General features: G+C 38.3%; 1 protein-coding gene across 1 annotated transcript; it reads right to left on the bottom strand.

Annotated features, from left to right (window-relative positions):
- Positions 1–43,233: 43,233 nt before the first annotated feature.
- Positions 43,234–67,490, bottom strand: LOC127682334 (vomeronasal type-2 receptor 1-like). Its single transcript, XM_052178700.1, has 6 exons — positions 67,249–67,490; positions 57,312–57,603; positions 53,891–54,760; positions 48,723–48,953; positions 45,556–45,679; positions 43,234–44,216 (listed from the first exon to the last, which is right to left on the bottom strand). The coding sequence occupies exons 1-6, from the start codon at positions 67,488–67,490 to the stop codon at positions 43,234–43,236; spliced, it is 2,742 nt and encodes a 913-aa protein (XP_052034660.1).
- Between the last annotated feature and the right edge of the window lie 4,599 nt (positions 67,491–72,089).

Raw genomic sequence — 72,089 nt, 5'->3', positions numbered from 1 at the left:
GAGAGGGTAACTTCCATTTCTATAATGATTAAGAATATACTACTGAAAGAAATCCTATCTCATTTTTTAAAACAATTTTCCCACATGTGCTCTTCTTACTGAAACCCTCAGAATACTACTGTCTTGTACATGGTATCATGAGGATCATAATCACCCTGGATGTACCTCTCTATGATGCACATTGTCGACCTCTACCTCATCCTCATTGCAAGATTTCTTAGTTGTTGTTTAAGCATAGTCCATCTCCCGCTGACTCTAGAGTTTCCCAAAGAAAGAATTTTATTTCTAAATCACTGGTGAACTTAGAGTCTGTGCTCATTTCTCCACATCTGTCTCCACCTTCATAAGTCCCCCTGCAGTGATAGTCCTTGCCATAATCAAGTGCTATATGTGTGCCAAGTGTCTACAGAGTCTTCATATCCCAAAGTGTGGATTTCTCACATAATCTCCCTTATATTTTCAAGGCATTGCTAACCAGATTTAGGGAATAGCCTGATTCTTGGGGGTTCTCTCTCTATATGTTCTTTGGAGTTAAGCTTTATTTATGTACTAAAATGTCTCACTTGTTAGGGGCCACTCCTCAGTGCTAATAGTATGCGAATCCCTACTGAGCTTTGCCTATAAGCAAGGACAACACCTGAGACCACTATCTCTCCTCAACACAAAGAGTATTTAAAGGTTGTATAAATTTAGGCAAAGCTCATGACCCATGTATACTGCTGATGAATGGTGTTGGGTATTCTGAGAAGACAGAGCATCATATCCACCATGGTGAACTCATAGTGGATCACAGCTTTTTGCTAGCCACAGCTTATCAGACATTACATGTCCATTACGTTTATCAGCTTAATTGTTCAGGTTTTTGACCAGTTTGTATCTCAGTTAATGATAATGCTTATGCTATAGCAGTACATGCACCAGCACAGTAATCATCATCTTGTTTCCTATGCAGAACTCTCTGAATCAGAAGGGAAACCGACAGTGCACTTAGCTTCATGTTTCCTGGGTGCTTATTTTATTGAGGGGGATGCTGTGATCAGGCGGTCTCCTGCTCTAAGGCACTCCTTAGTCTAGAAAACTTTGTTCTTTCAGACTTTCTTTTATCCCATGGTACTTCCTCTTAGAGGCATATTTTCATTTTATGAAAATATGAAATTGAAAGTGGAAATGTCTGTATGCCTGCTACAAAAGAGGGTAGGCTATTGGTTTGTTTGGAAATATAAGTAACATAAATTTATCCTTTTGAAATATGCTTTGTTAGGAGAAAGGGTCTCCATTGAGAGTGAAATTAGGCCTTGAGAGCGAAGAACTGTACACAGGGTGAATGTCATAATTGAGACATTATGATGAGGCATTACAGTGAGTTACAGACATTACAGAGACTCTTCCTTTTAGAAGCCTCATTAAGAGGAATACTTACAGTAGAAGAATGACGGCCATCACAGATATTGTGCATCCTGGTTAAAGTTTGATAACTTGACACAAACTATTGGAAGCTGGTAGGAGGAAATTATAATGGAGGAATTGCCTCTATTAGAATGTCTGGTGGCCATATCTTTATGGTTAATTAATATAGGAGATCCCATCATGCCATGGAAGATGCCATATTTATACAAGTAAGTGTGGGATGAATAAGATAGGTAGCTGAGATATTCCATGAGATCAAGTCAGTAAGGGGCATGGCCTGTGGTCTCCGATTCATTCTGTATCTTCATATTGCAATACTGGCTTATCCCAATGATGATATACGACATGTAACCCAAATAAACTCTTTTGTTTCATTTGCCCTTTGTCATAGTGTTTACTACTACAATAACAAACCAAACTAGTACAGGACAACAGGCTATGATGGAATGAATGGAGCCTTTGGCTAATCTTGCAGTGGATCTATCTTTCCTCCTTCATGCAGACACCCTCACCTCCTCTTATAGCCCATTTTGTTTCTTTGTTTCAAATGCCAATGTTTAAGTCATTCTTTCCTGGAAATTCAGTACCCACTCCAAGGCTGAAAGTCAGGTAGGTATTACATATCTCATTGAGTATTAAATGTCAAGCTGGTGTCTAGCTAGAGCCTTTACTCCTACTGGTACTAGAATGTACTCTGCACACTGACCAGAGCAAAGGATAAACACCAGTCCAGTTACAAACACTTCTATCTGCAATGGTGACCTGCCTGCATGATTCTCTAGTGCAACAGTGTCCCAAACATTTTGGGTGAATGCAAGCTCCCTATGATGGTATTTAGTGTCTATTTCATGAAGTAGAACCAATCCTGACACTGCTGGGATTGTTAAGATCCTGAGACTAGATAGGGGAAAATCTGTTTTGCTAAAGGAAAGTAGGTATAAAATGATTTCTAATGAGACTCTGCTATATACATAGATTAATGTCTCACTCCAAGAAGATTCCTCCTGAAAGTCCATGGGAAGTCAGACAGTGATCCACAACTGGAAAACCTGCTGAAAGTGAGAGACTTTGGAACACTCAGTCCTAAATGGGATGTTTCCATGAAATCCCTCTCCTTAGGAATATGGTAAGTATGTGGACAATGAAGCCCAAAAATTGTAAGAGTCAGTGGGGATGGGAGACACCAGGGAAACAGTGCCTTGATCATTTTGGAGGGTCCAGTGATATCTTCATAGGTATATTTATAGGGAGTGGCAGAGAGGGCTGCTTCACTGGATGCGTCAGGTGGTCACTCCAGCCACTATACTAAGCGAATAAGTGACTCCTGAGAGTCCTAGAGGCTCCTAGAAGCAACTCAGCTAGCACTTTGTATTTAAGTCAGTAGAGCTGAATTACACTTATGGTTTTCAGATCCATAAGAGAGGAAGTAGATAGAAAGTAAATAGAATAGTTTTTATAATGGCAGACAGTCAGGCAGTGATGAATGGCAAATGACCTGAAATACTAGGATAGGCCTGAAAAAAAAACTTGAAAATCTAAAGCAGAGGATAATTATAAATGTCTCAAGGAAACAACTGCTGATCAAACCCCCTTGTAACTTTTTCTTTTCTTTTTTGCTACCCTACCCCTGGTTTTGTTTTGTTTGATCATTTGAGACAGGGTTTTTCTGTGTAGTCCTGGCTGTCCAGGAACTAATTCTGTAGCTCAGGCTGGCATTGAATTCTCTCTCTTTTTCTCTTTTTCTCTCTCTGTGTCTCTGTCTCTGTCTCTTTTTCTTTCTTGTTCTCTGTCTCTGTTTCTTTCTCAATCTCTCTTTAAATCAAAGGCAGGGTTTCAGTGTACAAAGTCAGAGATCCTTCCATTTCTGCATTCTGAGTGTTGGAAATAAAAGTGACTGACCTTTTCCTTAAAAAGTGTGTATGAAATGATCTGTAGGCTATTGCCAAGTCAGTAAAGTACATATGGAAATACCTAAAAACTATTTTAATCCAGTGATCCTAAGGATATATTATTTCTATGACAATAAGTGATAAATGGCCCTGAAAGAAGCTAAATAATGAAAGATCAGAACACAGACAGGCATGGGTGCGGTAAGAACTCAAGGGGAATGACTTTCTTCTAAATTCTCTGAACACAGCACAAGGTGGACAGTTCCTTCAACAGCTTTTCAAGGACTTTCTTGTGTTTTTACATGTTTGATGATGGTGTTTCTATACTCCTCATTCACATTTTTGCAGTGCTTGAGTTATTGCACATATCATACTAAAATCTTTAGCATAATAATAGGTTTGTGTGTCCTCAGAAGCAGTTTGTACCCCAAACTAATCACTTAGATGGTAAGAATAAAAATAAAATAAACAAAATTAATGGGAAGGAAGTGATATGTAATCAAAAGCTCTGCTGAATAGCGTGAATTTAAAAATAATTATAAGTTGTAAGTGCCAACACCACACACAAAATTTGTGTGGAGTTAAACATCAGTGTTCACCTGTGAATTTAAAGCATATGAATTGATAGTTGGATCTGTAATGTCATTCTTTATCTTCATTACAGGAGAAAACATGACCAGGAATTGCTGGCTGATACAAATCTAAGACTCAGAAGAAATTTCTAATGAGATGGTACGCATTCTGGTGGATATTTACTGTCTAATTTGTCTTTAGGGTTTGTCGATATTTGTTGTTGAGAACATGATGCAGGAGAAACAGGTGTCTGGTCTGTGTTCCTGATATGACTTCTAACATATGTGTTATACATGCCCACAAAGCATTTAATAATATTCCTGATTCCAGAAGGCTCAAATGCCCATTCCCACAGTTGCTCCATTGCTTCAGATTTTCAGGCTCCAGTTCTGTGGCTGTCCATTGTGTCAGCATTAAATTTATGTTGAAGAACATAGCTGCATTTGCCTTTATTAAAAAGGCATTCCTATATTTTGAAGTCTATCTCAAAGTCATGCTTATGTTCCCCCAGTGGCTGTGTTAAATGATACAATCTTATGACATGACTACCTTCAACCAAATAATATTCTTCAGAACAAAATCAAATGTAGGGGATTTTTGTACATAAATAACGTTGATATGATAGCCATAGTAAATCAACCTGTGCTCTGTTATTATTTTCTTCAGCTGTTTCACTCATTTAAACTGTGTGTGAGAACGATCACCATGAAAAGCCAGTTTGAAACACATTGATGTCCAAAAGAAGCACAATTTCTTTATCTTTCAAGAAGTTTTCAGTTTAAATAATAAATGTGAAGATTGGAATATGATTGCATTTATATACTTAAATTACTATTTCTATGGGGGACAATGGCAGCAGTGGCAGCTGCAGCAGCAGTTCCAGTGGAGAAGGCCACCACAGTGGAACCAAGGGTACAGGTGGAACACTGGCCACCGCAGGTCAGCCAAGCTGTGAGCGGCAGCAGAGTTAAAGCACTTTCCACCGCACTGAAGCCACATTAAACCTCTGCCTCCCGCCAGCCAGTTATGAGAGGCTCTCCACCATCTTGGCACCCGGACGCCAGAGAGATCTGGCAGCCCCAGGTACATAGACATAGTCTGAGGCTAACATCACTTGGGTCTAAGCCTGACAGGCATTGGGCTGCACCCAGGCCCTGACCAGCTTGGTGGGCCAAATGTGTGCCAACCCAACCAGGAGGTTGTCTGCCTGGCAGACTGCCCAGCACTTGTAGGGGTGCCCAGCACCATCTTGGTTACCTGACAGAACCAGTTAGCAGAAATAGCCCGAGACGAACATTGCTCTGGCCTAAGCCTGACAGGCCTTTGCCTGGACTCGGGGCCTGAGCAGCTAGGCTAGCTGTGTATGCATCAATCTGGTTGGGGGATCGGCTGCCCAGCAGAGTGTTCAGCACCTGGAAAAGGTCCCCGCAGCATACACCATCATCACTCCCTGAAGGAGCAAACGGGTATCACCTGGTTCACAGAGACAACCTGGGGCAAGGCACACTAGGGCTCCAAGGGCACACAAGGGGAGGGCAGCACATCAGCAAGCTGTGCCAGGGGAAACCCAGCCATCCAGTGTTGCAGAAATAGCCTTACAGTCTCACAGGAGGCTCAAGCACCAGCCAGTGACAACAAGACCAACTAATGCCAGAGATAACAAGATGGCAAAAGGCAAACGTAGGAACACTACTAACAGAAATCTAGGCAATATGGCAGCGTCTGAACCCAACTCTCCAACAACAGCAAGTCCTGGATACCCCAAAACACCAGAAAAACAAGATTTGGATTTAAAATCACTATTCATGATGCTGCTAGAGGAACACAAAAAGGACATAAACAAATTTAACGGGGAAGTGGGAAGGGGTGGGTGGGAGGACAGGGGAAGAGAAGGGGGTTTGCGGGACTTTCGGGGAGTGGGGGGGGGGCTAGAAAAGGGGAAATCATTTGAAATGTAAATAAATTATATCGAATAAAAAAAAACACATACTCAGAAAAAAAAAAAAGAAATACAGGGGAACATGAATAAGTTAGAAACCCATATAATGGAAACACAAAAATCACTTAAAGAAATTCAGGAGAATAAGGCTCAAGAGATAGAAGCCAATAAAGAAGAAACACACACACACAAAAAAAACCTTAAAGAAATGCAGGAGAAAGTGAGTCAAATGGCAGATGTCATGAAAGAGGTAACACAAAAATCTCTTAACAAATGAAGGAACTGAGGAAAATCATCCTGGATCTAAACGCAGAAGTAGAAACAACTAAGAACTCACAAAGGGAGACAACTTTGGAGATAGAAAACCTTGGGAAGAAATCAGGGGACATAGATGCAAATATCAACAACAGAATATAAGAGATGGAAGAAAGAATCTCAGATGCCGAAGATACCATAGAAACCATTGACTCAACAGTCAACAAAAATGCAAAATGCAAAAAGCTTGTAACCCAAAATATCCAGGAAATCCAGGACACAATGAGAAGACCAAACCAAACCAAACCAACTCTCATCTCTTAGGTTTAGATGAGAGTGAAGATTTACAACTGAAAGGTCCAGCAAATATCATCAACAAAATTATGGAAGAAAACTTTCCTAACCTAAAAAGAGAGATGCCCATGAATATACAAGAAGCCTACAGAACTCCTAACAGACTGGACCAGAGCAGACATACCTCCCGTCACATAATAATCAAAACCCCAAATGTACTAAACAAAGAAAGAATATTAAAGGCAGTAAGAGAAAAAGGCCAAGTAACATATAAAGGACGACCTATCAGAATTACACCAGACTTCTCACCAGAGACCATAAAAGCTAGAAGATTCTGGGCAGATCTAATGCAGACTCTAAGAGAACAAAAATGTCAGCCAAGACTACTATACCCAGCAAAACTCTCAATCACCATAGATGGAGAAACCAAGATATTCCATCACAAAACCAAATTTACACAATATCTTTCCACAAACCCAGCCCTACAAAGAATAATAGGAAGAAAACTCCAATACAAGGAGGGAAACTACACCCTGGAAAAAGTAAGATAGTAACCTTCCTTCATCAAACCCAAAAGAAGATGATCACTCAAATATACAGTTAACATAAAAAATGACAGGAAGTAATAATCACTATTCCTTAATATTTCTTAACATCAATGGACTCAATTCCCCAATAAAAAAACATAGACTAACAGACTGGATAAAGAAACAGGACCCTACATTTTGCTGCATACAGGAAACACACCTCAGTGTCAAAGACAAACACTACCTTAGAGTAAAAGGCTGGAAGACAATTTTACAAGCCAATGGTTTCAGGAAACGAGCTGGAGTAGCTATTCTAATATCAGATAAAATTGACATTCAACCTAAAGTCATCAAAAGAGACACGGAAGGACACTTGCTGGTTAAAGGAAAAATCCACCAAGAAGAACTCTCAATTCTGAACATCTATGCGCCAAATGCAAGGGCACCCTCATTTGTAAAAGAAACTTTACTAAAGCTCAAAGCACACATAGCACCTAACACAATAATTGTGGGTGACTCCAACACCCCATTCCCCTCAATGGACTGATCAGGAAAACAGAAACTAAACAGGGACACAGTAAAACTAATTGAAGCTTTGGACCAATTGGACTTGACTGATATTTATAGAACATTTCACCCTAAAACAAAAGAATATACCTTTTTCTCAGCACCTCATGGTACCTTCTCCAAAATCGACCATATAATTGGTCACAAGACAGACCTCAACAAATATAAAAAGATCGAACTATTCTCATGCCTCCTATCAGATCACTATGGAGTATGAGTGGTCTGCAATGGCAACAAAAACAACAGAAAGCCCACATACACATGGAGGCTGAACAATAATCTACTCAATGACACTTTGGCCAAAGAAGAAATAAAGAAGGAAATCAGAAACTTTTTAGAATTTAATGAAAATGAAAGCACAACATACCTAAATCTTTGGGACACAATGAAAGAAGTGCTAAGAGGAAAACTCATAGCCCTGAGTGCTTCCAAAAAGAAAATGGAGAGTGCATACATACACTAGCAGCTTAAGGACACACCTGAAAGCCCTGGAACAAAAAGAAGCCAATTCCCCCAGGAGGAGTAGAAGACAGGAAATCATCAAATTCAGGGTTGAAATCAGTCAAGTGGAAACAAAGAGAACCTTACAAAGAATCAATGAATCCAGGACCTGGTTTTTTGAGAAAAATCAAGAGAGATAGATCCTTAGCCACACTGACCAAAGGGCAGAGAGAAAGTATCCAAATTAACAAAATTACAAATGAAAAGGGCAATATAACAACACAAACTGAGGAAATTGAAAACATTATCAGATCCTATTACAAAAGCCTATACTCAATACATCTGGAGAATCTGGAGGAAATGGACAATTTCCTAGACAGATACCAAATACCGAAATTAAATCAGGACCAAATAGATCATCCAAACAGTCCCATAACCCCTAAAGAAATAGAAGGGGTCATAGAAAGCCTTCCAACCAAAAAAAGCACAGAACCAGATGGCTTCAGTACAGAATTCTATAAGACCTTCAAAGAAGACCTAACACCAATACTCTTCAAACTATTCCACAAAATACAAACAGAAGGAACACTACCCAATTCTTTCTATGAAGCCACAATTACACTGATACCAAAACCACACAAAGATCCAACAAAGAAAGAGAACTTCAGACCAATTTCCCTTATGAACATCGATGCAAAAATACTCAATAAAATTCTTACTAACCGAATCCAAGAACACATCAAAACGATCATCCACCATGATCATGTAGGCTTTATTCCAGGGGTGCAGGGTTGGTTCAATACATGGAAATCCATCAATGCAATCCACTACATAAACAAACTCAAAGAAAAAAAATCACATGGTCATTCCATTGAATGCTGAAAAAAGCATTTGACAAAATTCAGCATCCTTTCATGCTCAAAGTCTTGGAAAGAACAGGAATTCAAGGCCCATACCTAAACATAGTAAAAGCAATATACAGCAAACCAGTAGCCAGCATCAAACTAAATGGAGAGAAACTTGAAGCAATCCCAGTAAAATCAGGGACTAGACAGGGCTGCCCACTTTCTCCTTATCTTTTCAATATTGTACTTGAGGTACTAGCTCAGGCAATTAGACAACATAAGGAGGTCAATGGGATACAAATTGGAAAGGAAGAAGTCAAACTATCATTATTTGCAGATGATATAATAGTCTAAGTGACCCAAAAAACTCCACTAGAGAACTCCTACAGCTGATAAACAACTTCAGCAAAGTGGCAGGTTATAAAATCAACTCAAGCAAATCAGTAGCCTTCCTATACTCCAAGGATAAGCAGGCCGAGAAAGAAATTAGGGAACTGATACCCTTCACAATAGCCACAAACAGTATAAAGTACCTTGGGGTGACTATTACCAAACATGTGAAAGATCTGTATGACAAGAACTTCAAGAGTATGAAGAAGGAAATGGAAGAAGACCTCAAAAAATGGAAAAACCTCCCATGCTCTTGGATTGGCAGGATTAATGTAGTTAAAATGGCCATTTTGCCAAAAGCAATATACAAATTCAACGCAATACATATCAAAATCCCAACTCAATCCTTCATAGAGTTAGAAAGAGAAATTCTCAAATTCATCTCAAATAACAAAAAACCCAGGATAGCTAAAACTATTCTCAACAACAAAAGAAATTCTGGGGGAATCAGTATCCCTGGCCTCAAGCAATACTACAGAGCAATAGTGTTAAAAACTGCATGGTATTGGTCCAGTGACAGGCAGGAGGATCAATGGAACAGGATTGAAGATCCAGAAATGAACCCACACATCTATGGCCATTTGTTCCTCGACAAAGGGGCTGAAAACATCCAATGGAAAAAAGATTGCCTTTTCAACAAATGGTGCTGGTTCAACTGGAGGTCAGCATGCAGAAGAATGCGAATTGATCCATCCTTGTCTCCTTGTACTAAGCTCAACTCCAAATGGATCAAGGACCTCCACATAAAGTCAGACACTCTGAAGCTAATAGAAAAGAAACTCGGGAAGGCCTTGAGGACATAGGTACAGGGGGAAAGTTCCTGAACAGAACACCAATAGCTTATGCTCTAAGATCAAGAATTGGCAAATGGGACCTCATAAAATTACAAAGTTTCTGTAAAGCAAAGGACACCATCAAAAGGACAAATCGGCAACCAACCAATTGGGAAAAGTTCTTCACCAACCCTACATCAGATAGAGGACTAATATCCAATATATACAAAGAACTCAAGAAGTTAGACCCCAGAAAACCAAATAACCCTATTAAAATGGGGTACAGAGTTAAATAAAGAATTCTTACCTGAAGAACTTCTGATGGTGGAGAAACAGCTTAAAAAATGCTCAACTTCATTAGTCATCAGGGAAATTCAAATCAAAACAACCCTGAGAGTTCACCTTACACCAGTCAGAATGGCTAAGATTAAAAATTCAGGAAACAGCAGGTGTTGACAAGGCTGTGGAGAAAGAGCAACAGTCCTCCACTGCTGGTGGGGTTGCAAATTGGTACAACCACTCTGGAAATCAGTCTGGCAGTTCCTCAGAAAACTGGGCACGTTACTTCCGAAAGATCCTGCTATATCACTCCTGGACATATATCCAGAGGATTCCCCAGCATGTAATAAGGATACATGCTCTACTATGTTCATAGCAGCCCTATTTATAATAGCCAGAAGCTGGAAAGAACCCAGGTATCCCTCAACAGAAGAATGGATGCAAAAAATGTGTTATATATATACAATGGAGTACTATTCAGCCATTAGAAATAATGAATTCATGAAATTCTTAGGCAAATGGATGGAGCTGGAAAACATCATACTAAGTGTGGTAACTCAGTCTCAAAAGATCAATCATGGTATGCACTCACTAATAAGTGGATTTTAGCCTAGAAAATTGGAATACTCAAAACATAATCCACACATCAAATGAGGTACAAAAAGAATGGAGGAGTGGACCCTGGTTCTGGAAAAACTCAGTGTAGCATTATAAGGCAAAACCAGAACAGGGACGTGGGAAGGGGTAGATGGGAGAACAGGGGGAGGGAAGGGGGCTTATGTGACTTTTGGGGAGTGGTGGAACCAGAAAAGGGGAAATCATTTGAAATGTAAATAAAAAATATAAAAAAAATAAATAAAAGAAATATTTTTTCAAAAAGACCTTGATGAATAAGTTTTGCTTATAATGTTGAAATTTATAATTAACTAAAGGCAGTATGTCAGATGGAGCTCAGGTATTCTTGTGGCATATACATTGGCAGTAGTTGGGTCTCCCAGAGACTAAACCACCAACCAAGAGCACGGCTTAGATCTAGGTTGCCTGCACAGATATAGCAGCAGTGCAGCTTGGTCCTCAAGTGGGTATACCAACATCTGAAGTGGGGGCTGACTCTGAATCTGTTACAAGCCTCTGCAATATAACTGAGAAACCTTGTCTGCATTCAGTGGGAAAGGATTTGCCTAATCCTGCAGTGACTTGATGTATTGTTCTGGAAATGTGGAGGAGCAAAGCAAGCCAGTAAGAAACATCTCCCCATGGCCTCTGCATCAGCTCCTGTATCCTGACCTGCTTGAGTTGCAGTCCTGACCTCCTTTGGTGATGAACATCAATTTGGGAGTGTAAGCTGAATAAACCCTTTCCTTCCCAACTTGCATCTTGGTCATGATGTTTTGTACATGAATAGAAATCCTGACTAAGACAAGTCCTCTACATACAGAGCAGGGAGTGGGGAGAAGATCAGTGTGAGGGGCACTGGGAGGAGAAGCAGGGAAGGATGTTGGGATGTAAAGTGAATGAATAAAAAATTAAATATCCTGTATAAAAGTTTTACTCACAATATTAAAATTAATAAATAAATTAAAAGTACTACATAGAGAACTTAGAATCAGCTGTAATTTAGTTATATGCTGGGCTACAAGGGTCCTGTAGACCATATTTCTGAATGCATTCACTGACCCCCAGCAAAACCCAATACAGTTCAAGTAAAAATAAAAAGTCAACAAAGAAACACTTAAAATTACATTCCCATTTTCTAAATATACCTGTATTTTCTACTTCTTTACCTCTCTATTATCTTTAATAGAGAAAAAAATTGTAGTCATTGAAAGCAAGAAACCAAAAGAGGTTGGGGCTATAATATTTTTTATGGTATTACATGCAGTCATCTTTGTGTTTCCATATTAACGTTACAATCAATACTTACACAACACACTAGATGGCTATATTTTGTGTAAGTTTTAACGTTTTCATATTTCTCATTTTTATGAGAACATGGCTTCTATTTCTATAATGAATAAAAATACGCTAATGAAAGATATTTCTTCTCACTATAAAAACAATTCTTTCACAAGTACTCTTCTTAATGTAACCCTAATGTATATTTGTTTTTCAGAGGAAAACATTAGAATTGTCAGCCACCCTGGCTCCACTGCCCTATGAATTATATTGTCTACCTCCATGTGATCCTTATTGAAAGATAACTTACTTATTGGTTAAGCATAGTCCATCTACCACTGACTCAAGAGTTTGCCAAAGAAAGGATTTTATTTCTAACTTATTGGTGAACTAGGAGTTTGCACTTGTTTCCCCACAGCTGGCTCAACCTTCATAAGTCATTCTGTAGAGACACTCCTGCCTTGACCAAGTGCTATCAGTGTGCCATTTGTCTACAGTGTCTCCATTTTCCAAAGTGTGAGGGCCTCATATAACCTCCCTTATATTTTTAAGGTATTGCTGACCAGTCTTAGTGAATAGCCTGATTCTCTAGGGCTCTCTCCCAGTATGCTGTTCAGAGTTTGGCTTCATCTAATAAAATGTCTCACTGTTCAGGAACCATTCCTTAGTGCTAACAGCATGAGAATCCATACTAAGCTTCTGAGCTCAGTCCAGAACCTTCCAGAATGCCCCAGAATGATGCCTAACCTCCCTTCTTCCCAGAGGGCAACTGTTTTTAGATAATTGCTATTTGGTTGCCAAGAAAACCTTAGTAATTCATATTTATTATCCACAGGGACTTGTCCTAATTCTCACAGGAAATGGTTTTCTAGAGACAATAAAATTATTAAGATAAATTATTTTAAGTTATATTTTTGTTTTAAAATGGGTGCTTTATATTTTAAATGGTATGCTCATAATTTAATCTTTCTTGCATTATGAATTAGATTCAGGTCTAGGAGGCTTCTGATTTGTATAACAGCATTTGGTATCCAGTTTGGGACCCTTCAGAATACTGGTCTGTTTCTATCAGGGGAACGGTGATTTCATCCTCTAAATGCAATAGAAGTCAACAAAGATCAAGTACTCTCAGTGGGAGGGGTCTTGTGAAATGCACACCTTAGGGAGCTCAATGTTTCATTTCAAGCACAGCTCCTCAAGTGACTGTTTTGGTTTACCTGTCATAAGTGAGCATACATGTATTCCCATGGCAAATGCAAGCCAGGATAGGGACACAAGAGCCCATGTCCTCTTTTATTCCCATAAAAAGAAAGGGCATGAGTGAAGTCTGGGAGCTTAGATTCTAGTTCTAGTCTTTTCAGTCGTTGGCTCTCTTTTCCTCCCTTATGATCCCAGCACTCTACCATTTTTTTTTTTACCTTGAGTGCCATAAATTCTCTGGCTGAGGCTCCCTATTTTCCAGAGTCAAACTCAATGCCCTACTGCCATGAATCCTGCCAGAATTAACAATGGGAAACTTGTTTTGTTGCCTATCAAGATGAGATGGTTTCTGTCAAAGTACTTTGAACTTACGTTTCAGAATCCCTGACTCAGGCAAATGATGTCATATGGATGTTGCTACAAGTACCCAAGGTGTTTAACTACATGTGAACACTCACAGTGTCCTGGGTCTGAGATGTGGCTGTATACTCCTCCATTGTCCCCTGCTGTTTTCATCCTTGCAGATCATAAGAGCACTGGCAATAATCAGCCTGTTCTCCAATAAAAGGGAGAGATTCTGTCCAGACTTGTCTTTGCCTATAAGCAAGGACAACAGCTGAGACCACTGTTTCTCCTCAACACAGACAGAGTATTTAAAGGTTTTATAAATTTAGGGAAAGCTCATGACCCATGTATACTGCTGATGAATGGTGTTGGGTATTCTGAGAGGATAGAACATAATATCTGCCCTGGTGAACTCATAGTGGATCACAGTCTTTGGCCACCCACAGCTTATCAGTCATTATATGTCCACTATGTTTATCAGCTTAATTGTTCATGTGTTTGGCCAGTTTGTATCTCAGTTAATGATGGAATACCAGGTAGTTCTTGTGCCATGACAGTGTATGCATGGACACAGTAATCATCACCTTGTTTCCTATGCAGAACTCTCTGGATCAATAGGGAAATCAACAGTGCACTTAGTTTCATGTTTTCTGTGTGTTCCTTTAATTAAGGAAGATGCTGACATCAGGTTCTCTCCTTCTCTATGTCACTGTGTTGTGTACATCAATGTTCTTTCAGAGTTTGCTTTGCCCATCAGATTTCCTTTTAGAAGCAGGTTTTCATTTTATTTGACAGTGGATAATGACTGAGTAACCGGGTTGACATTGCTAGAAAAGATGGTATGCCATTGTTTTTTCGGAAATATAGATAACATGAATTTACCCTTTTGAAATGAACTTCTTTAGGACAGAGGATCTTGTATCCTTGGGAGCCAAATCATTCCTTGAAGGGAAAGAACAGTACACAGGGATAACATCATACTTGAGAAATCATAATTTGGTCTTATAGGGAATGAAACTCTTTCTTTTAAAAGCAAGGGAGGAGCTTCATTATGAGAAATACAGCAAAAGAATGATAGCCACCATAGACATGTTGTATCCTGAGTAATTTTTGCTAACTTGACACAAACTATTGGTACCTGGGAGGAGGGAATTACAAAGAGGGAATTGCCTCTATCAGAATATCTTATGGCAATATTCATGGTTAATTGATATAGGAGAGCCATGCCCACAATGGAAGATGCCATCCTTATACAAGTGTGTGTGGGATGATTAACATTGGCCACTGAGCAATTCAGGGAGAGCAAGTCAGTAAGGGGCATTCCTGTGGTCTCTTATTCATTCTCTATCTTTATATTGCTACACTGGCTTATCTCAATGACAGCCTGCAATATGTAACCCAAATAAACCCTTTTCTTTCATTTACACATTGCCATAGTGTTTGCTACTCTAAGAATGAAGCAAACTAGATAAGGACCAGGCTGGCCTCAGACTCAGAAATCTGCCTACCTGAATCATGCTTGTAAATTTGTTACAAGGGAAAAACGTTTTACCTGGTTAAATCTTAAGCTTCCTAGTACCTAATGGTTATGCTAATTGTTCCTTGGGCCTGCTTTTCCGGATACATCTTTTGCTATGTAAATGTAAGCCCCTTATGGTGCTTAAAGATTCCTGCCAGAAAAATACATTCAGATTCAAGCCACCTCTGGGTGAGTGTGGTTTGTTCTGTCATCTCAACCCGACCCATGCCTTCCTGAACCAAGGAATCCTGGTTATCCCGAGGCAGACATCAGGCGGGCGGTAACAACTCAGGTTGGCCTTGAACACCTCCCTCCCTCTTATTTAAAGACAGGATCTCATTGTATACCTTGACTATCCTGGTACTCATTTGGTGAATCAAGCCCACAGAGATCCTCCCACTTCTGCCTTCTGAGTGCTGGAAATAAAAGTGGCTGATCTTTCCTTAAACAGTGTGTATGGAGGTGATCTGTAGGCTATTGCCAAGTCAGTAAGTACACAATGGAAAAAAATTTTAAATTATTTTATTCCAATTTTTATTGATCATACGAACATATTATTCTTATAGCAATAAGTGAGAAATGGCAATGAAAGAAGCTAAGCAATGAAACGATTGCACAATGAAAGGTTTGGGTGTTGCAAGAACTCTAGAGGAATTGTGCTGCGCAGGTTCCCTGGCCATCAGGGAAGAAAGACTAGCACACTAGTTCCTTCCAGAGAGAGTTTACTCAGAATGTATGCCAAGTTACAGCTTGCTGGGTGTGCCCGCAAATCTCCCTTGAGCATGACTGATATACCCTCGCTAGGATGGCCCATGGTCCGAGATGATGCTTCGCTCTACCATTGGCTAAGCAACATGGTGTGAGAGGAGGCCACTAAGTGATCCATTCCCTCAGCCTTATATGGACTTGTTTACTCCAGGTGGCCAGGCTCAGGCAGCGCCATCTTAAAGGCACAGTCAGCTCTCCACAAGGAATGACTTCTTTCTAAATTCTTTGAACACAGCACAAGATGGATTGTTATTTCAACAGCTTTTCAAGGAGTTTCTTGGTGTTTTTACCTGTCTGTTTTGTGTGTCCTCAGATGCAATTTGTACCCCAAACTAATCACTTAGATGATAAGAGTTTAAAATATTAAATAATTAAAATCACTGGCAAATAGGTCATTGCAATCAAATGTTCTGTTGAATAGTGTGAATTTAAAAAGAATGATAGGTAGTAAGTCTGAATACTGCACACAAAAATTTGTATGGAAAAAAATTTGTATGGAGTTAAATGATACACATCAGTGTTTCTCTGTAAGTTTAATGAATAAGAATTGATAGGTAGATCTAGTAATTGCATCCCTTATCTTTATTACAGGAGAAAAGAAGATCAGAAATTGCTGGTTATTAGGAACCCAAGACTCAGAAGGAATTTCTAATGTGAAGGTGGACATTCTGGCCAATATTTCCTGTCAAATTTAGCTTCAGTGGTTGTGAATATTTTCTGTTCATTACTGGATGTAGGAGAAACAGGTGTCTAATTTTTTGTCCATGGCCACAAAACATTAAATAATATTCCTGATATTGGGGGATGGTTGTATCCATGTGGAGACGGGGTGGGGAAGAGGTATGAGATGTGAATCAGTCAGAAGGTGGACAGGGGTTGGGTGGGAATAAAATATGGAGTGTAAAAAATTAATTAATTAATTAATATATTAACAAAAATAATAACTCTCATTCCTTTTGAGCCTGAGTAATTGCTTTGTCTATTGTACCATGGGTCCAAGGACTTCACATCCTCAACATTGCCTTGCTTATATTAAATTATTCATTCATCTCAGAACTTACTCAGGACCTCTCATGTAGGGAGTAAAACATTTTAATTTGGTTTTGATTTGTATGATGTTGGGGCATTAGCATTAGGTATTGAATATTTTCAGTTAGAGGAAAAGACTCCATTTCCAGAATAAGGGTTTTTTTTGTTGTTGTTGTTGTTGTTTTTTGTTTTGGAATGAAAAAAAAGTATGAGAACATAACTTGCCTGTTATAAATTTTACAAATGTTTTTAAAACTGTAACTTTAGTTTTAAATTGTGTATCACAACTTGTTTCATTTACTTGAAATGATCTACTGGCTTTTGCTTATAATTAAAAAACCTCAAATCTATCTACTACTTTTTAGAAGGAAGAAAAAAAAGCAAATAACTGAATTATTATAGACAACTTTAGACCTGTGGAGTTATTTGTTTTAAATTAGAAAAGAAGTTCATATGATAAAGTGGTGGCTTTTTTCTTATATAAATAGAATGTAAATCAAAGATGTAATCAGTTGTGATTCATTGCAAGTAGCCAAGTGTAACTAACTCCTAAGGGCAACCATTTGTATCTTATATATCAGAGTTACTTTATTACATGCTTTATACACATTTCTTGTATATAAAGGATGTATTTACAGGATATAGTGGTAAGGCTTTAAAACATGAACCTTATTTTAGAAATTGACAGCTATGGTAATTTTTTTTAATGATCACCTTTTCTGTTTATTGTAAAACTAAGTTAAAAAATAAAGGGTTAATGAGAAAAAACTATAAAAATAAGTAAAATCAGTTCTACCTTTTGTTTCTCTTCAAATTTCATAATTTTAAAAATAATGCTCTCTATTAGCCCAGAAGCTTGGAATACCCAATTCACATATCAAATGATGCCCAAGAAGAAGAAAGAGCAAAGTATGGATACTCTGGTCCTTCTTAGAAGGGGGAACAAAATACCCACAGAAGGAGATACAGAGACAAAGTGTGGAGCAGAGTCTGAGGGAAAGACCATCCAGAGACTGCCCCACCTAGTGATCCATCCCATATACAGTCACAAAATCCAGACACTTATAGATGCCCACAAGTACTTGCTGACCAGAGCCATATATAGCTGTCACCTGGAAGGTTCTGCTAGTGCATGACAAATACAGAGGGGGACACTCTCAGCCAGCTATTGAACTGAACACAGGGTCCCCAATGGGGGAGCTAGAGAAAGGACCCAAGGAGCTAAAGGGGTTTGCAGAGCCATAGGAGGAAGAATGATATGAGTCACCCAGTACTTTCAGAGCTTCCAGGGACAAAACCATCAACCAGATAGTACACATGGTATTACCTACGGCTCCAGATACATAGGCAGGAGAGGATGGCTTTGTTGGACATCAAAGGGAAGAGAGGCCCTTGGAAAGTTTTAATGCCGCAATGTAGTGGAATACCAGAACAGGGAAGCGGTAGAGGGTTGATTGGGGAACAGGGGGAGGGGAGTTGGCATATGTAATTTTCAAGCATTTGAAATGTAAATGAAGACTATATCTAATAAAAATAAATCCATACAAACATTTTAACACCTTAATATGCCTACCTTACAGTGATGTGAAAATGAGCAAATGAAACCAGAGAAGGAATCAAAGTGATGGTGCAGACACTTACCTTTTCTCAGTAATCGGCTGAATGTGTTTGTCTCTTCTTGTCCCCTAGTCCCTCTTCAACAATTTATCCCAACTTACCTCTTGTGATACACTTAGGTTTGAGTTTTCAACTCCCTCTTTCTCCCTCTCCCTCCCTCCTTTCCCCTCCCTCCCTCCTTCTCCCTCTCCCCCTCCCTCCCTCTCCCTCTCCCCTTCCCTTCCTCTCTCTCCCTCTCTCTCTCTCTCTCTCTCTCTCTCTCTCTCTCTCTCTCTCTCTCTCTCTCTCTCTGTTTATGCACATATGTCTCTGTGTGTGCCAGCTGAGTATTCACACATTTCAAGACATCTCCCTGAGTGTATGGATACAAACCTTATAATCTGGCTTGGAGGAACCTGAATTGGATCCTTTCATTTTGGGTGCCTAGAGGGTTATTTATAGATCTCCTTTTTATGTCCCACAATTTTGAATAGCTTTATGTTTTTATTTTTAAAAATTAAATTTATAATATATTTAAAGATACTTATTGAGGGTTTTCTTGTAGTCCTTATCACTTGATGCAAATTACAGGCAACATCTCATTTCAGCTGCGTCAAGAGTCAAGAGCTAGAAAATAATACTACCACATGTCAGAAAGTAGGCTACTTAAGCATGGAAGGCTGAACAGTCTTGCCCAATGGAGTCATGAAGCTGGCTTCATTTAAATGGCTTCCCTCCTCACTAGCTTACCAAGTTGCCTCATTTACTTTTTTTTTTTTTTTTTTTTTTTTTTTTTTTTTTTTGCTGGAATGACATCTCTTCTTCTCCATCTTTGTCTTTGATGCTAAACTTCTACTCTTTCCTGAGAGAGAAGACTATACAACAATAGGATTAATGCTGTCAGTTTCTGTATCTATAATATGGCTTCCACCTCTCATGCGACCTGTTTGTTTTGTAGATTTTCTCTCTAGATTTTTCTCAGAAGGAGTTTGCTAATAATTCTGTGGTTGTTCTTTGTACTATATATAGAGTCTTTTGGCAATAGAGCTTTAAGAGTACCCATTGAGTTTATTTGAATAAGAGGTGCAAGTTGCTCTTGGACCAAAGTTAGTGCCAATCAGAAGTGAGACAGTTTTCAGCACAAGTATCATTGTTTAAGGTCGAATATGGATCACTCAAATGTATCCTTTGAAAGGTTATACCTGGGTTTAGGGGCTCAAGTTTTTGTTTTTTAATTTGAAAAACAAAGAAATTAACATTGACATCACTGTTCGGTTAACAGTGGTTTAAGTTCAGACAGGTGTCCCAACTGTAGAAATTGGGGAAGATCAACGAGATGATGATTGAAGACCTCAGAAGTGTTAATTTTGTGTACATTCATTGAACCAAAGTCTGAAAAAAGCTGGAACTCAGAGTACTGATTTTTTGGCTTAGGTTTTATTTTGTTGTATACTGGTTCCCTGACAAATACAGAGGTGGATACTTGCACTTAAACATTGGACTGAGCACATGGTCTAAAATGGAGGAATCTGAGCAAGGACTGAAGGAGCTGAATTGGTTTGCAACTCATAGCAAGAACAACAATATCAACCAATCAGACCTCCCAGAGTTCCCAGTGCCTAAAGTGCCAACCAAAGAGTATACAAGAAGGGACCCGTGGCTCCAGCAACATATGTAGCAGAGGATGGCCTTTTTGGACATCAGTGTGAGGAGAGGCCCTTAGTCCTGGGACAGCTTGATGACCCAGTGTAGGGGCAGGGAGGCTGGAGTGGGTGTGTGGGTAGGGGAGTACTCTTATAGAAGCAGGGAGAAGGGAGGATGGGACAGGAGGTTTCCAGATGGGAAACCAGGAAAGGAGATAACATTTGAAATGTAAATAAATAAAATATCCAATAAAAATAAGATCAATATTTTGATTCCATATTTGACATGCTTTCTAGGCTAATGGTATAAAATCTGATACCCAAATCCAAGTGTGTGTGTGTGTGTGTGTGAGTTTATGTGTCTCTCTATGTATATTTGTGTACATGTGTCTCTGTGTGTGGTTTGTATATACACCGTACTATGGAATGGTAATCTGAACATCTAAATAAAAGAAGCAAGTCCATATTGTAGGTACCAAGACCTGCAAGGCTTGTGACGTCATACAAGTGACAAGACAATATATAGGTCTGTTGCCAAGGCAATAGCCTCTGTATACCCAGAATTCAATGGCCCACCTTTACCTGTAATTACGTCATCACCCATATATAACTGAGCAGCGTTTATCCCCCTCTCTTCTCTCTCTTTCTCTTTTTCCTTCCCACCCACTACCCCTTTCCCCATCTTAAATAAAGTCCCACGTGGAACTGTTTGGCCTGGTGTATCTCATTGCAGCCCACCTCTCTGTCTCCACCGGATCTCCGTGGCCCGCGCGGCCAGCGTGTGCGGCGGGCAGACAGGTAACCTGTGCTGCAGGAGTAGGCAGGTGGACCTTTGTGCAGAAAACCAACACATATTGGGTGTATGCTGTACCTTGAAAAAGCTGCTGTAATTATTCAGCATTGATTTCCTCACCAAGACAGAAGGAAAGGGAAACTCATAATCACCTGTAGCTCCACCTTCATGTGGAACCAATGCCTCTGATCTCTTGGATACCTGTACTCATGTGTATACACACCCACATATACATAAATAAAAAAGAGTTTTATTGGTAACATCTCAATCTGGAAGAATTTTAGCATCTTGATAAAAGTTAATCTGTCAAATTCCTTTCTATGTCATTACTGAATGCACAAATTTCTGGATACTAGCTTTGCCTACCTCCATTGACACCCTAGGATGTTGGTCTATCTATTCTAGACACATGCAAATTTTGCTAACTGTCTAGGTCTCAGACCTGAACTGGCCATGGACACACTGCTTCTACACCTCAAACTACATTTCTGATTCCAGTTAGGGCTGTGTTTACATACTTAGGGTACTAAATACTTCTATATTTTTTTTCTATAAGGAAAAGATAATTCCAAAGGCACTTTCATTTATATCTAAGAAAAAAGGCAAGTTCCCCCATTACTTTTATTATTATAATTATAATTTGTCCTAAAACTCCATTCATAAGTAGTTATATAGTTTGTCCCAAGTAGATTGTATCTACAGAGGGTCTTGTTTGATTATTTGCTTTCAGCTCTCTAGGCATGTGGTCTGTGATAAAACTCTAATGCCACCGTGTGGCAAGAAACTGCAATCGATGTGTAAATTAGTGGGTATGGCCATATTCCAATGAGAATACTTTGAAAGAACAAACTGGGGTATTTTGGACTACTGGCTGTGGTATTCCACTGAATAGTAAAGAATAATCATTTCTTCTGAACATAGCAATGGACTGATTGTTCTGAGCACGTGTACATCAGGTCAAATGCATTCAGAATGTCTATCAGAAATGTTAATGGTCAAAGTGTGGCCAGTATCAGAATCATCAGGATATATCCTTAGACAAAATACTGGGCTCCATCTCTAGTATTTCTGAATCTGCAGGTCTAGGTAGAGACCTGGAAATTTGCCTTTCTCACAGCTTCTAGAATGGTAGAAAGCTACAGCCTCGGAGTTACAGTTTCAGGACCATTAATGAACAACTATTTTTCTGTACATTGGAATCTGAGGAGGGGTCTTGGAGTCTTAAGGTCACAAATCAGAGTTCACGGAGGAAGTCCTGTTTGTTTCTCTAATTGAATCCTTTTTGTGGTCAGAGCAGCATAGTTAGAATTGAAAACTAGGTCATTACCTGACTCTGGGGACCTAGGAGTGCAAAGTGAAGGACAATGTATTTTATAAGGATGATGAGAGTGTTTTGATTTTAGTGGGAAATTCATCTATCTACCAGTAGAAGTTGTTTAAAAGAATGAAAGGCATTAGAGTCACTTGCATGGAAGCATGTGAATGAACTGTATCATATAATATTCCCCTGGGATACTCCACTATGTTGGACAAGCTATAAAAAGGGGTCTGAAGGGTCTTTTAGGACTGCCCTGACAACAGGTTGGAAAAGCTTTAGAAGTGTAGCATAAGAACTTCTGGTGACAGTATAAAAATCTCAACTAATATTTGAATGGCCTTGGACTTCAAAATATGGCAAACTCTTCCACTGGTCGGGTGCTAGGAGTAACAGTCTGTTTTCTGGGCTGTGCAACCGTACCTCCATGGTGAACTTCTGGTTTAAAGCCTAGTAAGTCCACTGAGATTTGTAGTGAGGATTTTGGAGGGTGGGAATTGGAAGTTAGGCAGACTGAAAAGGAAGCTTTTATTTTGTTTTGTTGTTACTCAGAGAAATGCTCCAGTGGTCTTTTCAGTGGTCCTTGAAATGTATATTGGACACCTGAGTTGGAGGCCTGACTGTGCATATTCAATTCATTGTCCTATTTAAAGATGGATGCTTGTGTAGTGTTTAATTTTGTGGCTATTTGCACACATATGTAATGAGATCTTTCTTTCTTTTTATTTTCTTTCTTTGTTTCTTTCTTTCTGTCTGACTTTCATTCCTTTGTTTCTTTGCTTATTTTTGACAAGGTTTCTTTGTGTATGTCTCCCAGATCTCTGAACTAGCCTGGGTTTGACTTCAGAGACTCACTTGTCTCTGCCTGAGTAACTAGGATAAAGGGGTCAGTTACCAATGACCAAAGAAAGTAAATTTCTTTTTTTCTGTTAATTTAAATTACTTTATGACCACATTTTATTTCATTTAAGTTAAACAGATATAGTTAATATTATATTTTGTATGTATAATGTGTTACACTTTGACATTTTTATGCATGTCCAATCAAATTCACCTGGTGTTCTTCTCTTGTCCCTCTACCATACTTTCTTTTTTTTTTTAACTTCACCAGTACTTTTATTTATTTATTTTTTTAAATATTTTTATTTTCTATATTCTTTGTTTACATTCCAAATGATTTCCTCTTTCCCGGATCCCCCCTCCCCATATGTCCCATAAACCTTCTCTCCATCCATTCTCCAATCACCTCCCTCCTTTTTCTCTGTCCTTATATTCCCTCCAATGCTAGATCAATACTTTCCAGGATCAGGACCCTCTCCATACTTCTTCATGGGAGTCCTTTGTTTTGCGATTTGTGCCTTGGGTATTCAGGGCTTCTGGGCTAATTAATATCCACTTATCAGAGATTGCATTCCATGTGTATTCTTTTGTGATTGGGTTACCTCACTTAGGATGATATTTTCCAGATCAAACCATTTGTCTAAAAATTTTGTGAATTCATTGTTTCTAATTGCTGAGTAGTATTCCATTGTGTAAATATACCACATTTTCTGTATCCATTTTCCTTTGAAGGCCATCTGGGTTCTTTCCAGCTTCTGGCTATTATAAATAAGGCTGCTATGAACATAATGGAGCATGTGTATTTATTGCATGTTGGGGAATTCTTTGGGTATATGCCCAGGAGTATAGCAGGGTCCTCCAGAAGTGTCATGTCCAGTTTTCTGAGGAACTGCCAGACTGATTTCCAAAGTGGTTGAACCATCTTACAGCCCCACCCCAGCAGTGGAGGAGTGTTCCTCTTTCTCCACATCCTTGCCACCAGTCAGAATGGCTAGGGTCAAAAACTCAGGAGACAGCAGGTGTTGGCGAGGATGTGGAGAAAGAGGAACACTTAGCACCTTATCATAAAAAAGAAGATTAAGAAAAGAATTACCTGCTAGAGCCTTTTCCCTTTTGTCCAGATGCTCTTACTAGTAAGGCTTGGGGAAAATTTGGAGCAATAAACTTCTAATGCACCAGGAGAAGGAATAATAATAATAATGCTCACAGAAGGAAAAACTTTTCCATAAGCAAATATGCACAAACACATACATTCCTATACAGATTCTTGCATGCACATTTATATATTTCCATTAAAACCAGTTGGGTCCATCTTGTATACATTCTCACAATTACATTCTCTCTCTCTCTCTCTCTCTCTCTCTCTCTCTCTCTCTCTCTCTCTCTCTCTCTCTCTCTCTCTCTCTCTCTCTCTCTGTCACATACACACACACACACATCCATATGCATTTGGAGCAAAAGACCAAATACCAGTGCAGAAAGAACTCACTCATTCTGGATGAAAAATGAGCTCCAATCTTTATTACATAGAGAAAGAAAAAGCTTATTATACCTTTTAATGATAGATGAATTAAACCAAAGTTTGTAGTAGAAAGCTTTGTTCCTTTAATAAGAGTAAGCCTGCCTTGTTATTAAGAAAAGACGTGTTCTGTCCTATGGTAAGAAGAAACCTGGTTGCTCCTTCTGCTCTCTCTTTAGCTTCTTCTTTTTCTCTTTCCCTCTGCATTTTGCATATTGCTTTCTTAGATTTTTATGTTACCTACAGTTTCTAAGCTATTCCAATCACTCTCTCCTTTTTTTTCAATTTTTATTCGTTTATTTGTCAATTTTATTTATTTTTTTTATTTTTTATTTTTTATTTTATTTTTTTATTCGATATATTTTTTATTTATATTTCAAATTATTTCCCCTTTTCTGGACCCCCACTCCGCAAAAGTCCCATCAGCCCCCATCCCTCCCCCTGTTTTCCCACCCAACCCTGCCCACTTCCCTGTTCTGGTTTTGCCCTATACTGCTTCACTGAGTCTTTCCAGAACAAGGGGCCACTCCTCCGTTCTTCTTGTACCTCATTTGAAGTGTAGATTATGTTTTGGGTATTCCAGTTTTCTAGGTTAACACCCACTTATTAGTGAGTGCATTCATCTTTTGAGTCTGGGTTACCTCACTTAGTATGATGTTCTCCAGCTCCATCATTTGCCTAAGAATTTCATGAATTCATTGTTTCTAATGGCTGAATAGTACTCCATTGTGTATATATACCACATTTTTTGCATCCACTCTTCTGTTGAGGGATATCTGGGTTCTTTGCAGCTTCTGACAATTATAAATAGGGCTGCTATGAACATAGTGGAACATGTATCTTTATTACATGCTGGAGAATCCTGAGGTGTGTTTCCTGTATGCAGCAAAATGTAGGGTCCTGTTCCCTTATCCAGTCTGTTAGTCTATGTCTTTTTATTGGGGAATTGAGTCCATTGATGTTAAGAGATATTAAGGAATAGTGATTATTACTTCCTGTCATTTTTGATGTTATTTTTATATTTGAGTGGTTATCTTCTTTTGGGTTTGATGAAGGAAGGGGTGGGGGGGGGGATGGGGGTAGGGGGGTGGGGGTGGGGGAGGAAGGGAGGCCTGGGCAAAAAACCTCCTGGCTGGGTTGGCACCCTGATGGCCCCCGAACAGTCCAGGGCCTGGGTGCAGGTCAATGCCTGTTGGGCTTAGACCAAATGATTTCCCCTTTTCTAGCCCCCCACTCCCCAAAAGTCCCATAAGCCCCCTTCTCTTCCCCTGTCCTCCCACCCACCCCTTCCCACTTCCCCATTCTGGTTTTGCCAAATACTGCTTTACTGAGTCTTTCCAGAACCAGGGGCCACTCCTCCTTTCTTCTTGTACCTCATTTGATGTGTGGATTATGTTTTGGGTATTCCAGGTTTCTAGGTTAATATCCACTTATTAGTGAGTGCATACCATAATTCACCTTTTGAGTCTGGGTTACCTCACTTAGTATGATGTTCTCTAGCTCCATCCATTTGCCTAAGAATTTCATGAATTCATTGTTTCTAATGGCTGAATAGTACTCCATTGTGTAGATATACCACATTTTTTGCATCCACTCTTCTGTTGAGGGATACCTGGGTTCTTTCCAGCATCTGACAATTATAAATAGGGCTGCTATAAACATAGTAGAGCATGTCTCCTTATTACATGGTGGTGAATCCTCTGGGTATATGCCCAGGAGTGGTATAGCAGGATCTTCTGGAAGTGAGGTGCCCAGTTTTTGGAGGAACCGCCAGACTGATTTCCAGAGTGGTTGTACCAATTTGCAACCCCACTAGCAGTGGAGGAGTGTTCCTCTTTCTCCACACCCTCTCCAACACCTGCTGTCTCCTGAATTTTTAATCTTAGCCATTCTGACTAGTGTAAGATGAAATCCCAGGGTTGTTTTGATTTGCATTTCCCTAATGACTAATGAAGTTGAGCATTTTTTAAGATGCTTCTCCGCCATCCGAAGTTCTTCAGGCGAGAATTCTTTGTTTCACTCTGTACCCCCATTTTTTAATAGGATTGTTTGGTTTTCTGTAGTCTAAATTCTTGAGTTCTTTATATATATTGGATATTAGCCCTCTATCTGATGTAGGATTGGTGAAGATCTTTTCCCAATTTGTTGGTTGCCGATTTGTTCTCTTGATGGTGTCCTTTGCCTTACAGAAACTTTGTAATTTTATGAGGTCCCATTTGTCAATTCTTGCTCTTAGAGCATACGCAATTGGTGTTCTGTTCAGAAACTTTCTCCCTGTACCGATGTCCTCAAGGGTCTTCCCCAGTTTCTTTTCTATTAACTTCAGAGTGTCTGGCTTTATGTGGAGGTCCTTGATCCATTTGGATTTGAGCTTAGTACAAGGAGACAAGGATGGATCAATTCGCATTCTTCTGCATGCTGACCTCCAGTTGAACCAGCACCATTTGTTGAAAAGGCTATCTTTTTTCCATTGGATGTTTTCAGCCTCTTTGTCGAGGATCAAGTGGCCATAGGTGTGTGGGTTCATTTCTGGATCTTCAATCCTGTTCCATTGATCCTCCTGCCTGTCACTGTACCAATACCATGCAGTTTTTTAACACTATTGCTTTGTAGTATAGCTTGAGGTCAGGGATACTGATTCCCCCAGATTTTCTTTTGTTGCTGAGAATAGTTTTAGCTATCCTGGGTTTTTTGTTGTTCCAGATGAATTTGATAATTGCTCTTTCTAACTCTGTGAAGAATTGAGTTGGGATTTTGATGGGTATTGCATTGAATCTGTATATTGCTTTTGGCAAAATGGCCATTTTAACTATATTGATTCTACCGATCCATGAGCATGGGAGGTTTTCCCATTTTTTGAGGTCTTCTTCCATTTCCTTCTTCAGAGTCTTGAAGTTCTTGTCATACAGATCTTTCACATGTTTGGTAAGAGTCACCCCAAGATATTTTATACTGTTTGTGGCTATTGTGAAGGGGGTCATTTCCCTAATTTCTTTCTCAGCCTGCTTATCCTTTGAGTATAGGAAGGCCACTGATTTGCTTGTGTTGATTTTATAACCTGCCACTTTGCTGAAGTTGTTTATCAGCTGTAGAAGTTCTCTAGTGGAGTTTTTTGGGTCACTTAGGTAGACGATCATGTCGTCTGCAAATAATGATAATTTGACTTCTTCCTTTCCGATTTGTATCCCTTTGACCTCCTTATGTTGTCTAATTGCCCGAGCTAGTACCTCAAGTACAATATTGAAAAGATAAGGAGAAAGGGGGCAGCCATGTCTGGTCCCTGATTTCAGTGGGATTGCTTCAAGTTTCTCTCCATTTAGTTTGATGCTGGCTACTGGTTTGCTGTATATTGCTTTTACTATGTTTAGGTATGGGCCTTGAATTCCTGTTCTCTCCAAGACTTTAAGCATGAAAGGATGCTGAATTTTGTCAAATGTTTTTTCAGCATCCAATGAAATGACCATGTGGTTTTGTTCTTTGAGTTTGTTTATGTAGTGGATTGCATTGATGGATGTCCGTATATTGAACCAACCCTGCATTCCCGGGATAAAGCCTACTTGATCATGGTGGATGATCGTTTTGATGAATTTTATCATAAAGTGTTTTTATTTCCTTTACTTCCCGTTTCAAAAAATAAAAAAAATTAAAAAAAAGAATCATCAGTCACCCTGGCTCGACTGCCCTATGAATTACATTGACTGTCTCCACCTAATCCTTATTGAAAGATATCTTACTTGTTGGTTAAGCATAGTGCATCTACCACTGACTCAAGAGTTTACCAAAGAAAGGATTTTATTTCTAACTTATTGATGAACTAGGAGTTTGTACTTGTTTTCCCACAGCTGGCTCAAGCTTCGTAAGTCATTCTGTAGAGACACCCCTGCCTTGACCAAGTGCTATCAGTGTGCCATTTGTCTACAGAGTCTCCATTTTCCAAAGTGTGAGGGCCTCATATAACCTCCCTTATATTTTTAAGGTATTGCTGACCAGTCTTAGTGAATAGCCTGATTCTCTGGGACTCTCTCCCAGTATGCTTTTCAGAGTTTGGCTTCATCTAATAAAATGTCTCACCGGTCAGGAACCACTCTTCAATGCTAACAGCATGAGGATCCATACTGAGCTTCTGGACTCATTCCAGAACCTTCCAGAATGCCCCAGAATGATGCCTAGCCTCCCTTCTTCCCAGATGGCAGCTGTTTTGAGATAATTGCTATTTGGTTGCCAAGGAAACCCCTTGGCAATTCATATTTATCATACACAGAGACTTGTCCTAATCCTCACAGGAAATGGTTTTCTAGAGACAATAAAAATATTAAGATAAATTATTTTAAGATATATTATTGTTTTAAAATGGCTGCTTTATATTTTAAAATGGTATGCTCATAATTTAATCTTTTTTTGCATTATGAATTAGATTCAGGTTGACGAGGCTTCTGATTTGTGTAACAACATTTGGATACAGTTTGGGACCCTTCAGAATACTGGTCTGTTTCTATCAGAGGAACAGTGATTTCATCCTCTAAATTCTATAGAGGTCAAAAAAGATCAAGAAAAGGTTACAAAATGTGTCCTCTGGACCCGCAGTGGGAGGGGTCTTGTGAAACACACACCTTAGGGAGCTCAATGCTTCATTTCAAGCACAGCACCTCAAGTGACTGTTTTGGTTTACCTGTCAGAAGTGAGCAAACATATATTCCCATGGCAAATGTAAGCCAGGATAGGGACACAACAGCCCATGTCCTCTTTTATTCCCATAAAAAGAAAAAGCATGAGTGAAGTCTGGGAGCTTAGATTCTAGCTCTAGTCTATTCAGTACTTGGCTCCCTTTTATCTCTCTTATGATCCTAGCACTCTACCATTTTTTTTTACCTTGAGTGCCATAAATTCTCTGGCTGAGGCTCCCTATTTTCCAGAGTCAAACTCAATGCCCTACTGCCATGAATCCTGCCAGAATTAACAGTGGGAAACTTGTGTTGTTGCCTATCAAGATGAGATGGTTTTTCTCAAAGTATTTTGGATTTAGGTTTCAGAATCCCCGACTCAGGTAAATGATGCCATGTGGAAGTTGATACAAGTACTCAAGGTGTTTTACTACATGTGAACACTCACAGTGTCCTGGGTCTGAGATGTGGCTGTACACTCCTCCATTGTCCCCTGCTGTTTTCATCCTTGCAGATAATAAGAGCACTGGCAATAATCAGCCTATTCTCTAATAACAGGGAGAGATTCTGTCCAGACTTGTCTTTGCCTATAAGCAAGGACAACACCTGAGACCACTGTCTCTCCTCAACACAAACAAATATTATTTAAAGGTTTTATAAATTTAGGGAAAGCTAAAGACCCATGTATACTGCTGATGAATGGTGTTGGATACTCCAAGAAGACAGAGCATCATATCTGCCCTGGTGAACTCATAATGGATCACAGCCGTTGGCCAGCCAGAGCTTATTAGTCATTACATGTCCATTATGTGTATCAGCATGATTGTTCATGTGTTTGGCCAGTTTGTATCTCAGTTAATGATGGAATACTAGGTAGTTATTGTGCCATGACAGTGTATGCATGGACACAGTAATCATCACCTTGTTTCCTATGCAGAACTCTCTGTATCAATAGGGAAATCAACAGTGCACTTAGTTTCATGTTTTCTGTGTGCTCCTTTTATTAAGGAAGATGCGGACATCAGGTTATCTCCTTCTCTATGTCACTGTGTTGTGTACATCAATGTTCCTTCAGAGTTTGCTTTGCCCAATCAGATTTCCTTTTAGAAGCAGGTTTTCATTTTGATTTGTAATTTCAAAATTAAGTTATTACAGTTTTAAAAAATTTGTAAAGTTTATGACAAGCAAATTATGCTCCCATACTTTTTATTTTCTTTCCAAAGAACAACCCTTATTCTGGAGATAAGAACTTCTGGAGCCAGTATAAAAATATCAACTAATATTTGAATGGCCTTAGACTTCAAAATATGGCAGGGTACTAGGAGTAACATCTGTTTTCTGGGCTGTGCAACCATCCCTCTATGGTGAATTTCTGGTTTAAAGCCTATTAAGTCCATTGAGAGTTGTAGTGAGGATTTTGGAGGGTGGGAATTGGAAGTTAGGCAGACTGAAGAGGAAGCTTATATTTTGTTTTGTTGTTACTCAGAGAAATGCTCCAGTGGTCTTTTCAGTGGTCCTTGAAATGTGTATTGGACACCTGAGTTGGAGGTGTGACTAGCACAGTTCTACATACATGGGGTTAGTATAAATGATAAGAGCTGGACCTTTGTGTTGAGAAATGTGGGCCTTTGATGGAGAAATTTTATATCCATGTGCCACTAAGTTTTGAAGAATTAGAATAGTGTTCTGATATGGAGTACACTTTTCTGGGCAGCAGCAACAGTAATAAAGCATCTACACACTGAACTGTCTACTCCCCTCGGGGAGTTTAAGAGAGGGTAGGTTATTGGATAGGACTTGTCCACAGATGTAGTGGATCTCAAGTTTCTTGAGGTAACTTAGTAAGCTCTTGTATAACTTGTGTGGAGAGGAGCAATGGTGACAACCATTCTGACTGCAGTGAAATAGCCTCTCATTCCTTGTAACTCTTTCATTTGCCTGAAGGCTAAAGATCTTGAACATTTTTTAAGAAGCGGTATGTTTTGGATTATTGAAGAAATATTAGTATTTCTTCTTTTAAATGAATTTAAAATTATTCATTATTTTTTGTGTATGAGTGTATGCATCCACATTGTGCCCGTGCCTACATAGGCATGCATGCTATGGTGTGCATGTGGAGATAGGAGGACACTCTTTGGAATCAGTTTTCCTCCTCTCCTTTGTGTGGCCTCTGGCAGCTGAACTTAGGTTGTAGGGCTTGAGTGACAAGTGCCTTTATCACCCAGATGTCTCCTGGCCTACTGTGACTTCCTTTGTGCATATTCTATTCATTGTCCTATTTAAGGATGGATGCTTGTGAAGTGTTTAAGTTTGTGGCTATTTGCACACATACGTAATGAGATCTTTCTTTCTTGCTGTCTGACTTTCATTTTTTTTGTTTCTTTGCTTATTTTTGACAAGGTTTCTTTGTGTGTGTCTCGCAGCTCTCTGAACTACTCTGGGTTTGACTTCAGAGACTCACTTGTCTCTGCCTGAATGACTAGGATAAAGGGATCAGTTACCAATGCCCAGCAAATTTATTTTTTCTGTTAATTTAAAATACTTTATGACCACATTTTATTTCATTTAAGTTATGTTAAACAGATGTAGTTACTATTATATTTTGTATGTATAATGTGTTACACTTTGATGTTTTTAATGCATGTCCAATCATATTCACCTGCTTATCTTCTCTTGTTTCTCTACCATATTTTCTACTTCGATGTCTTTTTGTGTGTGTGTATGTGTGTGTGTGTGTGTGTGTGTATGTGTGTGTGTGTGTGTGTGTGTGTGTGTGTTTTCCACTGATGGATTACTGAAGACTATGCCTCTTTCCACTATTCCCTACCAACCATCAGCAGGGATATGTATATATATATATCCCTGTGAGGGATTGGGATTCATGATCCTCTTTCCCTGTTATGATACGGAAGTTATCTGTACAGTTTTAATATATATTAATATATATATATTATAGGCAAATAATATATTAGTTAAAATGTGTAATTAGCTACTTTGAGTCCAGAAGTCAGCATTCTATACTACTTCCAGAGACCTATCTCATTGGTTTTATGTTATAGGTTGAATCTGTCTTCTGATTTTACTTCATAATCCTTTCATTGACAGGGCTATTGATGAAGGCTTTGTCCTCAGTACCACTCAGTAAGGAGAATTCACACTGTTGTAACAGCAATAAAATAAACTCAGAAAAGATCTAGAAATAATGCAGGACATTGATTACAGCCCAGTGATCCATAATCATTAGCCATTAAACTAAAAACAGAAAAACTACTAGGACATATGCTATAAGTTACAAGTAATATTTAGCACAAGTGTGAAAATTTTAAATTTGTATGATATATAATGGAGTCGGTGGCCTGGAGCGATAGATCAGAATTAAGAGTACTGGCTGCTCTCCCAAATTTTCTGAGTTCAATTGCCAACAATCATATGGTGGCTCATAACCATTTATACTGAGATATGGTGGCCTTTCTGGCTGCCAGGAATACATGCAGGCAGAATGATGTATAAAAAATTTAGAGAAGAATCTTCAGAAAATATGTAGGCATAGAAAATGAAGATATAGAGAAATAAGATTAGAAAATGTAAAGGAAAACAGTTAACAAAAGATATAGGAGGAAAAGAGAAATAATTCATTTGAAAAAATCAATAATACAAATAGAAAATAACAACAGAGCCCAATAATACAAAAACTTCAAAACAAAGAGTAAATTAATGTGTGATTGAGCCTAAAAATATAAAAACCATAAAGTAAGAGCATTTACAAGGCAGTCAATCAAAGTGGAAATATTATATGTAGTGTGTCAAAAGCAGAAACAATGAGATAAATCAACTCCCAGCCAACCTACTAAGCAAAAAAGAAAAGAAATACAAACAAACAAATACAAACAAAGGGACACCAAGGAAAAGAGACAACAAGCTATTCAAATGATGAAACAAATGTAGACAATTTAACACATTCTGAAGGAGAATAACGAATAGATACAGCAAATTCAATAATATAGGAAAGTAACAAATGTGATGAAATAGTATAGTACAGTAAAGTGTAGTAGAAAGGAATGAGAGTGAAAAATCATGAGAGAGTGGGAGAGAGAGACAGAGGGAGAAATATGAGAGAGAGAGAGAGAGAGAGAGAGAGAGAGAGAGAGAGAGAGAGAGAGAGAATTTTCACATAGTTTCTTCCACAGAATTCCAGTCTTAGGCATAAGGCAAATGTGTCCCTTGAATATGTAGACTTTTTTTTCTTTCCTACAGTTTATTTTGTTGTGATCAATGCTGGCAACTGATTTCAGGTACCATAAGACCTGTTATTGCCTCACTATCATTCCTCATGTGCATATAGGTGCCTCTGCTGTCTGCACTTGGTTTTATGTGGTGTGGGCTGGGAAGGTGCTCTTCTGCCTCTCTCCCATCAGAGTTCCTAGATTCTATTCTCTGGGGTAGGGATAATGCTTTAACTGAGATCTTCTGTATGTGTAGAGTGAGTTCAGGAAGCATCACCAATACTGAGGTTGATACAGGTGAAGGATTTGAGTTCATACCTTCAATAACCCTTCTGGGGCTCTTGGAAGTAGCCTTGGCCCAGATGTCCCCATGGCATCAGGCAGTTGATTCCCACCAGATCTTTCAAGATCTCTTGCTGATGTGCTCAGATTTTCCAAAGGCACAAAGAAGGAAGGACCACATCAAACTCTTTATGAAGCCAATATTACCCTGATAACAAAAAGAGATAAAGAAACAACACAAGATGAAAATTATAGAATATTTCCATGGATTTACATAGGTACAAAAATTCTCAATAAAATACAAATTACAGTTAATAATATACTACAAGATTTATTTTAAAAAGTAATAAAAGATTCATATAGTTACAGATAACCTAAATCTTTGACAGAACAATAATGCTGAACACATACTCAGAACTGAAATATTAAACAAGAAATTAAATAACCCAGCCAATAAATAAGGAGAGTTAATGAACAGAAACAGTTTGAAAAGTGAAACATGGTCAATAAATATATGAAAAATCCAGCTGACGAGCAGAAAGAGAAATGCAAATTGAACCTAGACTGAAATGTTATTAGTCTGGTCAGAAGGGCACTCATTAAGAAACAAACAAAAACAACAAATTGGAAAGAAATATACTAAATGGCTATTGGTGGGGGCTCTGCAACTATGGAAATTAGGATGAGATTTTTCTAAAAAGAAAAACATACTAATCATAAGAACTAGCTATTAGACTCCTGGGTATTTATTCAAAAACCCCAAATAAACACGTCACAGAGTCTTGAAAGTTAATGTTTGTTTTAGCATTATTAACAATAGCTAACAAAGCTAACACAGATATCTAGCAACAAATGTATAAAGAATATTATATATTTATACATATTTTATTATATATACATAAATGCTGGGGCCCAGCCCTGGTGGTGTCTTCTTTCTTGCTGGTTCTTCTTGAGGCAGTGTAAGAGCATCAGTGAAGGGTAAGATCTTGTCTTATGAGATATTTAGAGTTTCTGTAAAATAATAAAAATTTACAAATCTATGTCTAAGGTAAATTGTTAGTACAGCCTTCTTTGTTCCTCTGAGGCCAGAAACTGCACTCTCTGGCACTTAGCACCTTATCATAAAAAAGAAGATTAAGAAAAGAATTAACTGCTAGAGCCTTTTCCCTTTTGTCCAGATGTTCTTACTGGTAAGGCTTGGGGAAAATTTGGAGCAATAAACTTCTAATGCACCAGGAAAAGAGAATAATGCTCACAGAAGGAAAAACTTTTCCATAAGTAAATATGCACAAACACATACATTCATATACAGATTCTTGCATGCACATTTATACATTTCCATTAAAACTAGTTGGGTCCATCTTGCATACATTCTCACAATTACATTCTCTCTCTCTCTCTCTCTCTCTCTCTCTCTCTCTCTCTCTCTCTCATACACACACACACACACACACACACACACACACACACACACACACACATCCATATGCATTTGGAGCAAAAGACCAAGCACGAGTGCTGAAAGAACTCACTCATTCTGGATGAAAAATGAGCTGCATTCTTCATTACATAAAGAAAAAGCTTATACCTTTTAATGATAAATGAATTAAACCAAAGTTTGTAAGAAGAAAGCTTTGTTCCTTTAATAAAACTAAGCCTTCCTTGTTATTAAGGGAAGACCTGTTCTGTTCTACGGTAAGAAGAAGCCTGCCTGCTCCTTCTGCTCTCTCTGTAGCTTCTTCTTTTCCTCTTTCCCTCTGCATTTTGCATATTGCTTCCTTAGATTTTTATGTTACCTACAGTTTCTAACCTATTCCAATCTACTCTCTCCTTTTAATCTTGCTCTGCTCTGCCCTGATGTTGCAGTAATGTTCTTACTCTCAATGCCTTTTCTCCCAATGCGATGCCTAAGCTTCTAAGTTTTCTTGAGTTCAGTTCTGTCTAGAAAGAGTTCTTTGTGTCTAAAAACCTTCTCCTCAGCTCCATTCCTCTTCTTTTTGTCCTCATCTCCTATACATCCTTCAGAATACATGATTACATGTTAAAAAGTTCATCACAAGTTCAGACATAAAATCTTAAATTGAAAGAGAAGTTTACAACAGTATATTTACATGCATATCCATTAGGAGTAATTATCTGACTAAACACTCATCACCTGTCACTGATCCACAGGTTCATTGAAAATTAAAAACCTTAACTAAGTTGATAGTGACGTATTTTATAGGTAAACCTAGTCAATATTTTATCTTCTGTCTAAGCACCTATAATAAGTCAGAGTTTCCTTATTATGACCATTGGTTGTTTTCCAACCTCTTGGAATGTACTCTGAGTAGTAGAGAGGCTGCTTACAATTTAGAAGCAATTAACTGGTGACTGACAGAGTTCCTACTTCAGTTTTGACTATAAAAAAGGATGTAACAGCAGAAATACTATAAATGAGCTTAATAAATACTGATAAAATTTTAGGAATTCTTATAGTATCATCATTAAGAAGACATCCATTTGACTGGGTAACATCACTACAAGACAGTACATTTTCATAGATCTGCAGAGATCTATGCAAAAGGGGTGGAACAGCACATAGTGATTGTTATATATGTTAAATAATAATAGAAGAAGCATATTAATAGCAGGAATCTTATAAATTATTTATTTCTAGACTTTGCCTGTCAGAGCTTTGTTGTAGGTATTAACTAAAGTGGAGTCATTTTAGGAAGATTATCTGCTCGTTATTAGCTTGTCCTATGATGATTCCTGACACATAAAATTGTGTAATTACATATATATGTAAATATATATATATATATATATATATATATATCTGTGTGTGTGTTTGGAAGTATCCATTGGTCTTGAGCCCTTTACCATTGCTGAATTTCTGCATTGTGTCCATTTTTTTGTTTTTTGCAGTGCTCTCCATTTGATGAGGGGAACACTTATCTGTAGTAATAAAGATAGGATCTGGAATATAATAAGGTATTGTTTAGGTATAGCAAAGAGGCAATAGTATTTTATTTTCTAAGGTCCATGATCTCACTAGCTCTGAAAAGTTGGCAAGATTTTTAGTACCCAGTATCCTTTTACCCTGTTCAGTGAGGCGTAAATCCAAATAGACAGCCATTGGTTACCAGCAACATGTGACTGACACTATTGTACCCTTAGGTATATATTGATGGGTAGTTTCTAAGTCTCTTTTTGACTTGTATAGAAGACTTCTGAGTGCACATTTAGAATGCTATTTTTTCATAGTGTTTGTTTAAAGTGAAGATGGTGGGGAGGGGGTAGGCTTGGGCATGAGTGTTAATGATGACTTGATCATTTGTTTTGTTTTGTTTTGTTTTTTTTGCAAGATACGTAAGTATTTTTAGAGATATTTTCCTCTCTCCTTTATAAACAGCAATAATTTCAAATATGCTGGAAATGAAATACATTTTATTTTATATTTTGTATCATAGAAGTGTCAAGTATATTAATCCAAGAAAAATACAATAGTAATATTGACTCCTCAGAGTTACATATTTAAAAAATGATACAGATGATCTACAGTTATTCACAGCAAGAAAATTAATGAAAAATAACAAATGACCCTAACACTGGGCAGCTAGGGAAAAACCCAAGGTGTTAGTGAAGCTCACAGTCACTGTGTAGCTTTATTTTTATTTTTATTGGTAACTTTATTTATGTATACTTCAATCGTTATCCCCCTTCCTGGTACCCCATCTACAAACCACCTATCCCATCCCCCTTCTGAATCCCCATCTGCAAACCACCTATCCCATCCCCTTTACCCTCTGGTTATATGAGGCTGTACCTTTATCCACTCACACACTCCTTCCTTACTGTCTTAGCATCCCCCTATACTAGGGCAATGAACCTCCACCAGTCCAAGGGCCTCCCCTCCCACTGATGCTAGCTAAGGCAATGTTCTGCTACATAGGCAGTTGGAGCCATGGGTTCCCTCTTGTATATATACTCTCTGGACCTGGAAAGGAGAAAGTACACAGAGGGAAAGGAGGCAGGATCAGGTGTGGGAGGAGACAGTGGAGTAATACAGAGGGTTAGGAAATAGAAAAGAGGTTTGTAGCAGTGGGGAATGAGGAATTGGGAGTAGTCACTAGAATGTCCAAGAAGCCAGGAAAGCAAGAGACTCCCAGGACCCAACAGTGATCACATTAGCTGAAGTACTGAACAAAGACGAGAGAGAACCTGTAGAGACCATATCGAAGAGTTAGGCGTGGCCCCTGGTTGAATGATGGAGCCACCCATTCATCTCAAAAATGCTAACCCAGAATTGCTTCTGTCTACATGAGATGCAGGGACAAAGATTGGAGCAGAGACTGAAAAAAAAGGACATCCATAGACTGCCCACCTAGGGATCTATCCCATCTGCTGACACCAAAACCAGACACTGTTGGTGATGCCAAGAAGCACTTGCTGACAGGAGCCTGATATAGCTGTCTCCTGAGAGGCTCTGCCAGAGCCTGACCAATACAGATATGGGTGCTTGCAGCCAACCATCAGACTGAGCCGAGACTCCAATGGAGAAGTTAGGGTAAGGGCTGAAAGACCTGAAGGGGTTTGCAACTCCATAGGAAGAAGAAAGATATCAAGCAACCCGAAGCCCCAAAGATTCTAGGGATTAAATCAGTGGGCAACTTTAAAATAGTCAAAGGGGATATTTTTTCAAGAACTCAATATTTCAAAAAGGTTTGCTAGTATCAAATAGTAAGTATACTATGTTCTCTCCATATACAAGCATTGGTAATAAATTTTCTCATGTGAAGCAAGTTTAATAAGAGATAACAAATACAAACAATATAAAGATGATTATAATAATGTATTATAATAAGATATATGAATCTATCTCTATTAATGAAAGTCACTGTCTGTATTTATACTTCTGAGCATAATTTGAAACCTTTCTCTAGGCTCTGTTTGCCACAATCTATACACGTAAATGTGTGTGTGTGTGTGTGTGTGTGTGTGTGTGTAGTTGCCGATGGGTCACAAATATTTAAGGCTTTGTAGGGGAATTAACTTGACTGGACTTTGGGAGATACCCCAAAATACATTCAGATTTCAAACTGCCTCTGTGGTCATATTAGTTTGTCACTTCCTCAAGACCTATACCTTCCTGGACCAAAGAATCCTGGTTATCCTGAGGCAGGCTTAGGCCTGTAACAGTACAAGACATAGCAGAACAGAACTAAAAACAAAAATCCTGCATATAATTGGTCAGCCCCAAGAAAGACGTTTTGCCTCTAAACTCCCTGGGGCCTCCAGTCTCTTGAGGGTTAGGCGCATCATTTCTGAATGAACACAGACCCGGGAGTCCTCTACTGTATGTGTGGGGGGCCTCATGTCAGCTGGTATATGCTTCCTGTTTGGTGGTCCAGTGTTAGAGAGATCTCAGGGGCCTGATTCATTGGGACTTCGAGTCCTCCTATGGGATTTCCCTTTTCAACTTCTTTCAGCCTTCCCTGGTTCAACAAGAGGGGTAGCTGCTTCTGTCCATTGCTTGGGTGCAAATATCTGCATCTGACTCTTTCAGTTGTCTGTTGTGTCTTCTGGAGTGTGTTCATGACAGGTCCCTTTTCGTGAGAGCTCCATAGCCTCAGTGATAGTGTCAGGACTTGCGACCTCCCTTTGAGCTGGATCCCACGTTAGGACTGTTACTGGACCTTCTTTTCCTCAGGCTCCTCTTCATTTCCATCCCTGTAATTCTTTTTTTTGTTTGTTTGTTTTTAAGTATTTTATTTTATTTTTTTTATTCGATATAATTTATTGACATTTCAAATGATTTCCCCTTTTCTAGCCCCCCCCACTCCCCGAAAGTCCCGTAAGCCGCTTCTCTTCCCCTGTCCTCCCACCCACCCCTTCCCACTTCCCCGTTATACTGTTTCACTGAGTCTTTCCAGGACCAGGGGCCACTCCTCCTTTCTTCTTGTACCTCATTTGATGTGTGGATTATGTTTTGGGTATTTCAGTTTTCTAGGTTAATATCCACTTATTAGTGAGTGCATACCATGATTCACCTTTTGAGTCTGGGTTACCTCACTTAGTATGATGTTCTCTAGCTCCATCCATTTGCCTAAGAATTTCATGAATTCATTGTTTCTAATGGCTGAATAGTACTCCATTGTGTAGATATACCACATTTTTTGCATCCACTCTTCTGTTGAGGGATACCTGGGTTCTTTCCAGCATCTGGCAATTATAAATAGGGCTGCTATGAACATAGTAGAGCATGTATCCTTATTACATGGTGGGGAGTCTTCTGGGTATATGCCCAGGAGTGGTATAGCAGGATCTTCTGGAAGTGAGGTGCCCAGTTTTCGGAGGAACTGCCAGACTGATTTCCAGAGTGGTTGTACCAATTTGCAACCCCACCAGCAGTGGAGGAGTGTTCCTCTTTCTCCACACCCTCTCCAACACTTGCTGTCTCCTGAATTTTTAATCTTAGCCATTCTGACTGGTGTAAGATGAAATCTTAGTGTTGTTTTGATTTGCATTTCTCTAATGACTAATGAAGTTGAGCATTTTTTAAGATGCTTCTCCGCCATCCGAAGTTCTTCAGGTGAGAATTCTTTGTTTAACTCTGTACCCCATTTTTTAATAGGGTTGTTCGGATTTCTGGAGTCTAACTTCTTGAGTTCTTTATATATATATTGGATATTAGCCCTCTATCTGATGTAGGATTGGTGAAGATCTTTTCCCAATTTGTTGGTTGCCGATTTGTCCTCTTGATGGTGTCCTTTGCCTTACAGAAACTTTGTAATTTTATGAGGTCCCATTTGTCAATTCTTGCTCTTAGAGCATATGCAATTGGTGTTCTGTTCAGAAACTTTCTCCCTGTACCGATGTCCTCAAGGGTCTTCCCCAGTTTCTTTTCTATTAGCTTCAGAGTATCTGGCTTTATCTCAATTCTTCACAGAGTTAGAAAGAGCAATTTTTAAATTCATCTGGAACAACAAAAAACCCAGGATAGCTAAAACTATTCTCAGCAACAAAAGAAAATCTGGGGGAATCAGTATCCCTGACCTCAAGCAATACTACAGAGCAATAGTGTTAAAAACTGCATGGTATTGGTACAATGACAGGCAGGAGGATCAATGGAACAGGATTGAAGATCCAGAAATGAACCCACACACCTATGGCCACTTGATCCTCGACAAAGAGGCTGAAAACATCCAATGGAAAAAAGATAGCCTTTTCAACAAATGGTGCTGGTTCAACTGGAGGTCAGCATGCAGAAGAATGCGAATTAATCCATCCTTGTCTCCTCGTACTAAGCTCAAATCCAAATGGATCAAGGACCTCCACATCCCTGTAATTCTTTCAGAGAGGAACAATTATGGGTCAGAGTTACAACTGTGGGAAGGCCCGCTTCTCCCTCATTTGATCCCCATTCTTCCTGCTGGAGGTGGGCTCCATAAGTTCCCTCTTCCTACTGTTGGTCATTTCATCTAAGGTCCCTCCCTTTGAGTCCTGAGAGTTTCTCACCTCCCAGGTCTCTGGCGCATTCTTGAGGGTCCCCCCAACCTCCTTCTCTAGAGGTTGCCTGTTTCCATTCTTTCTGCTGACCCTCAAGGCTTCAGTACTTTTCCCCCCACCCAATACCAGATCATGTTCTACTCTCCCCCCACTCCCTCCTCTGGCCCATTCACTTTCCCTCCCAAGTCCCTCCTTCCTTCCCTATTTGTGATTGCTTTGTTCTCCCTCTCAAGTGGGGCTGAGGAGTTCTGATTTGGACACTTCAGCTCCTTGACCTTTTTGAGTTTTTTGGACTCTATCTTGGGTACTCTGTACTTTCTAACATCCACTTGTTAGTGAGAACATACCATGCTTATCCTTTTGGGTCTGAGTTACCTCACTCAGAATGATATTTTTTAGTTCCATCTGTTTGCCTGCAAAACTCAGGATGTCTTCATTCATTCAGAGATGATGCACCTAACCCTCAAGAGACTGGAGGCTCCATGGAGTTAAAAGGTCAGGTGGGGTGGGGGGTGGGGACATCCACGTAGAGACAGGGGTGTGGGGAGGAAAAACAATCAGAAGGTGGATTGGAAGTGGGAGGGATTAAAATATGGAGTATAAATATTAATTAATTAAAAGAAAAGAAACCACATAAACATAAAATAATAAGCATGAATAAAAATAACGATGTTTTGCAATTTTGTTTGTTGTGATTAATTTTCATACTACTTCTTAAGGCAACTACCACATAATTTTGATTCAACCTGTTGGAATCAATTCTAATCTGCTCTCCAATGCCCAGTGAATGTCCACACAAATGATCTGCCACAACAAGGAATTTCACACACAATTACTGAGATTTTTTTAAAAGAAAAATTACTTAGACTTTTTCCCAAAAAGAAAATATATTTCAATGCTCTAGTATGTATTGTAATATTTTGTAAGTCATGGATTACAAAGAAAAATAACACTATAAATTAGGCTATAGTCATTTTTACAAGAAGAAATTTTTATTTTAGATGTAATAAGAATGTTTTGTAACAATCATATGTGTTTAATCAACAAAGGTTAGATTGAGCCTATTTTAGATGAAAATTTTACTCTAAGACTCTAAAGTTACACATGAAACTTTCCATTCTTTTGAAAGGAAACAAGTTCCATTACTTATGGAGATATAAATGACAAACAGATTGTAGCTGAAAATCTGCTCCTGTGGGAAATCTCAACTCAAATATTTCCCTGTAGTTTTAATTGGTCAGTATTTACAGAAATTGTATTTTTATCCTCTTCTATTTATTGTCTATCAGCATGTCTGTCTGTCTGTCTGTCTGTATACCTATGTATCTAACATCTATGTCTCTATGCCATTTATCTAAAAGAAAAGGACATTGAAATGTTTTATAACATTGCACAGTACAATTAAATTCTACTTTACTCTGCAAAATTTCATGCCAAATATTCCTGAATTCTTCCCTTCAAACTAGCATCTTCTTATTTGTTCTGGGTAACTAACTATAAGCTTTCTTTGAAATCAAGATCTTTTCTATAGAAGATATTACTGCTATGTTGTCATATTAATTCACCTTGTTTTTGCTTCTGAGAAGAATGTTTTCAAACTGACACATTGCCACTTATGGAATAAGGCAACATATGATTTCCTAGAAAATCCCAGCATACCTTTGAATATTTTCCTATTCCTGTTACGTGTTAAAGAAGAAAATAAGTTTCTATAATATCTTCCTCACCTTTTCCTTATCATTTCAGACAAGTAATATCTATCATATCATCTATTCTAAAATCACCATAAAATATTGTAATGGAATAGTTTCCAGTTTCAATGATGTCATAATATAATCCTTGCCAAAAGGCAGGTGTTTGAAAAACAATGTTAAGGAGAAGATTGAGTTATGCTGTCATCCAGCTTTGCCTGCCATTTAGAGCTCACAGCTCTACTCATCCAGAACGGTGGACACTGTGGTGCTGTTAAGCTCACTGCTCACAGAAGCTGAGGTCAGCTGGATGCTCCTGTCAACAGTGGGGACTCTTCCACCAACAGTTTCTTCAGTGTTCCTCTTTGGTCTCAGCAAGATAATGAAGCACTTGGGAAGAAATAGACAGCCTAACAACCCATAGCTGGATGCCAAAATGGCAAATATTTCCACAGCCACTTTGAATTTGCCTTTGGTGCTCAAGTAAGCAGGGACAAAAGAGATCCAGACAATGAAAAAGACCAGGATCCCAAAAGTGATGCATTTCCCTTCATAATAGTTATCTGGCAGCTTTCGAGCCACAAAGGTTGTAAGAAAGCACAGCAGAGCCAGAAGGACATCAAACCCAAATATGGAGCACAGAAACTCTATAGAACCTTCATTGCATTCAAAGATGATCTTTACATTCTGAGGTTCAATGTTTTTTAACATCCTCGGAGGCTCTAACACCAAGTAAGCTGTGCATGCACCAATCTCTCCTATAACACAGATCAGGACAAGGAGTTTACGAAAAATAGGATGCATGGATATAAGGTGAGTTTTGGATATGGAAATCCTGTATGCAAAAAAGAGTGAAATAGTCTTTCCTAGAATGGAAGACAGACAAAGGCAAAAGCCCAGTGCCAGAGTGACCTGGCGGGCCATACAGGACCAGTTGCATGGTTTGCCTATGAACAGCATAGTTGACAGCACTGTGATAACCAGAGACATCTGAATGAGGAAGCTTAGCTCCCGGTCATTGGCTTTCACCAATGGAGTGTGCCTGTGGATTGCATAGACAACAGTCACTGCCAAGACCACAAGAGCCCCAAATATGGAAAGGATGACAAGGGTGAACCCCAGAGCCTCATCATAAGTAAGGAATTCCACAAATTTTGGCACACACTTGCTCTTCTCCTCATTGGACCAGTCATCTTCACCACATGGATTACATAGCCTTTGGCCTAGTGAGGAAAAATAAAAACCTAGATAATTGATTATTGACTTCAATAAGTTTGTCACATTTAACTGTGGACACTTTGGGACAGTTTAAGACATGATCAGAGTTTACTGGAAATCTATTATAAAATCTATATAATATCTAAAATTATTATTATAAAAGTGGCCTTGGTGCAGATGCTGTGACTGATTCAAAGTTGTTTTCAATATCAGGAAATGATCATTTCTCAACTTGAGTTGTTTTCAAATTGTATTTTTATATTGATGAGCTTTTCATTCTTCTCTTTCTGTCGAATAAAGATGTCTGTGTCTTTCTCAAATTGAGAACAACCCAGACATGAGAAAGTCACAGCTTCTGATATGAAACACTCTAAATGACTGGTACACATCTGTTTAAATCCCTTGTGTTTTCATTTTTTCATGTAATATCCTCTCATGTAGGAGAGTCATGTATTTGCCTACTCTAGATGTTCATTCATTTAGTGATGAGGATGATGATGGTATGGAAAACAAAACCATGAATCCTGCCCCCTGAGCTAACAAGGCTAAGATTGGAGAGAGGCTCTAAGAGCAAGCAAAGGTTAACAAGGAAATCTAGTTGAGGTGATATCATGGCAGATGATGGAATGGTTTGACTCAGTGTTAATTTAAGGTTTAGATAAAACACAAAATTTCTTTCAACTACTCTGACACATGATCTGCACTGCTCTGGATGAAATTCTTTGTGGAGGCTGTGGGACCTTTATCAAGGAGTTGTGTAGTTTACAGTATACTTCTTTCCATCACAGATCATTTTGATGTGAATTTTGTCATTTCACATAATTATTCTTGTGGGCTATGTGACAAAAGACAAGTGCATTTTAGTTTCTTCAACAGAAAAATGAATAGAAATATAAATAAACCCGCTCTAACATATTTCTAGAAAGAAAATCTGTCTATGTCACCTCCACTGAGTAGCAACTGAGCAGACTGTCCCAGCAATCCAAGCTTCAGCCACTGTGCAATGCATGTTCCTAAGTGCTTAGAATCTTAGGACAATTTGAAGACTTTCTCCTAGTTAGTGTTCAGTCTTTTTCAAAAACAAGTACTTAAAAGATTTTATGACTTTATTCATATTTCATATTTTATGTGTTTTCGTTGATGTTTCCATATGCACATGGTAGTGAAAACAATATTTTCCTTCATACACACTACAAATAAAATTTAACAATTTGATAGATGCTAATTATTTTGCCATACATTGCTTATGCTTATATCTTTTATAAAAATGACTTCTAGGATGTCTTTGGTAGAAAATGTTTCATCTAATTGCATTACTACTCATGAAAAAGCGGCCATCTCTACCTGGTTTCTCTGACACATATCCATCCTCACAGGGGATGCACTCAAAGCAGCACAGGGGTTGTCCTGGAAGATTTCCCCTCCGGGTCCCTGGAGGACACACTTTTGTGCAGAATGAATCTGGAATCTAGAAAAGATACAGATGGTAGACATAACAAGGCCTTGAAACATTTCCACTTTTGAAAAGGAAAAAAAAATTGATTTGTATATCCATGGAGACATGTCTCCCATTAATAAAGGAGATGAGTTCAGGATTCTAAGCAAATATTGCAAACAAAGCATGATAATATGGAGAGCCTGGAAAGAAGATCATATAAAGGACTGTCTCATGATTGACTATGGAAATGCCAAATTATCTGTAATGATAGTTCTTCATCACCTTGGTGATCAAGACCAAATTACCATTACATGAGATGATTTAGACGGGACAGTTTGCTAGGACTCTTCCTGATTTGATGAGATCTGTGACACTAATAAAGATCTACAGCTTCTGAAGGATATTTCTTTCATCAGTTGCATAGCAAAATATTTTTTATTATACTTAGCCATCTATCCTCATTGGCTGGCAAAAAAATTTAAAACAAATGTGAACTATTAATGTAAACTGATAATGTAGAGAAAGCTTAGCTTCACTTGGATTGTGGCTCACTACATCTAGAAATTTTAATAGCAAGTATAGACCTCTTTGTATTTTTATATTCTACATGGATGTGCATGTGAACTCCAGAATAAACCAGGTATATACTTATCAATCTGGAGAGATAAATATTTACAAACTGATAAAATATGTTTTGTGATATATCTCAAAACAGAGATCTCAGAATCATCTCAGGTGTTGAAGACACCATAGAAAACATTGACTCAACAGTCAAAGAAAATTCAAAACACAAGAAGCTTGTAACCCAATACATCCAGGAAATCCAGGATACAATGAGAAGTCCATACCTAAAGATTATAGGTGTAGAAGAGAGCAAAGATTTACAAGTTAAAGAGCCAGTGAATATCTACAACAAAATTATAGAAGAAAACTTCCCTAAGCTAAAGAAAGAGATGCCCATGAACATACAAGAAGCCTACAGAAGTCCAAACATTTTGGACAAGAACAGAAATTCCTCTGGTCACATAATAATCAAAACAGCAAATGCACTAAACAAAGAAAGAATATTAAAAGCCTTAAGGGAAAAAGGTCAAGTAACAAATAAAGGCAGACCTATCAGAATTACACCAGGTTTCTTACCAGAGACCATGAAAGCTAGGAGATCCTGTGTAGATCACATACAGATGCAAAGAGAACACAAATGTCAGCCCAGACTACAATACCCAACAAAATTCTCAATCACCATAGATGGAAAAAGCAAGATATTCTATCATAAAACCAAATTTACACAACATCTTTCCACAAATCCAGCCCTACAAAGACAATAGATGGAAAATGCCAACATAAGGAAGGAAACTACATCTTAGAAAAAGCAAGAAAAGAATTGAAGTCACCCACAATTATTGGGGTGACTTCTTTCAACAAACCCAAAAGAAGATAACCACACAAACAAAAATAATAACATAAAAATAACAGGAAGCTACAATCACTATATCTTAATATCTCTTAACAAATGGACTCAATTCCCCAATAAAAGGTCATAGAATAACAGTCTGGATACATAAATGGGACCCAGCATTTTGCTGCATACAGGAAATGCACTTCAGTATCAAAGACAAACACTACCTCAGAGTAAGGGGTTGGAAAACAATTTTTCAAGCAAAGGGTCCCAGGAAACAAGGTGGAGTAGCCATTCTAATATCAGATAAAATTAACTTTCAAGCAAAAGACATCAAGAAAAACTTGGAAGGACACTTCATATTCATCAAAGGAAAAATCTACCAAGAAGAACTCTCAATTTGTAACACCTATGCTCCAAATGCAAGGGCACCCTCATTCACAAGAGAAACTTTACTAAAGCTCAAAGTATATATTGCACCTCACACCATAATTGTGGGTGACTTCAACCCTGCACTCTCATCAATGGATAGATCAGTGAAACACAAACTAAACAGAGACAGAGTGAAACTAAGAAAAGTTTTGAACAAAACGGATTTAATAGATATCTATAGAACATTTTATCCTAAATCAAAAGAATATACGTTCTTCTCAGCCCCTCATGGTACCTTCTCTAAAACTGACCATATAAATGGTTACAAAACAGACCTCAATGAATATAAGAAGACTGAATTTATCCCTTGCCTCCTATCACTACAGATTAAGGCTGGTCTTCAGTGGCATCAAAAACAATAGAAAGCCCACATACACATGGAAGCTGAACAATGGTCTACTCAATGATACCTTGGTCAAGGAAGAAATAAGGAAAGAAATCTAAGACTTTTTAGAATTTAATGAAAATGAAGGCACAAAAAACCTAAACTTATGGGAAACAATGAAAGCACTGCTAAGAAGAAAACTCATAGTTCTGAGCGCCTCCAAAAAGAAACTGGAGAAAGTATACACTAGCAGTTTGACAGCATGCCTGAAAGCTCTATAACAGAAAGCTTATACACATGAGAGGTGCAGATGGCAGGGAAATATCAAAATCAGGGCTCAAATCAACCAAGTAAAATCAAAATCATCTATACAAAGAATCAACCAAACCAGGAGCTGGTCCTTTGAGAAAATAAACAAGATAGTTAAACCCTTAGCCAGACTAACCAGAGGGCACAGAGCCTGCATTCATATTAACAAAATCAGAATAAAAAGGGAGATATAACAACAGAAACTGAGAAAATTAAAAAAAATCATCAGTTCCGCCTACAAAGCCTATACTCAACAGAACTGGAAAATCTGGAGGTAATGGACAATTTTCTAGACAGATACCAAATTCCAAGGTTAAATCAGGATCAGATAGACCATATAAAAGGTCCCATGACCCCTATAGAAATAGAAACAGTCATTGAAAGTCTCCAAATTAAAAAAAAAAAAAACCAGGGTCAGATGGTTTTAGTGCAGAATTTTATCAGACCTTCAAAGAAGACCTAACAACTATATAAAAAATTCCATATGCTACATTAAATAAAATGATTTGGAATATGGTAAAAGATTTAGGTGTTTTGCATTTATTTAGTTCCCGAAAAAATACACTTTTCTCTCTTTAAATAAACAAAAATATATCAGAACAACTAACCCTTGAAGATTCAGTGTTCCAAAATAACTCTGAGTTCTTTGGAAGAACAAGTTCATATTTTGAACTTGCGAATTTGTATTCTCCAACCTTCACAAAAGTGATTTCTCCAGTACCATCCATCTGCCAATTGAGGATATCATAATATCCATTTTTCATGTCTCCATTGGAATCAAGCTCTATTTTGCTTCCATCATGGGTAGTAAATTTTATTTCCTTAATGTGATTTCGTAGCTAATAATGAGGAGTAAGAGAAGAGTTAAGAAGTGGAAAAAATAATTTGTAAGCATTTAAATATTTAGAAAATAAAGTTTGTAAAGAAAGTAGATTGATTCCGTGTATAATTCATAGTATTCTCTTTTTTTTTTTTGTAACACTGATAATTTTACCAACTCTGATATCCTCTAGCTACAGGTGGTAATAAAAACAGAAAGAATGTTTGGGGAAATTTACATATGCTATGCATGTAATATGCATACTGGGTTATAAAGTTTTAAAAATGCAATCTATCTCATAAAAAATTTCACATTATTATTTTAATATGATAACATTAAATTATTACAACACATTAAATGATATTTTAAACATATTAGGTTAAATAATTTATGAAATTTAATTTTACCCATTTTTCTTTTGGACTTTGGTCAATTTTAATATGCCATTGATGTATACTAAAATTGCATGTATTTGATAATGTAAAATAAGCTTATATTATGGTTTAAGAGTATAATATCTCCATATCAACAACAGGAAAATGTTTAGAATGATTTCAATCCCCTTATTTCACTTTCCTTATATAAAGATTCAAAGGTTCACAAGTATTTCCTTCTTTTGAAAATCTCAGTCTAGTAGAAAGCCAGGTGCTAAAAGTTAATTTCAATAAGTTGCTGTTGCTGTTGTGTTACTGTTTACTCCCAAATTCAAACATTTCATTGTTTCAGGGAAGCTCTTTAAGTAGTAAATATCTCAAAATAGCTCTAAGAAGTCCATGAAACAGAAAAGATTCACTAGATAACACCATGACAGAGTGAGCAAGGAAAGCTGAGAGTCCTTCTCAGACTGTGTTAAAGTGCAAAGAAGACTCAGACAAAACAAGGTGCAAAGAGACTCTTGAGACCAGTCTGTCTCCTAGGCAGAAACAGAAACCTCCTGAGCTGCCTGGAAGTTATTTAGATCAACTAGGGAAGGACACATCTTTGAGGTGCTATTCTCAAGGTTCAAAGGTTTTTGTGAGCTGGTACTCATGCTGGGGTGGGCCTGGGTGTTAGAGTAATTTCTGCTTAGAGTAATCATCTATCTGAGAATAATTTCTGCTCCAGTACCTAATTCCTCACCCATATTCCGTTAAGTTACCCCAATAAAATCCATTGCTCCATTGAGCTGGTGTTTGGTGGTGTTTGAATGTGCTCCCTACCATGTGTGAGTAGGTCTGTGTGCTGCATCTCCACAGGCAAAGTTTTGTCACATCACAGTTGCTACTGTAGAAAGAATGTTGAAAAAAGCATAGAGGAGGTAATGGCTGACTGACTTAGGAAATTGGAGATTCTTCATTTCTTAGGAAAAGTCCACTTTAGCTTGGCTATAAAAGTTTAGTAGGAAATTGTCTTGGGAGCATGCTTCTGAAATGTAAGCTGTTATGCAGAAATGGCCATGGCCAGTGGTACAATAGTTTATAGAACTGTTAAATCTATAGAATAAAAGAGACATTGGGAATAATCCTTTCTTCTCAATGAGAAAACTTTTGCTAAGTCACACCTGACCTCATTAACTTTAGGTAGGTAAGAGCATGCTTTCTTTAAGAGAAAGGAAATCCATCACACAGGTCATATCCTTGATCTTCATCTGCCCTAACTGCTGCAGTTGGATTTCTCAACCAAGGATCTAATGTGGTCCCAAGCTCTCCACAGACCAGCAAGACTGGGATCTGGAGCCATTTAGTTCTTTTAAATATTGTGATCACAAGCAAGCCATACATTTAACAAACATTATTTGCTTTGTTTTTAAAGAGAAGATTATTATTTTTCTTAATCTTCATAATAGGAATTAAGGCTATGTACCTGAACGAATTTACTAACTAGATGTATTACGAAAGTGTTTTAGCTACTATTTACTACCTTGTGTTATCTGGCCTCATGTATTCTTCTGACTCTTTTCCTCTCTATTCTCAATTTTCATGAAATATATGTCAAAAATCATGAAAAGTTAACTGTTATGCTAAGTCCATTAAGTGTTCTTCCTACTCCTTATCAATAGTCAATCAAATAAATGGTAAAAGACTTCCACAGTCTGACCCTGCCCTTCATCCACCTTCCTACATTTTCACTTGCTTGAAATTATTGGATGGTAGGACACATTTCTCTAACATCACCCAATTCTCAAGAATTTAGTAATGCCAGGTGTGTATTGGGTATGACCATAACCACACAGACTAATACAAGGCACAAAATGTATTTCAGGAGATGAGTGAGGAGAAGGAACAGGTGAAGTAAAATAAGGAGAAGACAAAAAAGACAGTATAATTTAGAAATGTCCAAGTGAATAACAGAATTTCAAACATTTACTAGTTTCTCTATTGGTAGAATAATCTTGAAACAGAAGAAAATACTGTGTATGGCTATGGTTTCTTTAAAAAATACTCTGTATTGATACACTTATCAGCTTTTTAGATTCAAAGAAAGAAGAGTGTAACCTGGGAGACTAAGAACAGCCAGCACTGAATGCAGTGTGGTACAACCTAAAAATTAAAGTTAAGTCGATCTTAGCCATTCGGTATTCCTCCACTGAGAATTCTCTGTTTAGTCCTGGATCCCAATTTTTGATAGGGTTATATGATTCTCTGGATTCTAACTTCTTGTGTTCTTTGTATATATTGGATACTAGTACTCTATCAGATGTAGGATTGGTAAAGATATTTTCCCAACCTATTGGTTGCTGTTTTCTCCTATTGTCAGTGTCCTTTGCCTTACAGAAGCTTTGCAATGTATGAGGTCCCATTTGTCAATTCTTGATCTTAGAGCCTAAGCTATTGGTGTTCTGTTCAGGAAAATGGCCCCTGTGCTCATGTGCTCAAGGCTCTTCCCCACTTTATTTTGTATTAGCTTCAGTCTATCTAGTTTTATGTGGAGGTCCTTGATCCACTTGGATTTGAGCTTTGTACAAGGAGATAAGAATGGATGGATTTGCATTCTTTTACATCCTAACTGTCAGTTGAACCAGCACCAAGTGTGGAAATTGCTGTCTTTTTTCCACTGGATGGTTTTAGCTCCTTTGTCAAAGATCAAGTGACAAGAGGTGTGTGCGTTCATTTCTGGGTCTTCAATTGTATTCCATTGATCTACCTGCCTGTTACTGTACCAATACCATGCAGATTTTTATCACTATTGCTCTGTAGTACAGCTTGAGGTCCAGGATTGTGATTCCCCCTCATAGTTCTCTTATTTTTGAGAACAGTTTTCACTATCCTGGGTTTATTGTTATACAAGATGAATTTAGAAATTGCTCTTTCTAACTCTATGAAGAATTAAGTTGGAATTTTGATGGGGATTTCATTGAACCAAGATTTTTACTATATTAATCTATGAGCATGAGAGATGGTCTGAGATCTTCTTTGATTTCTTTCTTCAGACATTTAAATTTCACAACTGAGGAACACCAAATGGCTGAGAAGCACGTAAAGAAATGCTCACCATCTTTAGTCAACAGCGAAATGAAAATCAAACAACCTTGAGATGCCACTTCATACCAGTCAGAATGGCTAGATCAAAATCTTAGGTGACAGCAGATTCTGGTGAGGATGAGTAAAAGGAGGAACACTCCTCCATTGCTGGTAGGATTGCAAACGGGTACAACCACTCTGGAAATCAATTTGGCTGTTCCTCAGAAAACTGGAGATAGTACTACCTGAGGACCAGCTATACCACTGCTGGGCATATGCCCAGAAGATGTTCTAACATGTAATAAGGACACATGCTCCATTATATTTGTAGCAGCCTTATTTATGATAGCCAGGAGTTGGAAATAACCAAGATTACCCTCAACAGAAGAATAATACAGAAAATGTGGTACATTTACACAATGGAGTAGTACTCAGCTTTTAAAAAAATGAATCTATGAAATTATTAGTCAAATGAATGGAACTAGAAAATATCATGCTGAGTGAGGTAACCCAATCACAAAACAACACACATGTTATGCAGTCATTAATAAGTGGATATATGCCCGGAAGCTAAGAATACCTAACAATTTACAGAACACATGCAGTTCAAGAATTGGAAGACCAAAGGTAGATTCTTCAATCCTTCTTAGAAGGGGAATCAGTGTATCCATGGGAGGAGATACAGAGACAAAATATGGAGCAGAGACTGAAGTTAAGGCCATACAAAGACTGCCCCACCTGGGGATCCATCCCATATAGTTACCAAACTCAGGAACTATTGTGGATGACTAAAACTGCTTGCTGACAGGAGCCTGATATAGCTGTCTCCTGTGAGGTTCTGCCAGTACCTGACAAATACAGAGGGGGACACTCTTAGTGAACCATTGAACAAACATGAATAATTTGACAGATGATGAAGTACAGGCACAGTAGATATGAAATCCTAGATACCAGGACTTTCGTAAAGTCGTAACATCGTAGAGATGCTAGTTTTTATCTCCGAACATCTATCCATTTGTATGGCTCTTGTTATATTGTATGAAGACCTAATTCTCTAGTCTTTAAATAGATAAGAAGAATTGTTAAGACAAATGACCTGGAGTGAAAGGAAAATTGTATATTATATCCAGGACTCATCCTAACCTGAAGAGACATAAATTTGTTTGCCTAACATTATCCAAGTAGTGATATTAGATTACAGGTTGCATATTGTATATGGGGAACAGACCAAAGGAGGAAACCAGAATCACTACAGCATACTTAACTTCTAGACACAGTTACATTTCATTGATGTGAATAATAACAGTATATTTTGTAAAATACATTATTAATTTTCATTGACAACAAACCTTGTAAATTGTTAAGAAATGAGGACTGAAAATGAACAATCAAGCCATCCAGACAAGTTTTAATGGTGCAAAATCAGATGAAAGAAAATCAGCTATTTCATTGTTATGAACATGGGAGGAAAAACTTGATTTTATATCATGCTACATCAGAGAGTCAAATAACATACCTTCTCAGACTCAAAGTCAGGGATAATTGGACATACTATACTTTCCCTATATTCTTCTGTTATGTCAGCTTTGCTTAAACGGTCCATGGCATAAGCCATAAGATACACAGCTTGTTTGACATTGTTTGTGATTCTTAGCTGAGATGTATCCAGATAGGTATTTTTCAGATCCTCCAGCTTCTCCTCTCCAGTGCAGAGCTGATCAGACATGTCGTACAATCTGTCTTCTTTACCAGTCATATTCACTCTGTGGTCTACATTGTAAGGCACGCTGCTGTTGGGCCAGGTACAGTTAAAAGCAGTTTGCCAGAATTCGATGGTCAAGGTATCATTTGGATCCTTGCTAGGGTGTACATCATACAGAAATTCTTTTAGTCCTGGTATAACACTTCTTGGTATTGCAAATCCAATGGTTCCACCAAAATAGGGAAAATACTCAGGCTTTGCAATGAGAGCTGAGGTAATCCAGGCTTCGCTGGCTATCCATGTCCTGTCAGTTATGTTATGATGAATCACTTCCAGCACAAAGGGGCTGAGGTCAATGTCAGTTGCATAAAGCACAATGACTTTGGCAGTGGAACTCTTTATTGCATCAATAGCTACTTGCATTTTCTCATAGGAGTAGACTTTTGGAATGGTTTCAGAGAAAGCAACACAGAGGTTGGCAGTCTCCATTTTTTCCCTAAATGATTTTACTCCATGTTTTCCATAATCATCATCAACTGCAATAGCACCTACCCAGACCCAACCAAAGTGTCTAATCAGATTCACCATGGCCTCAGACTGAAACTTATCACTGGGTATTGTGCGAAAAACATTTTTATAGTGATAAATGTCACCAAAAATTGGGGAGGAAGAAGCATAGCTCACCTAAAATTGAAAATATTTATTGTTACTGGATAGTAGGAGCCAAAAATGAAATGAAAATGACAGCTTCAGAATATTTGAGAGGTAGGTGAACAGGGATTACTTTGCCCTCACATCATTCTGTAGACAATGACTTTCTACTGGGTCTTCTACTTACTAGGTGGGGATTGAGACAATTTTGACAAGACTTTTGTTGCTCTATCAGCAAAAAAGTTTCAGGGCTGCCAATGGTTAAGCTAAAGACACTTATTATCACTAGTTTTCATGAGTGAGACCACAGCAGTGTCGGGAATTCCTTTTGCACTTTTTTTTTTACATCTTCCTGCTCTGATACCTTAATTTTGTTATATTCTTTCTCCTGTCTTTTTGTTTCCTGCCCTCAGGATCCCTGAGTAGGTAGATCCTAAAACTTGATGGAAGAGACATGATAGAAAGGATTACTCAAATCAGAAGAATAAAAACTCTTGTCCAACAAGTTACCAGAAACTCTCTTTTTAGTGTACATTGTCAGGTAAATGTAAAGCTTTCCTTACTTGCTTAGTAGTCCTCCTTGCAGTTAACATTTAGGGAGACCAAAGCATGAAGATCAGGTGAGCACATGCTCATGACACTGCTTCATGTATCTTTGCTCTAGCATACCCTTCAATCGTTAACATGTACCCTAAGCATGTAACCTACTCCCTGCTCCACTCTCGTGCTCTTAAGGTATCACGTCAAGTGTACTATTCTGTGATGCTCAAGACCCAATTGCTTCCTTCATTTATACTGTACTATTCCTGTTTTTGTTCTTCTGTCATTTTTATCCTCTTATTCTACCTTCTAATATTTGTATTTTCCTTTCTAACCACACAAAGAGCAGAAGCTATTTCGATGGAATGAACCTCATCAAGAAGGCATGAATGATATGAGTTTCTGAGGTCTAGTGAATTCTTTATCATATAAAATCTTGTTGCTTGAACCTCCTCAGTCTTTGTTTCTTCCACAAGAAAATTAACATCTTGATAAACTATGCTTTTTAGTTTTTTAATATGTTAAACAGAAATTTTACTTTATTCTTTTTTTATGAGCAGTATTAAAAGTCCTCATAAAGAAGTATATCTAAAAGTTTTTAGTCTATCTTTTATTTTATTAGAGTTTGGGGAAGATGGAACTCACAGCAGCTGCAATTTGGATGAGCTGCATGAAGCCCATCCCTAAGATATATGCCAAGTCACCTACCTTTCATTGCATTCTTTTCAACAGTAATTTCCTTTCCTATTCTTCCCACTCACATTTCAAGCTCTCTAAGTTAAATACTGTATTTGACTGCCATTGTGGGTAATTAATTCAGCATTTGTCTACAATGAACCAGTCCCTAGATTTTATCTGGAGTAAAAGAAAAGGAAAAAAGGAAGGAAGCTAGGAAGGAAGGATTGGAAAGGTGAAGAAAGAAAGAAAGAAAGAAAGAAAGACAGACAGACAGAAAGAAAGAAAGAAAGAAAGAAAGAAAGAAAGAAAGAAAGAAAGAAAGAAGAAAGAAAGAGGCAGAAAGGGAGGAAGGAAGGAAAGTTGGACAGATGGAAGAAAGAAGGAAGGAAGGAAGGAAGGAAGGAAGGAAGGAAGGAAGGAAGGAAGGAAAGAGGAGGGAACTATAGGATGGAGGAAGGAAAGGTGAGTGAAAAACTGCCATCATTTCAGGATCAGGAAAACTCTTGCTCAGCATTCATATCAATATATGCTGACACAGGCTTTGAAATAATTCTGCATCTTTATATCATCCTAATAATTAATGATTTGTAATTACTTATTCTTGTATTTACATTTGTCAATCTCTCTGGGTTTAAAATAACCTATTAAGTTAGCTAATGTGAAACCCCAATCTCATTTTAGCATGTCAGTATGATGATTTTGCTTATGACTCTTAAGCATCAACAAAGATCCAAAAGAAAACCTGTGCCTTATTCCAACTACCAATCAACTACCAAGTATTTATGAATGGCCTGGGACTGTGTTCCACACACTGCTCTGAGTCCAGTGACCATGTGCAAGCATGATGCTCCAGCAGTTTGAGCAATTTCAAGGTCCTTCTAAATAGGCAGTGATTCACATTACCAGGGCTTGATTGAACAGTAACTGGGAGAACCTGGACCCCCTTCTGTCTCCTCTGTAGCTTAATGCAGCTATTTCTGGACCTCATAGATATTTGCAATTATTTCTGCATGATCTCTCTCTCTCCTCTCTCTCTCTCCTCTCTCTCTTCTCTCCTCTCTCTCCTCTCTCCTCCTCTCCCCCTCTCTCTCTCCCCCCTCTCTCCTCTCTCTCTCTCTCTCTCTCTCTCTCTCTCTCTCTCTCTCTCTCTCTCTCTCTCTCTCTCTCTCTCTCTCTCTCTCTCTCTCTCTCTCTCTCTCCTGGTCTTTTCAGGACAGAATTTCCAATTTCAACAGCCCTGACTGTGCTGGCACTCACTTTGCTGAACAGGCTGGCTTTGGGTGCATACCTCCCAAGTTTCAGAATCAAAGACATGTGCTATCCCTCCTGGCACAGTGTTTCTTTATAAGCACATAGCACACAATACCTGAGGTACTTCATACAGCAGTAGAATTCTTGAAACAGCAACTGACATATGTGATCCTCCTGCTCCAATAATTCCAACTAGAAATTTTCCAGTGCTGTTTCTAAAATTAGGTTTGTATTCTTCCTGTCCTGTTAGAAAAACTGAAGATGACTCCATTGCTTTGGTGGTGGAGAAACAGTTGTCAAATATCTGGTAGCCCAGAGTGTGTTCAGGCAAAATATCCTTCCTCTCATTAATCTCCTTGATGGTGTGGATCATGGTTTTCATCCAGCGGAAACCCCGGAAGTTAAACCTGGAAAGGAAAAGGACTTGTGAGCCAGTAACCACTAAGAAGGTTAGGAAATCTTTATATAGCAGGATCATCCAATATATATAAAGAACCCAAGAAGTTAGACTCCAGAAAACCAAACAACCCTATTTAAAAAATGGGGGTACAGAGTTAAACAAAGAATTCTCACCTGAAGAACTTCGGATGGCGGAGAAACATCTTTAAAAATGCTCAACTTCATTAGTCATTAGGGAAATGCAAATCAAAACAACCCTGAGATTTCACCTTACACCAGTCAGAATGGCTAAGATTAAAAATTCAGGAGACAGCAGGTGTTGGCAAGGATGTGGAGAAAGAGGAACACTCCTCCACTGCTGGTGGGGTTGCAAATTGGTACAACCACTCTGAAAATCAGTCTGGCGGGTCCTCAGAAAATTGGGCACCTCACTTCCTGCTATACTACTCCTGGGCATATACCCAAAAGATTCCCCAGCATGTAATAAGGATACATGTTCAACTATGTTCATAGCAGCCCTATTTATAATTGCCAGAAGCTGGAAAGAACCCAGGTATCCCTCAACAGAAGAGTGGATGCAAAAAATGTGGTATATCTACACAATGGAGTACTATTCAGCCATTAGAAACAATGAATTCATGAAATTCTTAAGCAAATGGATGGAGCTGGAGAACATCATACTAAGTGAGGTAACCCAGACTCAAAAGATGAATCATGGTATGCACTCACTAATAAGTGGATATTAACCTAGAAATCTGGAATACCCAAAACATAATCCACACATCAAATGAGGTACAAGAAAAACAGGAGTGGCCCCTTGTTCTGGAAAGACTCAGTGAAGCAGTATAGGGAAAAACCAGAACAGGGAAGTGGGAAGGGGTGTGTGGGAGGACAGGGGGAGAGAAGGGGGCTTATGGGACTTTCGGGGAGTGGGGGGCTAGAAAAGGGGAAACCATTGGAAATGTTAATAAAAAATATATCGAATAAAAAAAAAAGAAATGTTGGCAATAAAAAAAAGAAGAAGGTTAGGAAAAGGGGGAAGCTTTTCAGGGAAGAATCTTCAGTTAAGTGAGTGATTACAGCATTTGTTGAAGGGACAACAGGTGCCTCAGCTTTCTGTGCCTCTCAAAGCTTTAAGTCTTTATGTGACTAGGTTACATTTCTTGCTCTATATATCTGGTTTATGCTTCTACATTTAGAAATTTCTTGTTATTTCTTTTCAAAATTGTCCTTTTACTGGCATTTCTCTTAACCAATCACACCTAACAATCCCGTAGAACATGCTATCTGACTTCATGGAATGTCCCTGGAAACAAAATTATTCTCTCCTTCTGGACCTTTTTCTTTCTGAATATTAATTAGAACAATAGAAATAATTTGAATATATTAAAATTGTGACACAAGTTATTAAAGTCAGCATTTAAATTTCTGTATTTTATGCTTCAATTATAACATACCACTTATTTTTGAGATATTTTTAACTGAAGCTGTCTTCTTGCTGTTCTCATGTAAAAACATAAATACCAGCATCCTCTTTTTTTGGGTTGTTTGTTTGGCATTTGTTACAAAGGGACATATTGCTCCGTGTAGCATATCACCATATTGTTTTCAAGGTCTTCTTCATGAAACCACACCAAAACCTCCTCTTCTCATCCTCATTTTCACCTGAATTCTAAACATACTTTAGCCAAACTGCAAAGCAAGTATGTGAATAACTGTTTTCTTGCTATTCTCTGTAGCTGTCTGTACTATTTAATTTGACATCTTTATTTTAGAAAATACTGTAACTTATGTACCTAAAAGTAATTTATGTGCTTACTATTAACAATTTGAATTTTCCTTTTTATCATTGTGAATGCACATTCGGTAATTTGTGGAGATAAATGTCAATGAGCAGTGCAGTCCGCGGCCACGCTCCACCTTATTGTAAGAGACCGGGTGCATCATTGATCCTGCATCTTGACGTAGCTATCCCAGGCTTCCATGAAGCCCTACTAGACTTCCTGCCTCTGTTTACTGAGCCTTTCTGTAGCAGATTGCACCACACCAAGTGGTTTGGGTGTATCTAGGATTCAGGTCCTCTTTCATGTAAGGCAAGATCTTTAAGAAATGAACCATCTTCCCAAACCAGTCTCTCTAATTTGTGTTATGGTTTAGATTTGCTTTTCATTTAGTATTCAGCTGTTGAGTTCCCCTGATGTTGTATACTATAAATACAGTAATGAAGAACCTATTTTCTGTTTCTTTATCCAGATTTACATATATGTATGTATGTATGTATATGTATATATATATGTATATATATATATATATATATATATATATATATATATATATATATATATATATATAAAATCAAAACAAAACAGAACAAAACAAATCTGGGATGAAGCTAGCTGTATGAGCACAGAAATTCAAAGATTGTGTTTCCTAAACTATAATAGGTACACAAATGCTTGAAGGATGATAGAGAACTGAGGAGAGCACAGCACACAGACAGGTGGTGAGAAGTTACTACAACTAGAGAAAGACACTAGAAGTAGAAAAATATTCAAGTATAGACTAGATCAGTAATGTAAAGACAGAGTCAGGGAGGTGACACAATTAAGGAAAAGCAGTTATCAGAAGAGACCAGAACAGAATATTATTTACCATCTTGTTACTTAATTTCCAAGCTCGAATGACATTATACATCTTCTATATAAGTTCTGCAGTATCTTTTAAAAGTAAGATAAGATGGCTAATCCAGCTTGTTTACTGTTTCTAATTTCTTGGAAAACCTTTTTCAGCCCTTTTTTCTGAGGTAATATCTTTGTTTTTGAGGTGTGTAGAGATATTAATGTCCAATCACAAGAAATTCCCTCTTTTTTGATATTGGTGTTAATAGAGCATGTGTGTGTTTTTCTTCTTTTGGTTTTACTGGGGTGAAATTATTTCTTGGATGTAATTAGCCACATGGGAGTTCAATTTTTCTAGTGCTTATTAAAGGTTGAATTTGGGGATATTCTTTAAATTTGATTTTGTCATGGAATATCTTGTTTTCTCCATCTCAGGTGATGGAAAGTTTTGCTGGGTATAGTAGTCTGTGCCAGCGTCTGTAGTCTCTTAAAGTCTGCAAGGCATGTGCCCAGACCCTTCTTCCTACTGGCTTCAGTGTGAGAGGATGTACATAGTCTTGCAGTGACTTGAGGTTCCTGTATTCATTTCGAAATTAAACCAATACCAGATGTCTCTTAAATCCTTGCCAAAACAAAACAGATGTGGAGTCCCACAGCCAACACTGAATTTGAAATCTTGTGGAAGAGGTGGGGACTGATTGATGAACCTGGAGGGAATATGAATTCCATAAGAAGAGCAACACAATTAACTAACCTTGACAGTTGAGTGGTCCTATAGACTGAACCACCAACCAATGCACATACAACGTCTGGACTTGGGCTGCTGGACAATGTAGCAGACATACAGTTTGGACTTCATGATGGTCCCCCAAATCCTGGACCAAGGACTGACCCTGACTCTGTTGCCTGCCTGTGGATCCAGTTCCCTTAAATGGGCTACTTTTTCTGACCTCAGGTGACAAGAATGTTTCTAGTCTTGCAGTGACTTGATGTGCCAGGGTTTGTGGAGAGCTTTTGGAGTCACTTATAGAAATTTACTGCTCATACAAATTTGCCAAGTACTTGTCACTGGGTCCTGGAGGAAGAAGTAGAATCAGATAAGTATATTCACATTTGGGCTAATGCCAGGATCAAGGTAAATACAGCCAAGAAATGAATACTTCCCTTTTGTGTTGGTAATCATGGTAAGCTCCCAGATGCAGTGTCTTGGAGATTTTGTTTATTGCTTTGTTTAATTTAATTGCTGGTGGGATCTCTTTGTTCATTGCCTTGTTTAATCACTTTGTCTTTGTTCTGAGAACTGACCCTATTCTCTGCTAGTACCTAGAATCATATAAAAGCTGACTGAGAAAAATTAAAGCTGCTTCAGCCTCAGCCTTGGCTGAAGTCATGTTATAACGTTTATCTAATTGTCTTTTTCTTTTCAATCCTCACTCCTGCCCTTGAGACCCTGTTGACTGACTAAGCTGGCTTGGTCAAGGGTGAGTTAATACATGGGTGTGGGGAGTTCTACATTCTCAGAGGTGAAAAAGAACAGCAAATGCTGAACAGGATGTGGAAGAAGAGGAATACTCTTCCATTGCTGGTGGGATTGCAAACTGGTAAAACCACTCTGGAAATCAGTTTGGTGGTTCCTCAGAAAATTGGACATAGCACTACTGAGGACCCAGCTATACCACTCTTGGCAATATACCCAGAAGATGCTCCAACGTGCAATAAGGACACATGCTCCACTATTTTCATAGCATCCAAATCTGGAAAGAACACAGATGTTCTTCAACAGAAGAGGAATGGATATAGAAAACGTGGTACATTTACACAATGGAGTACTTACTACTCAGCTGTTAAAAACAATGAGTTCATGAAATTTTTAGGCAAATGGATGGTGCTAGAAAATATCATCCTAAGTGAGGTAATCCAATCCCAAAAGAATAGGAACAAGGGAAGGGGAGATGGGATAGGGGTTTTTCGTAGGGGTAATGGGAAAAGGGATACCATTTGAAATGTAAATACAATCACATGGCATGCAATTACTGATAAGTGGATAATAGCCCAAAAAGTTGGAATACCCCAGACACAACTCACAGACCACATGAAACCTCAAGAAGAAAAAAGACCAAAGTGTGGATGCTTTGATCCTTATTGGAAGGTGGATCAAAATACCCATGGTACACAGCCAACCAATAGCTTGAGCATAGGGTCCCCATTGTAGCAACTAGAGAAAGGACCCAAGGACCTGAAGGGGTTTGCAGCCCTGCAAGAGGAACTATAATATGTACCAATCAGTACCCCCAGAGCTTCCAGGTACTAAGCCTGATGAACCAAAGAGTACACATGGAGGGACCCAGAGCTCTAGCTACATATGTAGCAGAAGATGACCATTTCAGACATCAGTGAGAGGAAATGCCATTGGTCCTGTGAAGTTTCAATTCCTCAGAATGGGGGAATGCAAGTCAGGAAATTAGGGGGTAACAGGGGAAGGGAAGATGGGATAGGGGGTTTTCGGAGGGATAACGGGGAAAAGGGATACCATTTGAAATGTAAATAAAGCAAATATCTAATAAAAAGAAAAAATAAAAACAAACAAACAAACAGAAAAGTTATGGGGAGAAGCCATATGAGGGGAATTCTTAGAGAAGAGGAAGCATGGTGATCAGCATGTAAAGTCAATAGACAGACAGACAGACAGACAGACAGACAGATAGCTCACATACAATATTAAGATAGATTTTATTTCAAGATCCACAAAATATCTACCTGCCTTGAGCCTATAACTATATTTTTACGTTAGTCAAAAAAATATTTAGTTCTTCCCAAAGGAAAAAAGCTATCTGCCCCAAACTAGATTATTTACAATATTGGAAAAACCAGAAAAGACTTCAGTATCCAGTGGTGGCTTCTCTGCTGTGTAGGGACATTTTCTATTTTCAGAAATCATTGAAGAGAGAAATGATACATAAGAGTGAATAGAAGAGGCATTAAAATGAGCAGTAGGCCTCTTACTATAATTAAAACTGCATAGAAGAGACGGGGCCCTTTCAAGATTAATAAGGAAAACATCTCCAAGTAAATAGGTGAGGTTTGGGGGCAGTTTTCTTCATTCATTAGTTTCTATTATATATCTCACAGTACTATTACATATGATGTATCATTATTTCTTCAAACATTTTATAAATTTCACACGTGTGTGCCTTAACCAAAGCAAGATATAAAATGTTCTCTTCTTTATATCATTTTATTATAATATTTTCAGAAAATATAAATTTTCCTCTTTTATATAATTTAATCCATGGCCACCTGAAACTACTATCTTGGAAAAATTGTTGATTTCCAAATGAAATTTCTCCAAACCCTATCTTGAATTCATGAAGCAGTTATGATTAAGTAAATGATGACACAATGAAAGTAACATTAGATTAGATCCACCGTAGCTTTGGAATACTATATAAAGTAAGTCTTCTATAAGGTTTTCTTTTTTTTTAATATTCTGAATTTTTTATTGAATATATTCTTCATTTACATGTCAAATGTTATACGCCTTTCAGGTTTTCCCATTCCCCGATGGGGTTTTCAAATTAGGAAAATTTGTGTTACATGAAGAAAGTGTAAACTACTTGGAGAACATTGGAACTGGGTGCAAATAAGGGAACTGTAAAATATTAATGGTGGAAATGAATTATATAGAACTAATATTAAAGAAATATGTTAAAAATTTAAGACTGAAGAGTATACACTCAATTCATAATTCTAAATATTAAGCATATACCTAAAAAATCACAGTGATAAAATTAACTTTTTCAGAGGATATTTTTTACTTCTCACACATTTCTATTATAGAATATAAAAAATTAATTCCTTTTTATAATTGATTTATTTTATGTTCATTGGTGTTTTGCCTTCCTATATGTCTGTGGAAGGATGTTATGGGCAGTTGTGAGTTGCCATGTGGGTACTGGGAATTGAAGCCATTGTCTTCCGGAAGAGCAACCAGTGTCTTAACTACTAACCCACCTCTCCAGATCCACAAAATTATTTGTAATGGTCAAAGAATTTATATTGAAATATTTGAAAACCTATGATATGATGTACATACCTGTAATCACAGCATAATGCAGGATGACGAGACATTTTACATTTTCAAGGTGAGCCTAGTCTACATTGTAATTTACTAGCCTAAAGTTAATGGTAAGACCTATCTCTGTTAACCAAAAAGAAAAATAATATCAATAAAAAGGTATTATTGAATTTCCCATCTGACCTTTAGTTGAAAATATACTTCCAAAGTTCCAGTAAAGACTGGAGTCTAAATCAAGTAATTAAAATTATTTAGTGGAAATTTAGTGTGGGGCGTTATGATAGAGAGGTGAGAGCTTTAACCATGTAATGAATCTGCTGCTGTGATATTAGTCATCACTCACTTCTTCTTGTGCCCTTCACCTTCAAACTGGAAGTCTTTTAGAGAGATGAAGAAAGTATTAATTATGGACTCATCGCATATCTCACTTTTTCAACAACCATACTAAAGATTGCTCCTTCCAGTAATAACTTGGATTTGGACCATGCATAAAAGGAATGGAGTTGTGATTGATATAGATATAATGATGTGAGAAACTGCCAATACAGCTATAATGACCACATAGCACCGTGGAAAAGTCTGCTGTGTAAGTTACTATGTCCTATATAATTAGTACCTTGGGCTACCCTCATACTATTGAAACTTTATTTTCAAAACACTGAGAATGGATATAAAAATATAATAATGCAGTTTTGTGATGACAATGTTATTGGAGGTTATTGTTCTTGTTTTCTTTTAATTTCTGTCATTATTTTTATGTCTAATCCGAGTGTGTTTTTGTGTGTAAGATACATTTATTAGCAGACATTAGTCCTGTCCCAACTTTTTTTCTAACACTAATTGCTATGTTTAAGTACTAGAAATTCATGTTTGATATGATATCTTGCAGGAGACATCAATAGGTAGAGAAGATTTCCTGCAGGTCAGCAACCTATCAGGAACACCTCCTCAGACACAAAGCAGCGCTCCCAGACTGCACACTTGAACTTGAGTGTGTAAAGCTTCAGCACACTGTGCAGCACCTGTGCTTCTCAAACCTCAGTGCTCGCACACACCAAGAGGTCTTCTGCACGTGGAGATTCTCTTCTGCAGATGAGGTGTGCAACCCCAGTTCTGCACGCCTAACAAGCTTTTAGATATTACTGCTGCTGGTCCAAGAGAATCTCTGAGGAGTGATTTTCTGAAACCTTAGCATAGAAAACCACTCCTTTTATAAACTGAGATAAAGGAAGATATAATTAGAATTCTCAACAGGAAGCAGGGATATCAGGAAGGCACATCATAAATACACACGGACTACATTTGAGGTACAAGCCGACAAGCAATTTTTCAAGGCTTGAATGTTCTCTCTTGTCTCTCACTCTCTGCTCTCTCCTGCTCATTCACTCATGGCTTGGGGCTGCACACACTCTGCCTTCTCCTGCGCACTCTGCTTTCCTACTGTGCACTTTTCTTTTCTTAAACTCCCACATTCCTACACCTCTGTGCATTCCCCCATCTCTCTCTCTCTCTCTCTCTCTCTCTCTCTCTCTCTCTCTCACACACACACACACACACACACACGTCACACACATCTCACACACACCACATGCATTTTCCTTTCATTCACACACACACTCTTTATACACACCTCACATTCTCTCTTCCCTCCCTCTCCACATTCTCGTGATCCACTCAAGCTCTCTAGCCTTTCTCATGCCCCAGTCTTTTATTGACACTCCAAAATCAGGTAGAAAAAAAATTGTATAATCATTGCCAAATCAAATTCAAAAGAGTAACCACATCCTACAAAGAATCAAGAATTAGAATTGTTCCCCCAAAATTTCAAGCTTCCCTATTCCCAGGCCTGTAACCAAAATAATAATTGCAAACTTATCACTATTTAAACTATAGCTTTGCCTTATTATATACTTCAGAGTTCAGATCTACAAGGCCAGCAATTTGCATTTTCATGTGAAGCTCTAATGATAAATGACATCAGCAAAGCTACCAGGCAGTGGCCAGAAAGAATCAAGTTAACTCTTAACCGAGTAGTTATTCTAGCTTTCTGTTCCTGCACATTGCACACAATGACTCTCTTAAGAGTCCCAGTGATTTGACTTAGTTTTACTAATATATAATTTTATGTAGTCTATACTTATCCAGTAACCACTTTCAAATCTTGTGTAAAACTCATTTCATAACTTCAATAGATTTTTACTTTCTTGGGGTCCTAATGTTGGCTCTAATTCATTCTCTAATAATTTCTTCAAACTGTTTTTGTAAGTCAAACATTAATCTGGAACTACCATTGTGCAGTTATTACATTGTTTCTAAGATGAGAGCACATAGCATGCACCTGGGCCATTAGGTCTGTGCTGTGCTGTGCCCCATGCCTCAAGTTTTAATCATTTAAGATTCATTATATCAAGGAGCATCTAGTTTCACATAATTCACCAGAGCAGAAAGAGAAAGAAGTAAGAAAATCAGATATAATAGAATAATTATTCATACCAAGGCCAACTGAAAAGCAGTCATATGCAAATGAAAACTATACAGTCATTGTCCACTGATGAGGTTAGGAGAGATGGGAACAACTGTTTTTTACAAAGAACTGCTACTAAGATGTCTCCATTCTGGCCTACTACAGTCAGTTCCCTATTTCAGATGGCAGGTCTCCTGGAGGGATGTATCTCCTGCTTTTCAGGGTTCCAGACACCATGCTTTTTTTTCTTTCTTTTTTTTTTTACAAGGAGCTGCCACAGGCTTCTGAGAAGTATTCATCCCAGCATACTGCAGGCAGTCCCTGTCATTGTATGCTGTCCCCAGCATGAGATAAAGGCAGGAAGTGCATGCGTGAGAACTTTAACAGAAATCCAGTCTCCAAGCTATCCACTCTTTTCAGGCCACCCAAACTAAGGTGAAAAACAGAAACAAAAAAGCAAAAGACAGACAAACACCAAGATTTAACAATGGCTTACCCCTCACACATGGGCGATTCGATTTCCTCATCCGAGTCACTTACTGGCATGGTCCTATAGTGAACAGGAAATAGTCCTCCAAGAACAACAGAATGGTTTTCAGCTTCTACATAGCCAGTCAAATTAAATCTGCGCAGCAACCTGCATGTCACATTCTGGTCTTCATATTCAGCATATAATTCAACCCACAAAAATACAGTTAATACCAGAATCAAGCACTTTCTTCTTATAGCCATTTTCATGTGTTGAGCTTGAGGGAAATGGAGGTGCTGAAGTGACACGGGCTTTAAGGAAGCACCGTGCTGGAGTGCTGGAGTGTGTATGTGCCTAACCTGCTTGCTGCTCCTTACTAAATAATTTCATGTTGTAGACACAGATGCCACAATCAGTTGCAATATATGGGTCTGGAATAGGAGCTGAGAGATCCTCTGAGAGGAGGCACCTGGTTATCCTGTATGCTTTGCAATGATGAATAACAGAATCGTGGGATTCAGTTTGAAAGGTATCTTAAGCTGTAGAAACTCTTCCCTCTTGTTTGGCTTTGGCAGCTTCATCAAGTCTCACTGCAGCCAACTCCTAGGACTTTGTGTGTGGCAGATAGCACTCCACTGTGGAGCCAGATCTCCAGCCATTTCTTCCCCCTTGCCTGCTAGGTCTCACTCAGAGACAAATTTCTTGTTTCCAGGTCAATGTATCATGATTCCAGGTTCCCTACTCTTCCTCTCTGCTCATTTTCAAACATTCTCCTTCCTACCCTTAGATAAAGTTCATAGAACTTTGTCAGGAAAAAATTCAGTACAAGTTTTTCAATCATGGAAAATGTGTAGAATATTTGATCACATTTTTTCCTCCCAACAACATTCTAAGGAACCAGTAGAAATCTTTTTTTAAAAAAAGACCTTGATGAATAAGTTTTGCTTATAATGTTGAAATTTATAATTAACTAAAGGCACTGTATCAGATGGAGCTCAGGTATTCTTGTGGCATATTCGTGGGCAGTAGTTGGGTCTCCCAGAGACTAAACCACCAACCAAAGGAGAGCACGGCTTAGACCTAGTTTGCCTGCACAGATATAGCAGCAGTGCAGCTTGGTCCTCAAGTGGGTCTACCAACATCTGAAGTGGGGGCTGACTCTGAATCTGCTACAAGCCTCTGCAATATAACTGAGCAATATTGTCTGGATTCAGTTGGGAAGGATATGCCTAATCCTGCAGTGACTTGATGTATGGTTCTCGGAATGGGGTGGAGCAAAGCAAGCCAATAAGAAACATCCCCCCATGGCCTCTGCATCAGCTCCTGTATCCTGACCTGCTTGAGTTGCAGTCCTGACCTCCTTTGCTGATGAACAGCAATTTGGGAGTGTAAGCTGAATAAATCCTTTCCTTCCCAACTTGCATCTTGATCATGATGTTTTGTGCATGAATAGAAATCCTGACTAAGACAAATCCTCTACATACAGAGCAGGGAGTGGGGAGAAGATCAGTGTGAGGTCACTGGGAGGAGAAGCAGGGAAGGATGTTGGGATGTAAAGTGAATGAATAAAAAATTCATAAAAATCTGTACTGTACACATTTTTTAAATTCTTTTTTATTAGATATTTTCTTTTTTTTTACATTTCAAATGTTATCCCTTTCCTTATTTTCACTCCAAAAAACCCCTATCCCATGCCCCCTCCCCCTGCTCACCAACCCACCCACTCCTGCTTCCCTGTCCGGGCATTCCCCTACACTGGGGCATCACAGGACTTCTCCTTTCATTGATGTCCAACAAGACCATCCTCTGCTATATATATGACTGGAGAAATGGATTCCTCCATGGGTCCTCTTTGGTTGGTGGTTTAGTCCCTGGGAGCTCTGGGGTTACTCGTTGGTTCATATTGTTGTTCCTCCAACAGGGCTGCATAACCCTTCAGCTCTTTGGTCCTTTCTCTAGCTCCTCCAGTGGGTACCCTGTGCTATGTCCAATGCTTGGCTAAGAGCATTTACCTCTCTATTTGTCAGGTACTGGCAGAGTTTCTTAGAAGACAGCTATATAAGGTTCTTGTCAGCTAGCATTTGTTGGCATTCACAATAGTGTCTAGATTTGGTGACTGTATATGGGATGTATCCCCAGTTGGGGCAGTCTCTGAATGGCCTTTACTTCAGTCTTTTCTCCACACTTTGCCTCCATATCTCCTCCCATGGGTATTTTATTTCCTCTTCTAATAAGGACCACATTGTGGTCTTCCTTTTTCTTGAGCTTCATCTTCTCTTTGAATTGTATCTTGGGTATTCTGAGCTTCTGGGCTACTATCCACTTATCAGTGAGTGCGTACCATGTGTGTTCTTTTGTGACTGGGTTACCTCACTTAGGATGATATTTTCTAGTTCTATCCATTTGCCTAAGAATTTCATGAATTCATTGATCATATTCCTGAATGTATTCAATTACCCCAGCAAAGGCTAATACAAATCAAGTAAAAAAGTAGACAACAGAGCAACTCTTATAATTATATTCCCAATTTTTAAAATTTGCCTGAATTTTCTACATCTTCACCTCTCTAGTATTTTCAATAGGCAGAAAAACGTAGTTACTATGAGCAAGAAGTCAAAAGAGGGGCGCTGTCCTCTTTCTTATGGTTTTACATGCAGTCGTTTTTGTGTTTCCTTATTGATGTCCAGTTATACACAAGGCTTACACATCACACTAGACAGTTATATTTTGTGCAAGTTTTAAACTTTTCATATTTCTTTATATTATCTCATTGAATATGAGAACATGGCTCATATAATATATATAATAAATATAATAAAATATAATAGTGCAAGAAATCCTTACTCATTTTAAAAACAATTCTTTTACAAGTAATCTTCTTACTGTAACCCTAACGTGCCTTTGTTTTTCACATAACATTGTTGGAATCATCAGTCACCCTGGCTCCACCATACTATAAGTACATTGACTACCTTCACCCGATCCTCATTGAAAGATTTCTTAGTTGTTAGTTAAGCAGAGTCCATCTCCCACTGACTCAAGTGTTTTCCAAAGAAAGGATCTTATTTCTAACTTACTGGTGAACTAGGAGTCAGTGCTCATTTCCTCACAGCTGGCTCCACCTTCATAAATCACCCTGCAGAGACACTCCTGCCTTGACCAAGTGCTATCAGAGTTCCATGTGTCTACAGAGTCTCCATTTTCCAAAGTATGTTGGCCTCATATAATCTCCCTTATATTTTCAAGGTATTGCTGACCAATCTAAGTGAATAGCCTGATTCTTTTTTTTATTTTTATTTTCTATATTCTTTGTTTACATTCCAAATGATTTCCCCTTTCCCAGATTCTTAGGGGCTCTCTGTGAACATGACTTTCAGAGTTTGGCTTCATCTAATAAAATGTCTCACTTAAGAACCACTCCTTAGTGCTAATAGCTCAGTCCGGAATCTTTCCAGAATGCCTCAGAATGGAGGCTTGCCTACCTTTCTTCCCAGAGGGCAGATGTGTTGTGATAATTACTATTTGATTGCCAAGGATACTTCATGGCAAGTTATATTTATCAGTCACAGTGACTTGTCCTAATCCTCACACAAATGGTATTCTAGAGACCAAAAAATTATTAAGACATGTTATTTTAAGTTATATTGTTATTTTACAATGTATTCTTTATATGTTAAAATGATATTCTCATGATTTAATCTTTCTCACATGAGTTAGATGCAAATTGAGGAGACTTCCGATTTTTGCAGCATCATTTGGTGTCCAGTTTGAGACCCTTCAGATTACTGGTCTGCTTCTATCGGGGGAACAGTGATTTCATCCTCTAAATGCCATAGAAGTCAACAAAGATCAAGAAAAGGCAACAAAAGGCACCCTCTGTAATCTCAGTAGGAGGTGTCTTGTGAAATGTACATCTATGGGGAACCCAATGACTTATTTCCAAGCACAACAACTCAGATGACAATTTTGGTTTACCTGCCATAAGTGAGCAGACATGTATTCCTATGGCAAATGCAAGCCAGGATAGGGACACAAAAGCCCATATCCTCTTTTATTCCCATAAAAAGAAAGGGCTTGAGTGAAGTCTGGGAACTTAGAATCTAGCACTAGTCTTTTCACTAGTTGTTCTCTTCCTCTCTTAGGATCCTAGTACTCTGCCATTTTTTCCTTTGAGTTACATAAATTCTCTGGCTGAGGGTAGTTATTTTCCGGAGTCAAACTCGATGCTATACTACAATGAACGCTGCCAGAGTTAGCAGTGGGAAACTTGTTTTATTGCCTATAAAAATGAGATTGCTTCTCTCAAAGTTTGAGAAACAAACTAGGTTTAAGAATCCTTGACTCAGGTAAACGATGCCATATGGATGTTGATACAAGAAACCATGGTGTTTAATTGCATGTGAATACTTACAGCCTCTTGGGTCTGAGATGTGGCTGTATGCTCCTCCATTGTCCCTTGGTGTGTTTCACCCTTGTAGATCTCTAAGGACACTGGCAATAGTCAGGCTGTCCTCTAGGAATAGGGAGAAATTCTGTCCAGACTTGTCTCTGCCAGTAAGCAAGGGCAACACCTGTGACCACTATCTCTTCTCAACACCGACAAAGACTATTCAAAGATTGTATGAAATTAGGGAAAGCTCATGACCCATGTATACTGCTGATGAATCTGTTAGGTACTCTGAGAGGACAGAGGATCATATCTGCCCTGGTGAACTAATAGCTCGCAGTCTTTGGCCAACCACAGCTTATCAGACATTACATGTCCATTATGTTTATCAGCATAATTGTTCAGGTTTTTGACAGGTTTGTATCTCAGTTAGCGATGGAATACCAGGCAATTCTTGTGCTGTGACAATATATGCATGGAC

The sequence above is a fragment of the Apodemus sylvaticus genome, chromosome 4 (genome assembly GCF_947179515.1).
Source record: "Apodemus sylvaticus chromosome 4, mApoSyl1.1, whole genome shotgun sequence".
NCBI lineage: Eukaryota > Metazoa > Chordata > Mammalia > Rodentia > Muridae > Apodemus > Apodemus sylvaticus.
Note: the sequence above shows the minus strand (reverse complement) of the source record. Positions and strands in the feature narration are given on the sequence as shown.

Coding starts and splice junctions, on each gene's coding strand:
- LOC127682334 (XM_052178700.1), bottom strand. CDS start 67,490: ATGAAAATGGCTATAAGAAGAAAGTGCTTGATTCTGGTATTAACTGTA. Junction 54,761..57,311: donor TGCTGTATGAAGTACCTCAG/GTATTGTGTGCT, acceptor TTTCAATTTTAG/GTGAGCTATGCTTCTTCCTC. Junction 44,217..45,555: donor ATATGTGTCAGAGAAACCAG/GTAGAGATGGCC, acceptor TTTCCTCACTAG/GCCAAAGGCTATGTAATCCA.